Here is a 72,089-nt window from a genome sequence, read left to right on the forward strand (position 1 = left end):
ATTTTCCAAGATTCATCGATGGCAACAACCATGAGGACCAAGGCTGGTGCTAAACTATCATCGACAGTGCCACAGCCAAGGTCCACATAGCCATGGAATTTCCCTGCAGAATATTCCACGTGCTTGCGTATGGCCATTTCATCCATCATGAGGGCACACAGGGTCTCCTTCCCATCCTTTTTCCTATCCTTCACATGAAACTCGAGAGCAGAAAAGGCATGTTTTGTGAATCCTGGATCTGCAGAGATGTTGCTGTACCAGGTCTGGATGGTGTCTGGGTGGCGCAAAATCAGGGAGAAACTCTTTCGCACATAAGCATAGGCTTTGGCGGAATAGAAGTGCAGAGTCATAGCAAATTATCACAATTCCTCTGACACTCTGGACTTTCTTCCTTGCTCCACTCTGGTGAGGATTTCCTTTGACACTCCACTAAAGGATGTCTCCAACATCTCTGCACAGCCAGTCGAAATGAGCGTTTTCTGCTTCAGCTCACTGATGACCACAGACAAACTGGACACTTTTCTTTTTAGCCGTCTGGACTTCTGCTGCTCCAATATCAACTTATTTTTGCAAGTATTCAGTTTGTCCGTTGACCGACGCTTCAGTGTTTTGGGAGATTCTTTGACTGCGTATCCGTGCTCACTATGGTAGGATGTTGCTGCATCTAAAATATCTTCTCCCTGTACTACATCCAAAATGTCTACCTCGCCTGAATCGGATATGACAGCTACATCATTGTGAGGCAGGAGTCCCTGCCTCACAAGGATGTTGCTGTCAACATCATCGGTGACCTCATCCTCAGCACTCTGTGCGTAAGTGTGATCACATGCAACTGTGCGTGCAGCATCACTTACCTCCATACCCACCATTTGTTCCTGGGATGTTGTTCCATCGACCAGCATAGGGGCACCAAAGTGGTTGAAGATGGTGGGGACAGCTGTTGATGTCAGGCGCTTCCTCCCACTAGGGTGACCAGATCCCCGCAAACCAAATGTGGGACAAACAGTATGTTTGTGTGAGACAATGTGGGATACGTTACCAATTCTGAGTAGGGCTACAACTAATGATTCTTTTCATTATTGATTAATGTATTATTTTAGACAAATCAATTAAGCGTTTGATCTATAAAATGTAACCAATGGTTAAAGACTGTGATATTCTCCCCCCCAACTCCCAATATGACATCCTCAAATGTCTTGTTTTGTCATGAACAACAGTCCCCAACCGAATGATCGTCTGTCATAGAAGACTAAAGACATCAGAAAGCCAGAACAAGAGAAAACTAGAGCCAATCAAAATGTGGAACATCATCTCAATATGTGTAACATGGAAAAAGGCATGACAATGCTGCGCTGGTCACCCTACCCGCTGATATGTTCAAAACACGCCTCTTCAAAATGGTTTTCACATATCCTGGAGTCACGAGTTGGCCTCCATCTTTTGCGCCTGACATTGTTGACCCAAAGATAAACATGAGAAACATGCAGTCCAACGTTTTTTATATTAATTATTTTCAGATGTATTTGTTTAGTTAGTTAAGTTCTTAGTTCCACACACCCCTGCAGTGACTATCTATTGTCTTTGATATTTCCAAAAGAAATGAGTTGAATTCAAGTACTAAGTTGACATTGATATTTTGAATCCTCGTGAATTGAATTAAACAAGTTGCCTTTTTTTATGACTGGCAACTAGCCTACATGTAGGCTATAGTATGCCCTACATGTAGTAGCCTACATGTAGGGCATGATCCGATGTGGGCAACTGTTAAATGTTTGAATATTTCACATTTCTTGTGTAAGGTGCTATTTGTTCGACATTATAGGGCACAACAGTTCTTGGAATACCAGCTGTGACTATATTACTGCATGAAACTATAGTTTATTTCCTAACTGTAACTACAGTTAAGTTTCCAACACACTAATGCCACATAATAGTGATCATATATTGTGATGATAATGGCTTATTTTCTAATCATGCCACATTGAAAAAACAGTTTGGGCCAGGGAGATAAAATATGGGGGCAGCACACAAGGTCCTTCACCTGTTCTTGTGAAAAAAGGACTGATGTGGTCACGTTAATATAGGCTATTTCGGTTGTTCAGTAGCTTTTTTTTTACTCAAGCGCGCTTTGCAAAGCTTAGCGGCCTACTCACCACTAGGGATGCAACGGTATGATTTTTTGACGGTATGATAACCTTGGACAAAAATACCACGGTTTCACGGTATCGCGGTATTGCGGACCTTTATGTGGCATAAAAAATGCCAATGAACAGAAAAAATAAAGTCATGTTAATGTAACCTCCAACTGTAATGACAAGTACAAGTACAACAAGGACAAGTACAACTGGCAAGTATGTGTGTGCTTTGGTAATATAGTATGTAAACGATTTAGTTCATCTAATCAATTTGATGTAAAACTAAAACATAACAATCAAATACACGCTTCTCTTTTGTAATGGGTGAACACTGGACACAAATAATGATTGTTTCCTCACACATACACCCCCACTCTGTCTCACAGGAAACATACATACACAGCCCTGTCCCTGTCTCTCTCTCTCTCACTCACACACACACACACACACACACACACACACACACAGCCCTGTCCCTGTTTCTGTCTCTCTCTCACACACACACACACACACAAAGTTTGTGCATAATTTTCCACTGCCAGATTGGAGGAGTCTTTCGTCATTTTCTAATGTTACTTCTCTTCAGTGCAATACGTTTTGATAACGACCTGCTGTACAGCGACGTTCGCTCAGTCAACTAACGTGTTGTTAATGTTAGTTAGAGGAGAAAGATAGCTGGTGTTAGCTAGCTAATTAGCCATGTTAGCTGCCTCAGTAGGTAACATTAGCCTATAGAGAGTATTTATCTGACGTTTATGTTAGCTACTCCTCAAACCTGCGGGTGGAAATGGTTTATGCGATGCGATGTATGTTGAAGCAAGACAACGTTTTAATGTACCTTGAATTTGACAAATTACGACGGGTCGTGCTCCGATCTAAGCCCTGGTCATCCTAGGCATCCTAGGCCTGGCCATCTGTATTTTTACAATAGCCGAAATATTCCCATACAGCCGACATTTTTAGATGGGGGAAAGTTCAGGGGGGTCCTTGCGTTCTCCTGCCTTATCACACACACGGTTGTAAACACACAGGGACAGCTCCTCACAGCTCCTCACTACTGTGCGTCTAGGTAGGCATGCAGCAAGGGGGAGGGGCCGCGTAAGCTGCACTCTGCAAAGCGACCTGGGCACGTTGTTTTGGGGAAACAACTGCGGTATACCTTCAAACCGGAAACTGCTGCATCCCTATTTGGGTGGAGGAACATCGAACCACCTCTATCCAAAGGGACTAGTGGACAGCCCGCTGTACCACCTGAGCCACGCCAGGCTACTGTACCAAGAAGGTAATTATTACTTTGATATAATTCTAACTATAGGGGAAAGCGTTACCATGCTAAAACTACTGTAAGGCCACAACATGAAGCTGCTAGCTATCGTTACTGTAGGCTACATGTTACTGCAACATTGGCCTGCTTTGTTTTATTGTTAAATGTAGGCCCACATACAACATAAATACACTGCGCATTACGTGAAAACCATACCAGAACAGATTAACTTTTCCTTTCGATCGGTTGGTGCAGTTGATTGCAGAACAGGCCGGCATCTTGCATCTCCGTGCACAAATCTTGCAGTGAAAAGAGGGTTTCTCTCGGCACGTTCGACTTTATAAAGGGGTACAATATGCCCATATATGGTTGTGCACCTGCAGCCCATCAGTGTCATTGGCCAGTGTACTGTAGACACTACAGAACAGAGCCTGTCCTCCCGGAGTCCTTCGCTCCGTTCAAGCTTAGCTTGTTTCGAACCGAAAAGGTATGATTTTCTGTTTATCCTGTCGCCTACAAAAGGTGCAATCATAGTGTCGGTTATATTGTTCAGAAAATCCCAATCAAAACAAAAATATAAGGCTTATATCTTTAGTGGATTTCAACTTTGTAGCTGCTAGCAAAGACGTTCCCTCTGCAACCTCCTTGGTTGTAGGTTCAGGTTGGTTTTAGTCAATGGTCAAAACAATCAACTACCTAGGCTACTAATAAGGTTTTTTTAATGGTACATTTAGATTGTATGTCTCACAGGCTTTTGAGTTTGACATAGCATACTGTATTTCTCCATTAGATTGTTTAAAGGTTGAATTAATGTCGGCTAATGTTTCCATACAGTATGAGATTGAGTGCTTGCAGATGTGGTAGGCCTAAAAGTAACGTTAGCCAATGAAATGTTTAAATCTGTATCTGCACAACTAGGCTACTGTAGATTAATAGGTATACACAGATGATGGAGAAAAAGGCAGGTAAGCACAAATTGAAGTATTTAAGTCTTTTCTCATTAACTTCTAGTTTGTGATGGCTACCACTGTGGCACAGAGGAGAGCGAGGGAGAGTCATCGACAAAGTGAGTCTTTAGCTGTCATTAAATGTAAATGAGAATCTGTTCTCCAAATCCATCCCGCTGAAGCTCATGCTGCTGGATGCTCTGCTCAAGGTCAGTGTCTGCAGTGTGACATCACACACAGTAGGGTCATCTCATGTGACACACTTCAGTGGCTGACTGTATTGGTGCTCCTTGTGTTGTGTGTCTCGGGCAGGAAGACATTCTCAGCATCTGAGACCTGTCCTCCCTCCAGGTGCTGCTCGAGATCCCCATCCCAGACCCTCCGGCTCCAGAGGAGGAGGTGAGACACATCTACCTATCTATCTATCTATCTATCCAACACGTTCTCACACCGAGCACGTAGCATATTGACGCTTTGTCCCGTCCCTTATGCGCCACTTGTTACTAACATGGTACCCTTGAGCGACCCATGAAACGACTTGGGCTTTCCGACTAAACTCAATGCAAACCCATGGAAGTCATCTTTGACGCTTATGGCAACTGCTCCCCCATTAGCCTAACTGCTCCCCCATTAGTCAACTGCTCCCCCATTAGCGTCTGGGGGGAGGTTAGGTTTAGGCGTGGGGGGTGGGAGAGGTTAGGTTTAGGGTCTGGGGGAGGTTAGGTTTAGGCATGGGGGTGGGAGAGGTTAGGGTCTGGGGGAGGTTAGGTTTAGGCATGGGGGGTGGGAGAGGTTAGGTTTAGGGTTAGGGTCTGGGAGAGGTTAGCTCCTCCAGACCCTAATGGGGGAGCAGTTGACTAATGGGGGAGCAGTTAGGCTAATGGGGGAGCAGTTAGGCTAATGGGGGAGCAGTTGCCATAAGCGTCAAAGATTACTTCCATGGGTTTGCATTGAGTTTAGTCGGAAAGCCCAAGTCGTTTCATGTGTCGCTCAAGGGTACCATGTTAGTAACAAGCGACGCACAAGGGACGGGACAAAGCGTCAATATGCTACCCGCTCGGAGTGAGAACGGGTTGATCTATCTATCTATCTATCTATCTATCATTGTATTTTCTACAGTGGCACTGGCATTGCACCAAAACCACAAAAAATAAATAAATACCCTTTGTTCTTTGTTTTATGACAATAATTATTCACCATGATGTACTACGGAGATAAAAGTACCCAAATCACTCAAAATACCTGCAAAACTAATTTTCAAACTTCTTTTGTTCATTGCCAACAATATGCAGCAGCGACATGTGAAGGGTTTCTGCAGGCCACACACACACACACACACACACACACACACACACACAAATAATATCAGATATACATATTTAAAATATCCACTTTACACCACACCTATTCTATAGTACTGTAGTTACTGTAAATGTTTGAAAATGTTTAAATGGACCTTTCTTGTCTGTTTTAACTTGTGCATACGTTTTTTCTGTATGTGAGTACTTGGCTAATAAAGCTGATTCTGATTTTTAATCCACAGAACCAAAAGTATGGCTGATTGGCAGCAGCTACATCCGGCGTGGAGAAGAGAGAGCGAGGCAGACCATGGGTACGGACCTTGGACTGGATGCTCAGGTCCAGTGGTTTGGCAGGGGTGGACTGAAGTGGGATGGAGTTCTCCCCATTTTCTACAAGGTCCTTGGAGGAAGAACAGCCCCGGATGTCCTGCTAATTCACTGCGGCAGCAACGACTTGGGTAACATCAAAGGTGTGGGGCTTGTCACAGCGATGAAGCTGGACCTGCAGCACCTCCACCGATGCTTTCCAAGGATGAAGATCATCCTGTCAGCGATGACCCAAAGACGCTGGTGGAGGAATGCTGCTAAGCCGGGGAAGATCAACAAAACCAGAATATGGGTGAACAGTGTGATGGGTGCTTTTGTTCGGGATTTTGGTAGGAGCGTGGTACATCATCCTCGCATAATGTTTGACAGCCCTGGGCTCTTTCTGGGTGATGGAGTTAATTTCACTCATATGGAGGGTGACTAATCCTCCTTCAAGTCTTTGTAGAGGGCAAGCTTCCATGATGTGTTGCATTGTCTGCTGCTCTCCACAAGCACACAGTGGGCTTGGGCTGCTGCCCCACTTGTGAAGGCTGGCCAAGCAGGGGCCATGTCCAGTCCAGAATCTATGGGTCTGGGTGGGGTCTGACACAAGGTGTTTGTTTGGGACGTCCTTGGACTATCATTGACATAGCATCAATCTCAATCACAATAAAACTGGCATCTAACGATTAAAAAGCACTGGGTAAAAACAATTAGCACATTTTAGTCGGCTCACTAGATCCCAGTATATTAACTCATTGAGTGCCAGCCACTTTTGGAGAACGGACACTCCCAGTGCCAGAGTTTCAGAGCGTTTTCAGTGATTTCTCGAGGCCCACAGAATATTGTGTGATATTACTATGTAAACACCGAACATGCACAAAGAACGATGAGACTCTCTTCTATCATCTGCAAAAAAAAGTGTATTGATATAATCTTCCGTTCTTTAGTTATCAGCCGGAGAAGATAGGTTGATTTAAGCAAAAACACACGTTTCAATTTAGAAGCTGAGATATTCAGCCTTTTGTGAAATGAACCATTTCAAGCACATCATTGACTCTGAAGCTAATATTTTCTGATGTAATGACACCTCAAAAATAATTTCCTTCAATAAAACAGTGAAAACAAAGGAATTTTGTTTGGCCAAATAATATTTTTTAGCTGCAACCAGCAGCGCTGGCCCCTGCGTGCGCAGACCCTACACCTTCTTGCTGGTCTTGATTTACTGCTGGTGGGCATCAGATATTCTAGCTTGTTTGCCTGTCTCTGTCTATCGAGCCTGCTGTCTGGGTCTGTGTTTACTGTCAATGGTTGTATGCTGCCCTGCGTGCCCCACCCCCCTCCTCCTCCTCCGTGGGAGTGTCTGGTGGCTCTGCTGCGTTTGCTCTGCACTGAAAAGTGCGCTGCACCCCGCTTTTACACATCGTGTCGCCGGCTCCCAGCTGAGAATAATGTAACTTTTCAGAAAGACACTGGTGTCGGCAACTAAATCATATGGAGGGGCTATCGCAGCGGAGACGAAGGGGCTCAATTGTGGCAGCAGATTGACTGCTGTTCACAGGCACAGCTAACGTTATGCTTCATGCATATCGATGCGATTTCCATTTCCCCATTACTTCTTCTCTCTTTTTTCCTCGCCTTTCTCTAATCTGGAGAGCACTGTCGCCACCTAATGGGTCCCTAAAATAGCTTTTACACATTCAACATCCACCATACTTTCACAGGAGATGGATCTGGCTTTGATCCACGTCCCACCGTCAAAAAACGCAATTGATGAACATACTCGTCCTTGGCACTCTACGTTAGTATTTGAATTGACGAACATACTCGTCCTTGGCACTCAATGAGTTAATGTGATGTCAACAACTCAATCAATCTATATTTATATAGCACCAAATCATAATGACCACTCAACAGGTAGAAGCTACTATGGACTTTTACCACACAGGTCATGTGTCAATTAAACAATTTTGAGATTAGAGAAAAAACAACATGAGAGCGATGGTGATGAGACAGATATCTTTGAAAGCTATATCTTTCAAGTTTATTTATGACAATAAACAACAAAATCCTCCGATCAATCCTGACCCATAGGCTCTGGCCGTCTTCTCTCCATCGTCAGCCACCCCCTGAGGAAACAAAAATGTCATTACTCACGTTAATGTAAACGAGCTCATTGTAGCCTATTATGCTAACGTTAAATTTCCATGCAGACCTGTTAGCCGTTTGACATACAATTCCAACAGCAATAAAGATGTGTTCATTATGCATATAAACCCCTAATACTGTCTAATTAAAATCTGCAACCGCACGGCTAACCACCTCTAAGCTGCTCTAAAGTTGTCCGAAGTGAATTAGTTATCAATTAGTAATGATATTGAATGCAGAAATGTCAAGAAACCTACCGCATTTCAACAATGGCTGCTCTTTCAACTTGGCTGTCTCTGGCTGTCTCATGAACGCGCATCTTCGGTGGGAGACGTCATGGAATACATCATGGCACACATGCGCACTTCGCCTTGGGCTACATGGTCAGGAAGTAAAACCCGGAAGAAACCCCCCCCCATGTTGGCATCATGCGCCAATGAGCAACCTCCCTCCGAATGCATGGGTGTGCACGTCCCCTATCCAGTTCTTCTAATACATCCATGGTCTCAACCAATACATTAACGACCCACCGCGCAGCCTCTCCTGGTGTCTCCTCAAAGACACTGAGTTTACAACATGCAACAATGTATTCACTGGCATTGTGAAAACGCTGACAAAAAAGGGACTCGATATGACAGTCCATCAGACGTCGATATCAGAAGATGATTTCAAAGCTATCAAGAAAGCACTGGATCCCAACACACCGGAGGGACTAGTAAACAAAGTATGGTTTGACGTTCAACTTCACTTTGAACACATTAGATCTGCCCCTACTCTGCCTATTTTTAAATCCAAGCTAAAGACCTTTATGTTTACTCTTGCTTTTAACTGCTACTAAACTACTGCCTCTCTCGGCCTGTAATTTAAAAAAAAGATTCCTGTACATTTCCAACAAATGGACTGTGCATGTAATAATAATACTGAAGAATGCCTTGTAACTTATTTAAAACAGAAATAATGTTTCATGTTTGTTAATTTGAGTATATATTTTAACTAAAACTGTCGGCTGTGTTTTTTATGTGTTTTTTATATGTGCATTGCTTTGCTGCTTGTTTTTTCGATTATTTTTTTGTAAAGCACCTTGAATTGCCTTTGTGTATGAAAGGTGCTATATAAATAAAATTTGATTTGATTTGATTTGATTTTGATTTTGATTTGGGCGCAGGGGAAATGAGAGCAACAGGCAGCTCAAACCCACGTCATTCACCACCAAAAGAGACGAAAATGGACTAAAGTATGCAACACTGACCTTCAATGAACACAATGACCCACAGGCAAAAAATGAAGAAAGCACATGTTTGAACAGCTTGGAGATCCTCTCTGCCCTGTTTCATCTTTAGAGAAATATCTCTCCTACTTGCCCTCGGACGCACCAGCCTTTTATCTTCACCCAAGAAGAAACGTTAGCATCGGCGTCGACAATGTTTGGTAAGTAAATCAGGCATAGTGCATATTAAGGTGATTGCTAGATTAGGATATCTACTAAAAATCTAATTTGCTGTGTTGCAAGTATACGCGAGAGCCAATGGGCATAAATCACCTCACCACAATGTTGACCAGATTATGCCACCAAGCAGGAAAGCAGCAGAGATACACTAACCACTGCCTCCGCAGTACCATGGTTCAGAAACTGTCAGATGCAGGTCTTGCAACCACATAGATTATGGCCATAAGTGGACACAAATGCAAAACGTATCTTCACAGCTATTGGCAACCGAAGCTCGGGGACCGCAGAAAGTGGAGCAACATCCTCGCCTCGTCAAGCAACACACCTTCGCCTGACAAAAAATGCAACCCTAGTACAAGCAGTTATCCCAGTAATGATGCGGTCCCAGCACGTCGCCTCGGCTGGTGCCTCGCAGCTGACTTAGAACTGGTGGGGACCAGAGGAATGTGATTTCTGCCCAGTTCTTTAAATGTCAAAGTGAAGAAATTGAATAAAGTGCGGGTAAACGGCCAGAGTAACTATCACTCTCTTAAGGTAGCCAAATGCCTCATCATCTAATTAGTGACGCACATGAATGGATGAACGAGATTCCCACTGTCCCTACCTACTAGCTAGCGCAGTGGTTCCCAACTTTTTTTGTGTTATGTACCCCTTGAGCTGTTTTTCCATGACAATAGTACCCCTCACTCATGCGTGTTCATGATTACATACAAGTAAATCTATACAAAATATATGTTTCACTGAACTGCCGGTGTTTGGGCTTTTTAGTTGTTGTTTTTTGCCATTATCAGTAGCAGAACTGTGTAGCAGTTGACACGTGCCAGCAGAACTAGTTGCGGCACACACATCACATTTTAACAATGGGCTATGAAATGACTTGGATATATATATTTATTTATCATTTTGGAAGTAAATTGTATTCCCCAATCATTCCAAGTACCCCCTGCAAGCTGCTCAAGTACCCCTAGGGGTACACGTACCCCTGGTTGGGAATCACTGAGCTAGCGAAACCACTGTAGTATATAGTGCCGCGGACTGATATGGGGGACGGGGAAGTTTGATGGTGTGGCACCACCGGATATAGAGAGGGCAGTTGTGCGCATGTGTTAGACGGTTGCTGGTTCTGTAATAAACACCGAGCGTAGCTCATTGGATTTAAAACATAGTCTCGTGCATATTCCTACAAGTCATCATGTACAGCAGTCAGATGAAACTATAACATGGTGTCAGAAGTCGGTCCGGTTCACCGTTTTGCCGTGTCAGAGGAACGCTGGAGTTGTTAGCACGAGAGCTAACGACGCTAACAAGCTAACCTAGCTTCTTCACGTCGCAAGGGGACCAGCAGAAGTGGAGAGACAGCCACCGTCAGGAGATGGAGCAGTTGCCATCGCCCCTGCAACTGACAGGCAATTTGGGAGAAAATTGGAGAAGATGGGAACAACGCTTCCAAATCTACATGACTGCGAGCGGTGCAGCTAGCAAGGACGAGAAGATCAAAGTAGCGATCCTGCTGCACGCCCTAGGAGAGGACGCTCTCGAGGTGTATAACACACTCAATACTGTGCATGAATGTGTTAGTTGTGATGAGGGCTGTGATTTGGAAGAGACACTAGAAGAAGTACTAGCAGCTTTCAAATCTTACTGCATGCCCAAGAAGAACACTGTGTTTGAAAGACACCAGTTTTGGGCGCACCCCATGTCTGAAATGATCACAATAGAGAAATATGTGACAGAGCTAAAACAGAAGAGCAAAGACTGTGAATTTGGTGCTACTGAAAATGACATGATCAGAGACAAGATTGTGTTTAGCATGATTGACCAGCGTCTGAAAGAGAGACTGCTAAGAGAGCCAAATCTCACACTGGAGAAGGCCATAGACACATGCAGAGCGGCTGAGACCGCCAGAGCACAAATACAAGCAATGGGTGCAGCTACCCAAGAGAGAGCTGTACATGCAGTATTTAAGAAAAAGACAAAATACAGTCAACAATGGAATAAGGGACAAAAACAGCCGGTCACACACACAGAGAACAGTGGACAAGGAAACGCATGCAAAAAATGTGGAAAAACACACCAGCCAAGACAATGTCCAGCGTATGGAGTAACCTGCCACAAATGTGGTAAACAAAACCATTATGCCAAGGTGTGCGGGTCAGGCAAAGCACATCATGGAAAGACAGTACATGAAGTCGGCCCAGAAATAGACACGCTGTTTATTGGTACAGTGAGTATTGATCAGCTAGACCCAGCTGACAAGTCCTGGTACTCTGAGATAAACGTGGACAATATGGCTGTCAAGTTCAAGTTGGATACTGGAGCAGAGGCCAACGTCCTGCCGCTGAGGGTGTTCAAGTCCATGAAGAGGAAGGCCAGACGTGAAAGGAGAGCTCACCTACAGCTGCAGCCCACAAAAACGGTGCTGGTGGCATATGGAGGAACAAGACTGAGTCCAGAAGGGAAACTCACACTCAAGTGCTCCACACCCAAAGCACAGGCAAGTCTACCATTTTTCATATCAAAGCACTCCACCACACCCATATTAGGGAGGGAGGCATGTGAAGATTTACATCTTGTGAGAAGGGTGGACATTAACACACTAGATGTGAAACATCCGAAAACAAAAGAGGAGCTGATAGCTCAGCATCCTACTGTCTTTGAAGGTCTAGGGGAGTTTTCTGGAGAGTACCACATCCACATAAACCCTGACGTCACACCAGTGATACATGGATGTAGACGAATACCACTAGCAGTGGTGGACAGACTCAAAGACACTCTTGATGGCCTGCTCCAGGCCGATGTGATTGCAAAGGTGACTGAGCCAACACAATGGGTGAACAGTCTGGTAATCACAGAAAAGAAAGGCGGGAAATTACGGGTTTGCTTGGACCCCAGTAATTTGAATGAAGCCATACAGAGACAGCACTACAGCATTCCAACAACGGAAGACGTTCTGAGCAAACTATCAGGCAAGAAGATATTTACAGTGCTGGATGAAAAGGATGGCTATTGGCAAGTAAAGCTAGATGAAGAGTCATCACTACTGTGCACTTTCAACACTCCGTGGGGGAGATATCGCTTCAAAAGCCTGCCGTTTGGCATTTCGTCAGCGAGTGAAGTCTTCCAGCAGCGCAACTGTGAGACATTTGGAGATATACAAGGTGTTCACATCATAGCTGACGACATGATCATCGCTGCAGCTACTGAGAAAGAGCACGATGAGATAATACAGAAAGTGATGGCCAAGGCAAAACAAGCCAATGTGAAATTCAACAAAGAGAAAATACAATACAAGGTGAGCAGTGTAAAATACATGGGCCACATTGTCACCTTTGAAGGAGTCAAAGTAGACGATGCAAAGATCAAAGCCATCACTGAGATGCCATCACCTACTGACAAAGCGGGACTACTGCGAATGCTTTGCATGATAAGGTATTTGGCACCATATATCCCTGGCGAGGCCACCTTAACAGCGCCACTGAGAGAGCTGCTACGGAAGGATAATGAGTGGCAATGGCATCATGAACATGATGATGCAGTCAAGAAACTGAAGGAAGCTCTCACAAACGCTCCTGTGCTCAAGTACTTTGATCCAAAGAAACAGCTCACCATACAGGCTGATGCGTCAAAAGATGGCCTGGGGGCGTGTCTTTTACAGGAGGGCCACCCGATAGCCTACGCATCCAGGGCGCTGAAGGACACCGAAAAGAACTATGCACAAATTGAGAAAGAACTTTTGGCTATAGTTTTCTCTGTCACGCGGTTCCATCAGTATGTGTACGGTGTGAGGGTTAATGTTCAATCTGACCACAAGCTATTGGAAAACATTATGAGGAAGCCGTTAGGTGCAGCTCCTGCCAGGTTACAGCGGATGTTACTTCAGCTACAGCGCTATGATCTAAATGTCACCTACACGCCAGGTAAAGAGCTGCTGATTGCAGACACACTCTCACGTGCTGTCATACATGAACAACACACAGCAGTGGATGACATCACAGATGAGAAAGTTGTCTATGCTTTGGAGCCAACAGATGCCATGAGCACAGAGACTCTGGAGCAGCTCAAGAGCGAAACAATGAGGGACGAGACACTGCAGCTGTTGCATGACATACATCGACAAGGCTGGCCCCGACGCAGGAAGCAGGTAGACACAAGACTGATACAATACTGGCCAATCAGACACACAGTATCAGTGAGACAGGGAGTGATGTTTGCAGGAGACAGGATAATCCTCCCAAGCACAATGAGAACTGAAATGCTACAAAAGCTGCACATAGCTCATCAAGGGATGCAGAGGACTAAAGCACTGGCCAGAAAGCACTGGTACTGGCCGGGAATGACAAGAGAGATAGAGCAAATGGTTGAGAGTTGTGGGACATGCCAGCAGTTCCAGCCCAGGAACCAGAAGGAGCCACTGATCTCACACGACATCCCTGAGCTCCCCTGGCTTAAAGTGGGAGCCGACATCTTTGAGATAAAAGGTCAGTCATTTCTGCTGATGGTTGACTACCTCTCAAAATACACAGAAGTATTAAACATACGGGATAAGACATCACACACCGTCATCAGCAAGATGAAATCAGTATTCTCAAGAATCTGAATACCAAAAGAGATAGTGTGTGACCATGTTCCATTTGCGAGTCAGGAAATGAGAGACTTTGCAACATCTTGGGGCATAAAACTCACTCACTCCAGTCCAGGTTATGCACAATCAAACGGAATAGCTGAGAGGACAGTAAAAACTGTGAAGTATGTGCTGAAGAAAGCGTATCAGACAAACGCAGATCCTCACCTCGCGCTTCTCACACTGAGGAACACACCTATAACAGGCATGGAGTATTCCCCAGCACAAATGCTCACGGGCAGGGTCCTCAGGAGCACTCTACCGAGCTCCAGCACACTACTACAACCTGCAGTTCCCAAAGGTGTACACTCAGCCCTGCAGGATCTTCAAAAGAGACAGCAGCAATACTACAACAGAGGAGCGATGCAGCTTCCAGACCTGCACCCAGGTAGTACTGTTCACATGGAGACAGCACAAGGTTGGCGTCCAGCTGTGGTCACCACACAGAGGAATGAACCACGGTCCTATGACATCGTGACATCTACTGGACAGCGCTACAGACGCAACAGACGCCATCTGAGGAGAACGCCACACTGCAGTCAGTCACAGATGAACTCTGAGACAGACTTTGTGGATGACGAGCAGATCAGTGCACCAGACACTGGCACAGCAGTGAGTGCTGACATCGAGCACTCATCCTCACCCAAACCAGCTCAAACCAGAAGTGGCCGAGTTGTTCGACCACCTGAGAAATACAAGGACTTTGTGATGAGCCAACAGTAAGGGGTTGTGCTCTAGCAAGCTCTAAAAAAAAAAAAAAAAAAAGAGCTCAGAGACAATAATGACTGTTTGAAATGTTTAAGTAAAAAAAGGAAACATTTGTGAAGGAGAGAAATGTGGTTTGAAAAGTTTGGGGTATGTGTTGAATATTTGTTGTCTATTCTTACATGGAAGACGCTATATTAAGCTCACAGACATTGATTAGTCTTTGTCATGTTTACTTGCACAAGACAGTAACAGAACAGTTTACCATCGGTTCTAGTGTGAGCGGAAAGTTCATCTATTCTAGTGTTGAAGCAAATGTGTGAAGGTATTATTTACTATAAGACACAAAGTTCAGTTCTATGCAGAAACTGTTATATATACATTCAAGTGCAACTTAAATGCTGAGAAAGGGGGATGTAGTATATAGTGCCGCGGACTGATATGGGGGACGGGGAAGTTTGATGGTGTGGCACCACCGGATATAGAGAGGGCAGTTGTGCGCATGTGTTAGACGGTTGCTGGTTCTGTAATAAACACCGAGCGTAGCTCATTGGATTTAAAACATAGTCTCGTGCATATTCCTACAAGTCATCATGTACAGCAGTCAGATGAAACTATAACAACCACAGCCAAGGGAACGGCCTTGCCAGAATCAGCGGGGACAGAAGACCCTGTTGAGCTTGACTCTAGTCTGGCACTGTGAACAGACATGAGAGGTATAGAATAAGTGGGAGGCTTCAGCCGCCAGTGAAATACCACTACTCCTATCGTGCCCTGGAAAGCGTCGCGGTTCCGGCGTCATCCGGTGAGCTCTCGCTGGCCCTTGAAAATCCGGGGGAGAAGGTGTAAATCTCGCGCCAGGCCGTACCCATATCCGCAGCAGGTCTCCAAGGTGAACAGCCTCTGGCATGTTAGACGAAGGTGGGTAAGGGAAGTCGGCAAGTCAGATCCGTAACTTCGGGATAAGGATTGGCTCTAAGGGCTGGGTCGGTCGGGCTGGGGTCCTGAGTCCTGGGGAGTGAGACCGAGAAGCCCCGTCTGTCCAAGAAGCCTTGTAGGGCCATCCAAAAGAAATGCACTCCCGTGGTCATGGTCGAGCTGATCGATTGGTAAACAAAACTTGCCTTGGGGGGCCCCCGCCAGCCGACCCCAGTCGGGTTCGGATGGACGGTTCCCCCGCCTGCAAGTCTGCCTCTAGCCTAGTCCTGGGGAGCAAGACCGAGAAGCCCCGTCTGTCCAAGAAGCCTCGTAGGGCCATCCAAAGAAATGCACCCCTGTGGTCATGGTCGAGCTGGTAAACAAAACCCGCCAATGGGGGGCCCCTACCGGCCGGCCCAGTCGGTGTTCGGGTGGAAGGTTCCCCCACCTGCGGGTCTGCCTCTAGCCTCAGTCCCAAGGAGCAAGACCGAGAAGCCCCGTCTGTCCAAGAAGCCTCGTAGGGCCATCCAAAGAAATGCACCCCTGTGGTCATGGTCGAGCTGACCGATTGGTAAACAAAACTCACCTTGGGGGGCCCCCACCAGCCGACGTAGTCGGTGTTAGGGTGGACGGTTCCCCCGCCAGTGAGTCTGCCTCTAACTGTAGCCCCGATGAGTGAGGCCGAGATACCCGATCGGCCTGAGCAACACTGCATGGCCACCAATGGAACCTCGAATTGGACCACCGCCCTGGCCCCTGGGCAGGATGGGAGAGCCAGACCAAAGCCCTGGGAGAGCAATAAAACTAACTCCCAAAACTCTCAAGTGTCGTTTGTTCTAATAAAGAGTGATACAACACTAGCAAAGTAGCACGACTCATGCTTTGCCTGGCCTGTATGTGCATCCCGCTGCTGATATGAATGTATCCCTGGTAGCTACCCTGCCAACCCTGCATGAATGATTGCTTGCTTTCGCAGATTAGAGAATGCCGCCCATAAGAAGGAGATACGGAGACAGGAGGCTCATGAACCAGAGTGCGGGGAGGCGAAGGAGATCAGCAGATGAGGTTAAGGGGGTGAAGATCCCTGACAGAGTGCCGCAGCGGCTGAGGTGGAGAGTCGGAGCGGCACTAGGTGCAATCACCGGCTACCTCGAGGACCAGGAGGTGGTCTTCCCGAGGGACGGGGGGCTACAGGCAGTCGTCCCGGAGGATAAGTACCAAATGGTTATCCACCTAGAGTGGCAAGCACTCTTTATCAAAGTCATCCCTATAGACAGGAGTGAGAACTGGGATGCCGGGAGAGCCATCAGCCTGGCAAACAGGAGAATAATGAGCATGGTGGAGCGGCTGAGACGGGAGGGAAAGATCAGGGAGGAACAAACTCCTGTCCCCGTCCCCCTGATACTGCCAGAGGGCAACTTCTGCTGTGCCGGCTTAGACCGGCTTAAGTTGTATATGGGATGGGGTGACAGCACCCTGGAAGACACTCTGAAAGCCCTATAGGGAGTGTTTGCACTGCTGCTTGCTTGCGTTGATGTTGATGGTACTATGCATGTGTTACAAATAAAAATGTGTTTTTGTTAACCCTGTCTCATGAGTGGTAAATGTGTGGCCTCATTACATCAATGGTGTGTGGAGAATAAAGGGGGTCTGTTGGGATCTGAAGCGGGAATTTGGTGAAGGGTCATACGCTTCTTTGAAAAGGTGGCGAGGGGAGAGGAGGATGACTGAGACCTAAAGAAGGGAAGAGAAGATCGAGGGATTCGCCGGAGGACATCAACATGGAACGCCCACCAGCGAGGACGAGGACGGTGCCATGGAGGGGATCAGAGGAGACATCGACAAGAGACGCCTTCAGCGAAAACGAGGATGGTGCCATGGAGACGCAAGGAGATCGGAGGAGCACCCTAGAGGTCGCCGAGGGGCGACCTGGGGCGAGCACAAGTATTCAAAAGAGTGAAACCCTATAGGTCGCCGAGGGGCGACCTGGGGTGAGTACATGGATTCAAGAGGACAATACCCTATAGGTCGCTGAGGGGCGACTTGGGGTAAGTACATGCAGTCAAGAAGCCCTAGAGCTCAACGAGGGTTGTCCTGGGGTGCATGTCAAGCCCGCAGATGGGTGGTCAATCGATCATGGGCAAAGAGGAGAGACCCACGCACTGGAGACGACCAGAGTGGGACTCAAGAAACCCCGGAGAGGGCGAAAGGAGAGCACACTCCTGAACCACTACAGGAACTTCAGGCACTACAGCCTAAGCCGACTCCGAAAGGAGACTCAGGCAAAACCGGACAACTCACAACAACGAGGATTGACCAAGGTCCTCTCTGAAACTGCCCAGAGTAAGACGCAGGCAAGGCCAAGTGCCTGACAGTCACCTCGTGTGGCCTGTCCACTAACGGGACATGTGGAGATGATGAATACTGCCCAACTACCAAGAATGAACGCCCAATAGATGCAGTCTCGAATGCCAAGAAGTCTGAGACGAAAATGCAGAAATGAAAGATGGTGGGATGACATACCAGCGGAAACCCTAGCCTCACGAGGCAGGACAAGAGGGTGAAGACTGGGGGGCAACCCCCCAACACACAACGCATACTGCCCAACTACCAAGAACGAACGCCCTAACAGATGCAGTCTCGAATGCCAAGAAGTCTGAGATGAAAATGCAGAAGTGAAAGAAGATGGGATGACATACCAGCGGAAACCCTAGCCTCATGAGGCAGGATAAGAGGGTGAAGACTGGGGGGCAACCCCCCAACACACATAAGCAGAACTGGAGTCCAAACCGACCGAATGGCAAACAAGACCCACCTCAAAGGGCCCTCATTGGCTGGCCTCGCCAGTGTTCGGATGAACGGTTCCTTTGGCCTGTGGGTCGGAACGGAGGGGGGTCAAACCCCCTCAGACAAACAAGAAGAAGCCCAATAAAAAGACTCTCACATGAAATGTTTGGCAAATTATTATTGGCATGAAGTGATGATATTTAAAATGTTTGGCAACTTATCTCTGGCATGAAGTGATGATGCAGTACCCAATCAAACGCTCCTAGTACCACACTTCCACTGAGTAAATCCGGGCCTTGCCCGGTAATCGAAGCTGTATCTTAGATAGATGAGAATACAAGGGTGACAATCAGACGAAAGGACACGGTTAGCCCATGTGAGTGCAGGAGCAAAAATGAGGGGAACAACTTAGGGGCCTCCTACACGAGGTATCAGCACAGTACAGAGATTAAGCTTCAGCAAGATATCGGTCCAGCTGATAGGCGCTGATGGAAGCGAGGGTGTGCGGTGGCTGCGGGGCCATCAAGGTGCTGGGAGGGTCTGCGTCATACGAGTGTTGTCCGGCTCTGCCTCTTAGTAGCAAACCAGAGCGGTGATCCGGCTTAGCCCTTACCTACCCACCATGACGGAATCGTAGAGGGCACTGGGCGGGAGGGGGCTGGCCGCCTCGTTGTCTCTAACGGCTGCGGGGGTAGGCACGTCGGTGCCCTCGCCCAACTCATGTGTCCCTCTTCGGGGGGAGCTGGGAGGGCAGGGATTCTCAATGATGCAGCTTCCCTCACCCAACTCGCTGCAGGTACTAACGAACAATAGGAGGCAGACAAGAAGTAGATAGATACCCTACTAACCAATCCCCATGTCTATTTTCTGTGTATAGGACTGTTGGGGCAAGCATGAGCGGGAGGAGCCGAAGACAAAGGAGGAGGGCGGACGCGAGGGCGAGGAGACTCAGGGAGGCAAGAGAGAGGCGAAGAGGAGAAAAGGCCAAACTAGCATTCATGAACGCGGCCTACAGAAAGGGCTGTAGATTCTTCTTAAGCGAGATGGGGATCACCTGCAGGGACGGCATTAGAAGGAACTTCCCCCTTTGGATGTCCATAGGGACTTCTTCCTTCCTAGTGAAGATGATCCCAGGATGTGGAGAAAGTGAGGAAGAACAATTAGAGGCGAAGCGCCAGGCGGAGGTGGAATTAGACCTCATCGCAGAGGCTATGGCGAGCTGGGACTCGCCACTAATCAAACTTATTTACCATGTGGCGGTCCCAGTTCCCAAGGAAGACAGAACCATAACGGCCTGGTGCCTATGCGCGTTTCTAATGCTGCTGGGGGTTGAGGAGGAGGAAATGGAGGAGGAAATGAAGGAGGTGTGGACGATGGGGGATGTGCACTGCATTTGTGTACTATAAGAGGAGGTGAGGATAGAAACAGGGGACCCTAGAGGGTGGGGACGAGAGAGGGAGAGCGGGGGCCTGACGAACTTTCAGACTAAAAACAGCGATATCTGAAACGTAGAGAAAGCAATCCAAATAGTGCATATGGTCTGCATTTTTAACCCGCTTGTATGTATTACTTACTTATGTTACAGGTACCACAAATGGCCGATAATAGGAGGGTCGTGCTGGGGAGATGGCACCTCCAGCGGGAAGCAAGGATCAGGGAGCTGGCGAGGGACCTGAGGACAGCGGGAAGAGACACCACTGGCAGCTGGCAATCGGGTGCTTCGTGGGAGAAGGGATTATCGAACAATGGGACTATTACGAGATCAACAAACCGATGCTAGTGGAGGGCGGCCCGGTCAAAATAGACCTCATCATGACAAAGGACAGGAGGGCCATTATGGTGGGGGTAGTAACCAACCCACCCAGAGGAGAGGGCAATGAAGCAGCCATGAGGGCGAGAGCCCGGCTGGAAGAACCAGCCAGACACTTAAGGATTTGCAACCCGTGGCTGGAAAACATCACAACTTTCGGCGCTGCCCTAGCCGACATCGGACTGTGGTGCTGCCGAGCGCGGCCGATGTATTGGAGGCGATAGGGGTGGAGGATGACAGATGGGTAGAAGCCCACGAGAACCTTAAGTGGCTCAGGCCCATGAGTCTGGGGGCCATCCGAGCCCGTAGGTAGAGTCTCACATGAGAACTCCCAACAAGGACTCTTTATGTTAGCCAAGTGCTAGTTTGCCAAAGTTCAAGGACTCTTATGTTAGCCAAGTGCCAGTCTGCCAAAGTTCATATGTTCAAACCTCAATAAAATTCCTATGTTCAATCCTGTCTGTTGGTGTCACCTTACTTATGCGGGCTGCTTGCGGCAAGTCAAACAAGGGGTAGGGCGAGTATAGTGAAACGCCGAGTCTGGGAAGGAGCACGCAAAATCAAGAAAAAGCCATAGCGATAGAGAGAATCAAGGTGTCAACTAGGAATAGAACAGAAGCACATAGTCCGAGGCCCCTACAACTTCACCACTTAGGGGGTCGATTCACGGTGTTCTCTGTGGATGGATTTCCCCTACCAGTGGAAAATTATAAATGGGTGCAGGCCCATTCATCTAACCACTTATTAATCGCAGGAACAGACAGGGAGCGGATGCTAAATTAATAGATTACACGGTTCCCCCACAGGAGGACCTGGAGAGAGCGCCGGGCAAACATTAACAACAGAATAGTATTATTTATCGCCCGTCTTTGTGTGTCTTACAGGTTTCACAGTGAGAAAGGCTCCCTGTAAGAGGCTCCACAACGCAAAGCCTAGATTCGCCAGAACCAGGGATCGACAGGGGGTCCAGACTGTCACCAAGGCTAACTTAACGGAGGAGAAAGCTTGTATTCAGGGAGGCAAGGGTGCTAGACCCTCTCCCTGAAGCCCACAGAATGAGTGAAGAAAAGGCCTTGAGCCGCTCAGCGCCAGGGGCACGACACAGCTCCAGACTCGGCAGGCCCCTGGGCGTAGGGACAAGCAGTAGGATCAATTTGTCGAGGAACAGTTCAACACCCAGAAGAAGGAGGTCTAATATAGCAGTAGAGGGGGCAACTACACCCCAAGAGACAACCCCAACACTCCAGGCACAGTCACCAACGGAAAGGGTAAAGGGTATCAACCGCCTCAGAAAGAAACTCTTCCTACCCGGCATCCCAATCAAACCAGTCTTCTTTATGAGCCATCTAAAGGCAGCGATCCCAGAGATCAAGAAGGGTCAGAAGGTCAGAGGCCTGGGCAAGGCAGTGAAGGTGGGCCTAAGACTGCCCTTTGATAGACACGCATGCCAACTTTGTAGAACATTCCTGACCAATGCCCACGCAGCCCGCAACCACTTTGCCATGAAGCACAGGACCAGAAACATTGCATATGTTTGCAGGCACTGCTCAAAAATGGGCCCAAACCTGAGGGCTATCGCCTGTCACGCAGCCAAATGTAGGACAACTAAAGTAGCTCCCCCCAGGGTAGGGACAGCCAAATGCACCACGTGTGACAGGAGCTTCTCCACAAAGGCAGGGTTGACTAATCACCGGAGGAGGTCACACCCCACTCTGGATAGAACACAGACAGACACAGCTCGTAGCCCCAAGAAAGCCCCTATAAAAGGTCAGGGAATGCAAGCAAGGGAGGTCACAGGGCCTTCAACATCACCCCAGAAGTGCAAAGTCTGTGACAGGACATTCGCCACTAGGAGAGGCAGGAATAGACACATCAGCATTAGACACCCAGGGTCAATAGTGGACACACCACCAAGACAGGCACGTCCGAGCGGAATAGCCAGGGTGAAATGGTCTCCTAGTAAGATAAAGACCCTAAACTCCATCTTAGATGATAGGGAGAATACCCCCGGACTCTATAGTAAGGCAAAAAAGATGCTACCCATGTTCACCAAAGAACAGATAAGATATAAAGTCCAGAAAATGAGGAAGGTCAGGGGAGAAATCGGAACCATTCCGACGAGTGAGGCCTCCTGGCAAGAGATGGTAGACGGCCTAGGGAAGGAAGAGACCAGACCCCTACCCCCAGACTTAGCTAGGTCCCTACTCATCAAAAACATGGCAGAAGCCACAGAGAGCCCTCCCATACCCCTCAGCAAGTTATCCGCGAACCCGTCCTGTGGCGAGATTGGCAAATATCTAAAGAGAATATTTAAGAAAATCAGCCCCAAGATGAGCGCTCCAAGAGGGACAGTGAGGCCCCAGCGAGGAAACAGAGTGACAAACCGCAGTAAAAAGCTCCAAGACATGTATGCGAAAGACAGAGGGGGACTGGCGGACATGATCTTCTCTGGGGTGGAGAAACTCCAATGCACCCTTGATCCCTCTGTGGTAGAGAAAGCTTATAGGGACAAGTGGGAAGCCGCTGACAGATTCAGGAGCCTAGGACAATTTAAGCCGTTTGCAGGGTGTGACAACTCGTTCTTGGAACAGCCAGTCAGCAAAGAAGAAGTTAGGGCCACCATCAAGAAGCTGAAGAGTGGTACAGTGCCAGGGCCGGAGGGAGTGACTAAAGAACAGATAGGGACGTGGGACAGGGATGGCAAGAAACTAGCCTATCTGTTCAACAGAATCCTTATACTGGGCAAAATCCCCACCATCCTCAAAGTTAATAGGACCACCCTAATCCCCAAAACCAGCGACAGGGAGAAGATGAAAGATGTAGCACAGTGGAGGCCAATCACTATCGGACCAGTAGTCCAAAGACTGCTCTCCGGAATAATGAACAAAAGGCTGGAGAAAGCCTGCGACTTAAACCCCAGGCAGAGAGGGTTTATAGCGGCGCCCGGCTGCGCAGAGAATCTCATGCTGCTAGACGGCATGGTCAAGATGGCCAAACGAGAGGGGAAAAGCATAGCGGTAGTGCTAATAGACTTTGCGAAGGCCTTCGACTCGGTCTCCCACAAACACATCCGCGAGGTGCTAATGGCCAGAGGGGTAGACACCCTCTTCCTAGACTTCTTCAAGTCAGCTTATCAAAGGTGCACCACGACCATTAAAACGTCCACCAAGGACACTGAGAAGATAAGCCTCAAAATAGGAGTCAAACAAGGGGACCCCCTCTCCCCTCTACTTTTCAATCTGGCAATAGACCCTCTCCTCTGCAAACTGGAGGAGCCGGGGGTACCACCCTTTCATCACCCATGGCGCTGTCATGTCAGACAGGTAACGGAACGCAACCGTAACACATTGTAGCTTAAAGCGTTGCTTAAAGCGTTGCTCTAGGCATGTGTGTGAACCGGCCGTAACTCATGAGTGGTCGAACTATTGAGAGGTCGGATGGAAGACTATGACCCTATTATGTGAGTGTTGTCTGCGCCTTCATCCCTATTACGACATGCCTCTATGGGGCGGAGCACATGAGCGGGCCTTTAAACCCAATAAAGCTTGACATTGTATGCTTTAACATAGCCTACATGCCCGCAACAGCGGGGCTTACAAGCATTAACACATGTAGGCTAAGAGGAGAAAAATACTATTTCCCCGCCCGCTCATGTGCTCCGCCCCATAGAGGCATGTCGTAATAGGGATGAAGGCGCAGACAACACTCACATAATATTTAAAAAAGGCCTGGTAATCCCCGAGACAGAACTCAGAAATGATGGTGGGGAAAAAAATTACGTAGTCGGCAGGCCCTTTCCAAATGTTACGGAGAGTGTTGTCTTTTGATTGAATCACGCGATCATATGAGGTAGGCTGTTTTTGGCATTTCGGGAGAAACATCGGACCAGGGAACACAGCGCTGAACATAGGACCCTATTTGGGAAAAGCGGGGAACATAGGACCCTTTTTCATAGAAAGGGTTCTATGTTCCCCGGTCCCACAAAAACGGGGAACATAGGACCCGGGGAATATAGGACCCGGGGAACATAGGTACGCTCCCAATATAGCCTACCGTTTCAAAACATGAACCCCTTGTTCTTTTTATAGCGGTATAACATCCATGAAGTCGGGACAGTTTTAATAAAAACGAAAGCTAATTTAATTTGAACCTTAATCTCGAAGAATCAATCAAGAATAACGTTTATCCAGTGCTCCTGCACACACAGGCTATACGAGACATGAATATAGCCTATACCGTAGGATTATGGCAGAAACTATTTTGTTTTTTGTTTTTTTTTAACGTGGGCGTCAAGTCTTTGTGGATCGGACATCACAGTGTAACCAATTACAATCTGTGTAAGCAGAACCCCGAAACACATTAACACCGCTCAATGCTACATTCCAAATTACAACTCATAAATGTATAGTTTACGCCTCTCTTTCAAAACAATCTGGCAACAAGATATGCATGTGAGACAATTGCAGGATTCCCCTGCAATTCATCTCCTCGTAGTCCGACCTCCATGAATAAATAGTTTGTTAATCAGGGCAGATTGCACATGCAAGTGCTGATCACCCGGATTTTGGATGAATAAATAGCCCAGGCTGAGAAATACGTGATTGATTGCAACCATTTAGTTATCCTCATGGGTATTTCAGTGGTGAGTGCAATTAGTTGGATAGTGATACAGTGATAATCTGGGCCTGATCTGACGTCATGATATGACTTGAGCTGGCCCCGATTGGGCTCTCTCGATTCGTCCGGGTCCGTCCTTGCTTGCTGGGATGGGCTTTCCGTCTGACCAACCGCAAAGTCCTGAGGTGCCGGCGCAAACTCGACAGACAGACATCTATATGACTTAAAGACATGAGTATCTCCCAATGTCTCAAACTGAAAATAAAGTAAAGCTGGATTAAACTAGACAGGGACATGTTTACTTCCATGCAATCGAGCTCGAGAGCCTTCTCTTGTGATTTTGAGATAGCCTTTTTTTGTTTTTTTACTTAACTCGTTAATTCAGAAAAACAGGACTGAATTTATTCTTTTAAATATTATCTCGTTAATTCAGAAAAACAGAGCTGAAAATAATTATTTTGTGAAAATGTATCTCATTAATTCAGAAAAACAGGGCAAATATTTTCTTTTCAAGTGAATGCAATTCGCCACCATAGAAAATGGCCACTTTTCCAGCCTTAGGTGGCTCAGAGTGGAGGAAAGAGTGAATCAAATTAACACATTGAGTGCCAGCGACGCCATATGGCGTCATTAGAAATTTACCGTAGGCTGCCAGCGACGCCAAATGGCGTCAATAACTCGAAATTGTTTTTTTGACGGGGGGGGTGTCGATCTATGCTTCTTACATCGCCTCTTACAATATGAGAGCTATTGAATGTGTCTAACCTATTTTACAGAACCCTTAGGTGGCGACAGCGCACTCCAGATGAGAGAAAGTGGAGTTAAACACACAGAAGAAGTCGTTGGGGAAAAGGAAATCGCATCGCATCCGTCCGTATGCAGCTGCTTCATTGAAGCATAACGTTAGCTGTGCCCCTGCAGCAGCCAATCTGCTGTCACAATTGAGCACCTCCGTGTCCGCTGCAACAGCCCATTCGCATGATCAGCCGTGGAGTTATTATTCTCAACTGGAACGCGGCTGTAAAAAAGCTGGATGGAGCAGACTTTTCAGTGCTGAGCACACGCAGAGCAAACGCACTCACAGCAGAGCAGAGCAGAGCAGAGAGACACTCCTCCCACAACGGGGGGGGGGGAGGAGGAGGGGGGGAGGTGCGGCACGCAGGACACTACAGCATACAACAGACCCAGGCACTGCAGCAGGCTCGATGCACAGAGAGCAAACAAGCTAGAATAGGCTATCTGATGCCCACCAGCAGTAAATCAAGACCAGCATGAAGGTGTAGGGTCTGCGCACGCAGGGGCCAGCGCTGCTGGTTGCAGCTAAGGTCGGGTTCACACCAGCCTTGTTTAGTCCGGTCTATCGGACCTTTCCCCTTTAGTACGGTCCATAGGGTCGGTGTGAACGCTCCTACTCGAACTCTGGTGCGGACTAAAACCCGCGCTCTGGTTCGCCTGTGAGAGGTCGGTCTCGGTCCGCTCTCAAGCGAACTCTGGAGCGGCCCATTTCTGGTGTGAACTCCACCCGTACTAGTCAGAGGAAGCACGTGATTTTTTGTGTTGATTTTTTTGGTTATTTCCTGTTTTGGAACTTGCTCCCGCGGAAGAAGAAGCTGCTTGCTAGCTGTAGCAGCAGTTAGCTAGCAGCGCGACATCACAAACAGACAAACATGACGAGTGGCAGGGGACAAACTTGGAGTCGGGAGGAAGTCAGATGCCTTCTGAATATATGGGGTGAACAGAGTATTTCCCAATTAATGGAGAAGGTGCACAAGAAGGCCGAGGTGTACCAAATATTCAGCGACAAAATGAAGGAGAATGGATACAACCGAACGGTCGACCAGTGTCATGTAAAAGTAAAAAAACTGCGTCAACTATATATCAAAGTGCGCGACGGGTTGCGTAAAAGTGGTGGCTCTTCAGACGTGAAGGACACATTTGAGTGGTATGACGACATCGATAAAATCCTTAGCACAAGACCCATTGTGAACCCAGTAGATTGTGTTGAGTCATATTGTGAGGAGAGTAGTGATGGCTCAGCCTCCAACACGCCATCAACGTCGTCTACATCTCCTGTCCCAGATCATGTTGACCGCAGTGCCTCCGCCTCGGCTGATGCAGAGGAAAGCAACAACAATGGTAAGTTGCTCATTTATGAAATACATACAATTGAAATGCTTTACCCACATGCTTTGAGGGCAAATAGCCTGTTTGTGTGTGTGTGTGGGGGGGGGGGTGATATATACACACACACACACACACACACACACATATATATATATATATATATCAATAAATCACTGTCATAGGCCATGCCAATAACATACTGTCTGTCTGTCAACAGGTGACACTGATGCAGGCGACAGTGGACAGCCAGAGCACAGCCAGAGCACAGCCCAGTCTCAGCAGCCAGGAAAGAGATGGGCTATTCCTGGGGCTGCGTCCAGAAAGAAGAAGGCAAAGACCGCTGTGGACACCAGAATGAGAGAGTACATGGCTGAGCAAAACAAACAACTGACTGCCATGATGGAAGCTGAGCAGAGCCACCAGCGGAAGGAGGCTGCTGCCTTTGAGACGTATCTACGGGTACAGCAAGAAGCTGAAGAGCGAAGATTCAGGGCCTTACAGGAGGAAAAACAAGAAAGTAATAGAATGTTCATGCATCTTATTGGAACTGTGGTCAATGCCATGGCGAGCCAAACATCACATCCACCTCCGCCCAATTGGATGTCAATGCAACCTCAGACAGCATACTCCATGCCCCTGCTGCCACCACAATCCATGTCCCACCTGCCCACTCAATCAGCCATGCACACACCACCTTTCAGAGCCACCCGACTATTCATGCCCACTCCTTCAGCCATGCCCACCCCTTCCACCATGACCACTACTCCAGCCATGCCTCCTACTCCTCCAGCCAGACCAACTCCATCAGTGTCGACTCCTCCAGCCATGTCAACTCCATCGGGGACCCAAGAGTCTACACAGCCCATACCTCTGACCATATGCCTCGAGGAAGAGAATGATGGCGCAAGAATCTCCTTTATGTGAGCCAGAGATGGGGACTTGGACTTGAGTCGCACCCACACAGTGACTTGAGACGTGTCCTCAAAGACTTGAGACTTGACTTGGACTTGACGGTTTGGGACTTGTGAAGAAGAAATCTATTTTTCTTAATTTTATTTTTATATTTTTTTGGTGCTTTAACATTCAGGGAAATGTCTACAAATGTAATCTATCTGTGTGTGTGTGTGTGTGTGTGTGTGTGTGTGTGTGTGTGTGTGTGTGTGTGTGTCTCTGTCTGTCTGTCTGTCTGTCTGTCTGTCTGTTGTGTGTTTGTGTGCAGGTGGGAGATGAATCATCGCTGCCACTGTATTCGATAAGGAATTTTTAGTTTGCAGCAGATGCTCATACGCAAGAGACTTGAGACGACTCGGACTTGTGACTTGACTTGGACTTCCAAAAATGACTTGTGAGCATCTCTGTGTGAGCACAGGGTCAAATGCACCACACCCAAGTTTGCACTTATGTAGCACTTATTTTACTTTATTATGTTGAAAAGCCTGTTTGCACACATTGTTATTGTGATTACCCATTGTTTATTCTCAGGTACACATGTAATACATGCATACAGTATATTGAAATGTTATGCCTTTCCTACCTCAAAGCTGAAAGTACTTTCAATTTAATTATTTTACTTTTTTCAACGTATGCATTCTACACTGGAGTCAGTGTTGTTCCCCTGAAGAAATGGGTAAGGAGAAAATATAAACGCAGTTGTTCAGCAATGTGTTGTTCTATACCTCAAAGGCTCAAAACAATAGCATGCTGTGTCATTGCTACCTATTTTGCTACCTCAGTAGTTGTTATACTGTAGCAATTACATAGTTTTTGCTCTCGAGACATTTTTGAAGTTACAAAATAAACATGAATGTTTAACAAAAATGCAGCTGCATAGTGATTGATTGATTTTATTTTGGACGATGAACAAACTCCAAGGGATAACATGAAAAAGTGTTAACACTTATTTAGTGCGTTGAGGAAATTAACACCTGACCTAGGGATGCCGATTTTGATCAATTTCCTTAATCGATTAATTGGTCATGCTAACAATCAATGCATCGATACACCATTATATTACAAAATTGCTTGATGGAATATAGAATATATAAAAATACAAAATGCAGGTTTTACTTCTGTAGATGGATGCAACAAGTTGATCAACCAATTAAACCTCCTGCATTAGCTGTCATTGTGCTTGTGGACGTGACATATTTCAACATTGTACAATGTTTACAATACTGTTGTCTTTTTTGGTGTAATTCTCCAACACAGGACATTCTGCCTGCTGGCTTGGCTTGCTTATTCACCAAGGCACTATCCAACCCTGATGCTAAACTCTGGCAAAATAGGCACAGAGGGCATCTCTAATGTCACGCCCAGTGCCAGGCTGATTCTGCTGTGCTGCAGCATCGTCCTCTCCTCTGCCCTGGCCAGCCTCCCTAACCCTTCCAAAAGCCTCTTCATCATAATGTTCATTATGGAGTTCACAAAAATTGTGAAGCACACAACAGGCCATTATCAGCCTGCTGATGAAGGTGATGTGGGTGTCATTTCTTTTGAGTAGACACCTCCATCTACCCTTGAGCCTTCCAAATGCTCTCTCCACTGTCATCCTCGCCTGACTGAGCCGGTGGTTGAACTGTACTTGTTCTGGTGTAACACCTCTTCCCTCGGGAAAGGGCTTCATGAGCCATGGGAGGAGAGGATATGCAGAATCCCCCAGGATGAGTAGAGGCACATCCACCCCCTCGAATGTCTCTGTCCATCCAGGGAACAGGGTTCCAGCTTGGCCGCGGCGGTAGAGTGAGGAGTTGGAGAACACTCTTGCATCATGGACTTTGCCTGAGTAGCCTATGTTGATGTCCCAAAACATCATCCGGTGATCCACCACACCTTGCAGCAGCACAGAGAAGAACCCTTTGCGGTTGTAATAGTCGGTAGGGGTATCGCTCGGAGCCTGGATCCCAATGTGAGTCCCATCAATTGCTCCAGCAACTTGTGGGAAGTGCCATCTGTCCCGGAAGGCTTGCATGATGGCTCTCAGCTCAGCTGCAGATGGAGGTTTAATGTGCGTCTTGCTCATGGTGTTGTTTATGGCCATGACTACTTCTTGGGTGATCATGCAGGCAGTAGATTTTCCTACTCCGAATAGGTGGGAGAGGGACCTGAACTCCAAGTTGGTGGCCAGCCTCCACACAGTAAGGGCAACCCGCAGCTCAACAGGGACAGGTTGGCGGTAGTGTGTGTTATTCCTCGTGAGACTAGGCCGCAGGAGGTCACAAAGGTGCATGAAGGTGCCCCTTCTCATGCGGAAGTTTAGCAACCATTGACTGTCAGCCCAGGTCCCACTCACCTCCTGCCACCACTGTGAGGTTCTGGGTTCAACCCACTGGCTCCTGTGGCAGGGGAAAAAAAATACATTATAATATAAATATTAACAGAATAAAATGTAAATAGCGCAGCACAGGCTACTCTCCTAACATCTGGTTGATGATAGACCTGCAGCCCGCCTGATCAGCTGATTTGACCAACTACAAAATACTAGTACAGATGGCTAGGGTGGCTACAATTTATGCAACTTTGTATACAAAAATGAAAAAAAATCGGTATGTAGCCTACATTTTATTGCCAATGTATACATCCAGTAATTAGGCTATTATGTTATAGCCTATAATATTTCATAATTGTATTTTATAGGCTTATTTATTGATGAAAGAAGGGTGGCAACCTTTTTTATGAGTAGCCTCTACAGTAGCCTATGTATTCATTCATTCATTCATTCATGGAAATAGCCCATGGAGATGCTTTTATGATAACACTTTCGCCTTCAGCTATTTGCTTTGGCCAACGTTGTGATTTATGCATGTTTGTGAATGTGAACGTACCTCACTGGTCCCCTTTGTAAGATCAATGCAAACAAGTCGTGGTAAGATTGCATTACAGCCAGCCGTCTTCTCTGATGAGCGCGTCTGATAGCAGAGCGTCTCCCACGATATGCATACGTCATTAAATTATTGAATGCCCGCATTCTGATCAGACGTTCATGTTCTCGTTCCGCTAAAGACTGTTGATATGCCTGCCAGATCAACAGCAACAGCAAAATAACCCGCCGATTATGCTCCATGATGCCGATGGCGATGAGATGAGATGACAGCAGCAACGCTAGACCATTGACTGTAGGTTCCCAGATGACTAGTGGGAGGGTTTGTTTACTTTTGCCCCGCCAAATTGTATGGCCAATAACAGAACGAGATTTCTGCCCACGTGACTTTGGTTCGTGTGGGCAGGACTAGTGGATTTTGGCCTTGTGAACGCAAACTGAACCAGCTGAAAAACGAAACAATGTATCATCATCTTCTCTGGCCCGAACCAAGGACCCGGACTTTCTGGTGTGAACCCGACCTAAAACATATTATTTGGCCAAACAAAATTCCTTTGTTTTCACTCTTTTATTGAAGGAAATTATTTTTGAGGTGTCATTATATCAGAAAATATTAGCTTCAGAGTCAATGATGTGCTTGAAATGTTTAATTTCACAAAAGGCTCATTATCTCAGCTTCAAGAAAAAAATTGCTGTTTTTGGCTAAATCAAGCTATCTTCTCCGGCTCATAACTAAAGAACGGAAAATGGGATCAATAAACTTTTTTTTGCAGGTGATAGAAGAGAGTCTCATCGTCATTTGTGCCTGTTCAGTGTTTACATAGTAATTATTAAAGAAATTATATGACTGTTTTAAAATGCATTGCGGCCTATGTGGCACAGTACAGCACCTTTTGCCCAAGGGCCGTGGCACTCAAAGTGTTAAGCTGTGCCTGGTCCATAAGATCTTGCATAACTTGGTCCCCAAATATCGCCAAAATTATTTCATCAAAGTAAGCGATGTCCATAACTACTCCACCGAGCTCCCACAACGTTGTCCCCACTAAATTTAAGAGTTGTATGAACAAAAACTCTTTCAAATACTCAGCCGGGCTGCTGTGGAACAGCCTTCCGGACAGCCTGAAGCTGATTGACACATTGAGCAGTTTCAAAATTTCTCTCAAAAACTGGTTCATGGCTGGTTCTGGAACATACATGTAAATATTTTGAGTATTGTTAATTCATAGCCAGTTTAAAGTTATTTTATTTATTTTAGACAGATTGGTTTTTTGTTTTTGTTTTTTAGCCTTTTTAACTCATTGAGTGCCAATGACGACTTTAGTCGTCAATTCATTTAGTGACGTAGAGTGCCATTGACGACTAAAGTCGTCAATTGCGTTTTTTGACGGGGGGATGTCGATCTAAGCCTCTTACATCGCGTCTTACAATATGGGAGCTAATGAATGTGTCTAACCTATTTTACAGAACCCTTAGGTGGCGACAGTGCTCTCCAGATTACAGAAATGTCAGGAATACATCCTGAAAAAGCCGTGATCAAAGCGAAACCGCTCATGCTGCAGCCCAGAGCCATGTAGATTGCTCTGGCTGCTGCTTGACGGTGCCTGCCAACAGCAATCAATCAATCAATCCGCCTCTGTCTGTCTGTCTGCATATAGTTTCTCCACACGATTACCCACCAGAAAGGCAGCACCCGACCCCGAAGGGCAAAACCCCTTTCACCTGCAGTCCCGTTTGGCATTTCCTTGTCGCGCTGTGAGCTGTCGCGCTGTGAGCCGCACCGCCCGCAAAAAGAAAATAGACTGGGTGCGTGTGGGGAGGAGTTTGCAGCTGAGTGGGGGAGAGGGGGGTGGGGCACGCAGGCTCCACAGAACTACACCAGGTCACTACATCAGAAAAGTCAGTGAATGTGCTTGAAATGCTGCATTTCACAAAAGGCTGAATATCTCAGCTTCTAGATAGAAATGCATGTTTTTGCTGTTTTTGACCTATCTTCTCCGGCTGATAACGGAAAATGGTATCAATAAACTTTTTTTTGCTGATGATACAATAGAGTCTCCTTGTTCTTTTTGCGTGTTCGGTGTTTACATTACAGTAATATCACACAATATTCTGTGGGCCTCGAGAAATCACTGAAAACGCTCTGAAACTCTGGCACTGGGAGCGTCCGTTCTCCAAAAGTGGCTGGCACTCAATGAGTTAATGTCCGTAACATCATCACTGATGACATCATCATTGATGATGATGTCACAATGTCTACGACAATAACCGATGGCTGTCACAAATTACATTGTGACAACATGATAACTGGGACTGGCTGCAGCAATGGCGGATTCATGCTTGTTAAATTGCTTTTCATTTGCTTGTTATCATTCCATTTTCAAAAAGCCTTCTGTGACAGCGGATACAATAACATATTCTTCCATATTTGAAGAATATTTGGGAATCAACTTGATCAAGTTTGGTCAGAAAAGTCTGTCTATTCAATGAAAACAGCACCAGTGCGACCTGTCGTGTGTGATGCTACTGTACCTTCAAGCACGAGGACGTCTGAAATTAGTTATTTTTCAGTCACCGATATGAAAATGAGATACCTAATTAATCAACTATCGAGTTAGGAAGCTAGGTGATAGGTAGTCTCTCTAAGTGAACTCACAGTCCTTCACACCACAAACACCCAGAATAACATGCAGTAGGCTGCAGTACGCTCCTTCACCATGTGGGCGCAGACAGTCTGGGCCTAACACTGTCTTGCTGCTGCAGCCAGTGAGGAGCTGACAGTCACTCTCTGTCCTCCAAGAACCCTGGTGGTGAAGCTCTGGTCTAGAACCTCGTCCAACTAGAAGGCATTCAGCCAGCACAAACCTCCAACACTAAATTACTCTCCAAACACATGGCTCCTTTCACTTCACTTCTCAATTTAATTGATTTCTAGACTGCAAACTTCGCGGCAACACCAGCGTCTTCATCCGCGGCCTGGAGGTCAGCAGCACCGAGGCGGCCGACCGCACGCTCTGCCCCCGGACGGCCGAACACAGCTGGGCCGGACAGGGCCCGCGCACCCCTGCCACCCCCAGGACCCCCGGTGGCCCCGTGGCAGAACCCCGACCCAGGGGAAGGTGGGTGATGGGCTGGGGGGAAGGGGGTGGGCGGAGTCACCTGGGTGCCTGTTTAATGATTGACAGGAGAGCGAACTGACACACTGAGCTAGGGAAGGAGATAGCGGGCTAGTGTGAAGGAGATAGTGGACTAGGGAAGGAGATAGTATGGAAGGTGATAGGGGCTAGGGAGCGGATAGAGGGCTAGTCACGGAGATGGTGGGTTAGGAAAGGAGATAGTGGGCTAGAGAACGAGTTAGTGGTGTGGTCAAATCAAACAAAACTTAGAAGACAAATGATAAACAAACATGCTGCAGGTGGGATAACTGTTGAGTGTTGTTGGTTTGCGGTCTACTGAGTGACTTATTGTGTGTCCAGTATATTTAACTTTTATTTTGTAACCTGTAACACCTGTGTGTGATGTCCCCACAGTAAGCTGCGTCACATCGTGTGTAACCTGTAACACCTGTGTGTGATGTCCTCACAGTAAGCTGCGTCACATCATGTGTAACCTGTAACACCTGTGTGTGATGTCCTCACAGTAAGCTGCATCACATCGTGTGTAACCTGTAACACCTGTGTGTGATGTCCTCACAGTAAGCTGCATCACATCGTGTGTAACCTGTAACACCTGTGTGTGATGTCCTCACAGTAAGCTGTGTCACATCGTGTGTAACCTGTAACACCTGTGTGTGATGTCCTCACAGTAAGCTGCATCACATCATGTGTAACCTGTAACACCTGTGTGTGATGTCCTCACAGTAAGCTGCATCACATCATGTGTAACCTGTAACACCTGTGTGTGATGTCCTCACAGTAAGCTGCGTCACATCGTGTGTAACCTGTAACACCTGTGCTGTTTGTGATGTCCCCACAGTAAGCTGCATCACATCGTGTGTAACCTGTAACACCTGTGTGTGATGTCCTCACAGTAAGCTGCATCACATCGTGTGTAACCTGTAACACCTGTGTGTGATGTCCCCACAGTAAGCTGTGTCACATCGTGTGTAACCTGTAACACCTGTGTGTGATGTCCTCACAGTAAGCTGCATCACATCGTGTGTAACCTGTAACACCTGTGTGTGATGTCCTCACAGTAAGCTGTGTCACATCGTGTGTAACCTGTAACACCTGTGCTGTGTGTGATGTCCTCACAGTAAGCTGTGTCACATCGTGTGTAACCTGTAAAACCTGTGTGTGATGTCCTCACAGTAAGCTGCATCACATCGTGTGTAACCTGTAACACCTGTGTGTGATGTCCCCACAGTAAGCTGTGTCACATCGTGTGTAACCTGTAACACCTGTGTGTGATGTCCTCACAGTAAGCTGCATCACATCGTGTGTAACCTGTAACACCTGTGTTTGATGTCCTCACAGTAAGCTGCATCACATCGTGTGTAACCTGTAACACCTGTGTGTGATGTCCCCACAGTAAGCTGTGTCACATCGTGTGTAACCTGTAACACCTGTGTGTGATGTCCTCACAGTAAGCTGCATCACATCGTGTGTAACCTGTAACACCTGTGTTTGATGTCCTCACAGTAAGCTGCATCACATCGTGTGTAACCTGTAACACCTGTGTGTGATGTCCCCACAGTAAGCTGCATCACATCGTGTGTAACCTGTAACACCTGTGTGTGATGTCCCCACAGTAAGCTGTGTCACATTGTGTGTAACCTGTAACACCTGTGTGTGATGTTCTCACAGTAAGCTGTGTCACATCATGTGTAACATGTAGCACCTGTGTGTGATGTCCTCACAGTAAGCTGCATCACATCATGTGTAACCTGTAACACCCGTGTGTGATGTCCTCACAGTAAGCTGTGTCACATCGTGTGTAACCTGTAACACCTGTGATGTGTGTGATGTCCCCACAGTAAGCTGCGTCACATCGTGTGTAACCTGTAACACCTGTGTGTGATGTCCTCACAGTAAGCTGCATCACATCGTGTGTAACTTGTAACACCTGTGTGTGATGTCCCCACAGTAAGCTGTGTCACATCGTGTGTAACCTGTAACACCTGTGTGTGATGTCCTCACAGTAAGCTGCATCACATCGTGTGTAACCTGTAACACCTGTGCTGTGTGTGATGTCCCCACAGTAAGCTGCATCACATCGTGTGTAACCTGTAACACCTGTGTGTGATGTCCTCACAGTAAGCTGCATCACATCGTGTGTAACCTGTAACACCTGTGTGTGATGTCCCCACAGTAAGCTGTGTCACATCGTGTGTAACCTGTAACACCTGTGTGTGATGTCCTCACAGTAAGCTGCATCACATCGTGTGTAACCTGTAACACCTGTGTGTGATGTCCTCACAGTAAGCTGTGTCACATCGTGTGTAACCTGTAACACCTGTGCTGTGTGTGATGTCCTCACAGTAAGCTGCGTCACATCGTGTGTAACCTGTAACACCTGTGTGTGATGTCCTCACAGTAAGCTGCATCACATCGTGTGTAACCTGTAACACCTGTGTGTGATGTCCCCACAGTAAGCTGTGTCACATCGTGTGTAACCTGTAACACCTGTGTGTGATGTCCTCACAGTAAGCTGCATCACATCGTGTGTAACCTGTAACACCTGTGCTGTGTGTGATGTCCCCACAGTAAGCTGCATCACATCGTGTGTAACCTGTAACACCTGTGTGTGATGTCCCCACAGTAAGCTGTGTCACATCGTGTGTAACCTGTAACACCTGTGTGTGATGTCCTCACAGTAAGCTGTGTCACATCATGTGTAACCTGTAGCACCTGTGTGTGATGTCCTCACAGTAAGCTGCATCACATCATGTGTAACCTGTAACACCTGTGTGTGATGTCCTCACAGTAAGCTGTGTCACATCGTGTGTAACCTGTAACACCTGTGCTGTGTGTGATGTCCCCACAGTAAGCTGTGTCACATCGTGTGTAACCTGTAACACCTGTGTGTGATGTCCCCACAGTAAGCTGTGTCACATTGTGTGTAACCTGTAACACCTGTGTGTGATGTCCTCACAGTAAGCTGTGTCACATCATGTGTAACATGTAGCTGTGTGTGATGTCCTCACAGTAAGCTGCATCACATCATGTGTAACCTGTAACACCTGTGTGTGATGTCCTCACAGTAAGCTGTGTCACATCGTGTGTAACCTGTAACACCTGTGCTGTGTGTGATGTCCCCACAGTAAGCTGCGTCACATCGTGTGTAACCTGTAACACCTGTGTGTGATGTCCTCACAGTAAGCTGCATCACATCGTGTGTAACTTGTAACACCTGTGTGTGATGTCCCCACAGTAAGCTGTGTCACATCGTGTGTAACCTGTAACACCTGTGTGTGATGTCCTCACAGTAAGCTGCATCACATCGTGTGTAACCTGTAACACCTGTGCTGTGTGTGATGTCCCCACAGTAAGCTGCATCACATCGTGTGTAACCTGTAACACCTGTGTGTGATGTCCTCACAGTAAGCTGCATCACATCGTGTGTAACCTGTAACACCTGTGTGTGATGTCCCCACAGTAAGCTGTGTCACATCGTGTGTAACCTGTAACACCTGTGTGTGATGTCCTCACAGTAAGCTGTGTCACATCATGTGTAACCTGTAACACTGTGTGTGATGTCGCCACAGTAAGCTGCGTCACATCATGTGTAACCTGTAACACCTGTGTGTGATGTCCCCACAGTAAGCTGCGTCACATCGTGTGTAACCTGTAACACCTGTGTGTGATGTCCCCACAGTAAGCTGTGTCACATCGTGTGTAACCTGTAACACTGTGTGTGATGTCGCCACAGTAAGCTGCGTCACATCATGTGTAACCTGTAACACCTGTGTGTGATGTCCTCACAGTAAGCTGCGTCACATCATGTGTAACCTGTAACACTGTGTGTGATGTCGCCACAGTAAGCTGCGTCACATCGTGGAGGAGATGGTGACCACGGAGCGGGAGTACGTGCGCTCGCTGCGTTACATCATCCACCACTACTTCCCCGAGATGGAGCGGGCCGACCTGCCGCAGGACCTGAGGGGCAAACGCTCCGTCGTGTTCGGCAACCTGGAGAAGCTGCTGGACTTCCACAGCCAGTTCTTCCTGCGAGAGCTGGAGGCCTGCTGGAAGCACCCGCTCAGAGCCCCGCACTGCTTCCTGAGACACGTAGGAGGCACACACGCGCACGCACACACACACACACACGCACATACACACTCACACACACACACACACACACACACACACACACACACACACACACACACACACACATACACATACACATACACATACACACGCACACGCACACACAACTAGGTCTGCAACTAATGATAATTTTCTTTCCGTCAATTATTTTCTTGATTAATCGATTAGTCGTTTGGTCTGTAAAATATCACAAAATGGTGAAAAATGTAGATCATTTTCCCCCCAAAAGCCAGGATGATGTTCTAAAATGTCTTCTTATGTCCTGACCAACAGTCCACAACCCAAAGTTAATCAGTTCACTGTCATATTCACCTTATGTTCCAACACAGGGGTCAACCAGTTACTTCCTATTGTGTTGACACTTCCTGTGACAGTACAGTACTAGTGAGCAGTAAAACAGAACACTTCCTGTGACAGTACAGTACTAGTGAGCAGGTAAAACAGACGGTGTTTTGAGCAGGAAGTCATAACACAACTGGGTCAAGTGGGCGGGGCTACATAACGTGAATAGAAGACAAAAGAAACCAGAAAATATTCACATTTATCAATGTGGGCATTTTAGTCTACATGCATGTCTGTCCAGACTCATACAACCAGAAATACCTTGAAGCCCACAGCGCCATGGTGTGGCCATACAGCCTTATGACACTTTAGGCAATGTTTGTGTGGCTGAATGTCGAATGTGATGAAATGTTGTTTTGTGTTGGAGCAGCAGGAGCAGTTTGGACTGTACGCGCTGTACAGCAAGTCTGACGCCCTGCTGGCCAGCCACGGGAACAACTTCTTCAGGGTGAGGACACACTCACACGCACACACGGTGACCTTTAACCTCTGCTGTGTTTTAGCCATTTCATTTTAAAACTAAAACGATCTCCGTCCAAACAAGTGTTTCAGAAACGATCTCCGTCCATACATCACATGACCATTCACATACACTGGGCAGGCACGTGCCGGTGTAAACAGGAAGCAGATTGTCTACTCTGTGTTTGATTGGTCAGTTGCAGAAAAAACTACAGACGAAGAACAGCAATGGCAGCATTTTCAAAAGTCTTCGTTTAAGGGGTTTGAGAATGGAAAGAGAAAGTTATGTGTTTTAAAACGAAAACGTATTAGTGTGGATCAGTGGTGGCTGGTGAGATTGGTAACAGGGGAGGTAGCGGTCGCCGTCGAAAAAAATTTGGGCGTTTTTTTTTTTCTCTTTTGCTTAACACGTTCACTGCCAACAACGAGTTGAGTCGTCAAACACAATCCAGCTGTTCACTGCCAACGACGAGTTGAGTCGTCAAAAAATATATATATATTTTTTTGACGGTGCTACGTGGATCAATGCCCCCCGCGTCTCCTATGGAGATATTGGAAGTATTGAATGTGTATAATCTATTTTACCGACCAGCTAGGTGGCGACGGTGCCCTCCCGACAGAGAGAAAGTCAACCAAAAGCAGCCGCCTCCCGCGGCTGCTTCCTCCATTCTCAAGGAAATGGCTTGCCGATTTTACAGTCATCAGTCACCAGACTCGCCGCTCTCGGGCCGCGCCAGCAGCAGCACACGGGGGATTGCAAATTTGCATAATATATTATGGGTTAAACACACTTTGAAACGCCCGCAGAAAGGCCAGAATCGCACGCATTCCGAAAACCCAGAAACGAACGAGCCTCATTCTCATACTGTAGGCGGGGACGCTTTCGCGCTGCTGCGGTGGGGGGTTCCAGAAATGGACTGGGTGGGCAGCACAAAGCCTAGAGTCGCACGGGGCTTCATCGGGGCTCTCAAACCCAAGAGACGAGTGAGCCCTATCCACACTCGCTGCCAGGGAGGGAGGCTGCTCAAACTCGCTGCCAGGGAGGGAGGCTGTGAACTCGCAGCAGCAGCAGCAGCAGCAGAGCACTCGCTTGTGACAAACGCAGGCTGAAAGCCACTAGACCCGCCCACGGAGGGAGGAGTTGAAGGAGAGGGCGTTCGGAACTATATTGTTTGGATGTCTGATCTCTCACTGATGCCAAAAATAAATGGTTAAAGTGACTGTTCTGCCTGTTTGATTGAATTTCACAAAACTGCGATTATCTCAGCTTTCACTCTCAGACAGCTGAAACCATGCTGTACTCAACGGCTAATATCTACATAACTACTAACTCTACAAACTAACTCTTTTAGACAGAGAAAGCACACATTCTATTAGTACTTTTGTGAACTTTGTGTTCACAAACTCCAAGCAGAAAAGAATCCTCGGCTCTTTTAAAATGAGCCAGAATCCTCAAAAAACGGCCTGGCAGAAGCTACCTACAGCAAAAAAAAAACGGCTGGCAGTCAATGTGTTAAAACGCCCAAATCTCATTTTAAATTAGCATTAGGATTAGACTGTTGTGATGTTATTATTCAGTTTTAACCATCAATAATTGTTCCTTTTCTCATTATTTCATTTCTCAGAGTAAATACTGTATATTTATTTCGAGATTTTTGTCAATTATTTGTGCTGTTATGGTTATAATTAGCCTAGTTACTCACTTCTACACTATCTTAGATTGTGTTACTTATGGATGGCATGGAATTATAGTGAAAATAGATTATCCCCCCTTTTTGCTGGGGACCCCCCTTTGAAAACCACTGGCTTAGGCTAGAACTGTTGCGAGAAGTTTTCAGGATTTATCTCTATGCATTAGGCTGTGATTACTATTTATATAAATCTATTTATTCACATAGATTCATGATATATTATGGTATACAGCCTACCTGTGACATCAATGTTTTGATTAATCTGCGCCAGTACCGAAAATGTAGCCTATTACTGCATGACTGATCCTATGATGTCTCACACTCAGGTGTGCTTTCCCAAGACAGGTGTTGTCCATTCAATCAGCCAACCTGTCTTTATAATGGCTGTCTTGCACTGTTTGTATGATACTTGACAAAGTCTATGGCCGAAACTGTTGTCAAATAGCGTTAAATTACACGTAATTGCATCTGGAACGAGAGTGTGTCTTCCCGTGCACAGTTCTGCACTACTCTAGTTACATTCCAATTCATCAACTTTGGAGCGTTATTTACCCCCCCTTCCCGACATCCTAGGTTGACATGCTTCATCCCAATCGATTCCTTATTTCTTCTACTTTCATATGATATAAAGATCACCACTCAAGCTTTAAAATTGAGCTCGCTGTCAGCTATCGATTTACAGGCCAAATTCAGTTAAAAAATGTGTGAATTTAAGGTTCGCGGGTTTTATTATAAAAAATTACAGGATGAAACTTCAATACGACAAAAATAGCGCTGCTCGGTGAACCATTTCCACGCCGAATTTAATAGAAGGCTCGGATAACTTGAAATCAATTGACTTACTTGAATATCCATGCTGTCTGTAGTGGAAACGCTGCAGTCGAGACGTTGCAAATATTCCAGTTTTCTGACATTGCAAAAAGCCCAGTACCGCGCAGCGCACCGCAAGGCTGAGGCTCCCGCAACTCGAAACTCGTTTTGGGTGTAATCCAATACAACGACTGTCTGGCTTGTGAACACTTACTGATTGATAAAAAAGTAAATAAAAATAAGGGGTAAATATAATATGCTGCTACTGTCTCAGTAAAAGTCGTAAATCCTTCCTGTCAGGTCATCACAGGCACTGGATTTCACTTCCTACTTTGATTCAGCTTGAGAGACCAGACAGTGGACAATACAAATGTCAATCAATGTCAGCAATCTATCCAACCAACAACCAATTAGATTTCACCTGGTTTAACCAGGGTAAGGGCGTGCTCACTTCCAGCTCAATCTTATTGGTTGGAAAACACATCACTCTCACGTGTTCTCTGTGAATTGCAAATGTTTTTCAACCAATCATATTTTTCATTAGATAAATTACCAAATAAATAAACGCCCACAGGGCGAATGTTTTTTTATCTGCCTACTAATGGCTGGGACCAGGGCCAGAGTGACTCTCTGCATGGAGCTCTCCTTTCCGTCAGTTCAGGTCACTGTTGTTGAAGCATTTTAAGCATATAAGAATATAATGAATGAAAAAATTAGCGTCTGCACATAAGAAAAAACACATTTGATTGATATTTTATTATAAAAAAAAATGAAAAATGAAAAATGAAAAATGAAAAATGAAAAATGAAAAAAAAAAAATATATATATATATATAATATTTTTTTTTATATAAAATCCCCAATCTAATAGAGGAGGACCATCCTCCTATGCTCACTGGAAAAACCTCCTCTGGTGTGGATATAGCCAAAGTCGACCGCCACTGAGCCTTCTTCACCCAGTGACAGTCTTCTCCTTTTCTCCCCTCTCTCCTCCTCTCCTCTCTGCTCTCCTCTCTCCTCCTCCCCTCTCTCCTCCTCTCCTCTCTCCTCCTCCTCTCTGCTCTCTCTCCTCTCTCCTCCTCTCTCCTCCTCCTCTCTCCTCCTCTCCTCTCTCCTCCTCTCTCCTCCTCCTCTCTCCTCCTATCCTCTCTCCTCCTCTCCTCTCGTCCTCCTCTCCTCTCTCCTCCTCCTCCTCTCTGCTCTCCTCTCTCCTCTCTTCCTCTCTCCTCTCTCCTCTCTCCTCCAGAGGAAGCAGGCAGAGTTGGGAAATAAGATGGATCTGTCCTCCTACCTGCTGAAGCCGGTCCAGAGGATGAGTAAATACGCTCTGCTGCTGACCGACCTCACCAAGGAGGTGGACGTGGCCCAGGAGGCGGAGCTAACGGCGCTGCAGGCCGCCGCCCACATGGTCAAGTTCCAGCTGCGCCACGGCAACGACCTGCTGGCCATGGACGCCATCCGCGACTGTGACGTGAGTGATGATGATGATGGTGTTTACATTTGCATTTGACTTGTCACTGTTCACATACAAGCCTATGTATACAGTACATTCAACTACCTATAGGCTAAGACAGTGGTTCTCAAATGGGGGTCCGGGGACCCCCAGGGGTCCGTGGCACTTTGCCAGGGGGTCCGCGAAAGGTTTTCAGGAAAATACAAATAAAAATGTTTTTTGTTGTTGCAAAAGCTTCATAGTTCAATAAAAATATTTTTTGCTTTAAATCTAAAATGGTTCATGGATTACATTCTAATCTAACAAACCTATCAATTTAAAAGTCAAGCACGTTACCATGGAAACAATTAAGCAGACAATTACAAAAAAATATATGTAAATAAAAATATCTGTATATATACAGATTTTATATATATATATATATATATATATATATGTATATATATATGTACAGACACATATTACTGGTGCATGTCCGAGAGAGGGAGAAGAAAGACCTGAGACTTTTATGGACGCAAGCGAGCGTGAAATGAACGCTAGTTACACATAATCATAAACAAACCCGGGACCCGGGTTTTTAATACAATGGAACCCGACCCGGACCCGATTGACCATCATTAAACGTGAACCCAAAACCTGACCATCATTAAACGTGAACCCAAAACCCTACGGGTCCTGGGTCGGGTGTTGGATCCCACGGTCCAGGTGAAGACCTCTTTTCTGGTAGCCTCGTGGCTTAGGTAGTCTGGTAGCCTAGTGGCTAGGTAGTCACCAGGCAAGACCGCGGCTTCGCTAAACCCCCGCCTGCGGCCTAGCGGACTTTTTCTTTCTCAAAACAATTGAAAACCACCGTCATGTTCAAGCTGAGCAAGGAGATTGATTTGATTTCACCAGAGCCGAAGGCAGCAACACAAAATAAATAACTTCTGGAAATAACAGAAGAGAAGGTAAGCCCCACTAAACTGGTATCCAGCATTGACAGTAGATGCCTACAGTAAACACGATTCTGCCTGACCAATCAGTCGTCTGCAGTGTTTTCACGTCACCGTATGGTACCGGGTCCACAGCACTGGAACCTCAACAGAGCAGGGACCAAAAGCAGCACGACTCAACCCCGATCGGTGGAATGAGACAAAAAAGCGAGACGAGGTGTGCGGGGCCGCGTTGATACCAGCGGTGGAAATGGGCCATTGGTAGCCTGGTGGCTAGATGTGATGTCTCTCTCTCTCTCTGTCTCTCTCTCTCTCTCCAGGTGAACCTGAAGGAGCAGGGCCAGCTGGTGCGGCAGGATGAGTTCACCATCTGGAGCGGGAGGAGGAAGTGCCAGCGCCACGTCTTCCTGTTCGAGGAGATGGTTCTGTTCAGCAAGCCCAAGAGAGTGGAGGGGGGCCTAGACGTCTACATCTACAAACACTCCTTCAAGGTAACGCACACAGGCGCGTGCGCACACACACACACACACACACACACACACACACACACACACACAGACACACACACACACACACGCAGCTGCTCTTTCCTTGATTTGTGTCAGTGTTTTCTGCTAGCTCAGAGAACGTCCAGCTAGCTGAAAGTAGCCGGGCCCCCGGGAGAACACTTTGCACGTTGAGAGCAAAGTTAGAGGTCTCTCTGTCTGTGTGTGACTGGCAGCAGACAGCAGACGTGGGGCTGACAGAGTCGATGTTAACAGCGGGCTGCGTTTCCTTAATCCTAACACAGACACACACACACACACACGCAGCTGCTCTTTCCTTGATTTGTGTCAGTGTTTTCTGCTAGCTCAGAGAACGTCCAGCTAGCTGAAAGTAGCCGGGCCCCCGGGAGAACACTTTGCACGTTGAGAGCAAAGTTAGAGGTCTCTCTGTCTGTGTGTGACTGGCAGCAGACAGCAGACGTGGGGCTGACAGAGTCGATGTTAACAGCGGGCTGCGTTTCCTTAATCCTAAACCCTAGGAGGGCTCAAACACACCTGACGCCTATCCTACGCTGAAGCAACGCCGCGTGGAGGCAGTTTCATTTTGGCGCCCATGTTCACAGGGGAGACTGGCATGACGTCAATGCAAGTTGTGACCCGGCGTGGGGCAAAACAGAGCGAGGCGTGGAGCAAAACAGAGTGCTTCTGGTGGGACTGGTGTAGCGTGGCACTGGAGCTGACAGGAGACGCTTCTGTGACGCGCTGCTTCTGTGGTGCTTCAGCTGTGAACCAAGAGTAACCTTCTCTCTCTGTGTGTGTGTCTCTCTGTGTCTCTGTGTGTGTCTCTCTGTGTGTGTGTGTCTCTGTGTGTGTCTCTCTGTGTGTGTCTCTCTCTCATGTCTCTGTGTGTCTCTCTGTGTGTCTCTCTGTGTGTGTCTCTGTGTGTCTCTGTGTGTGTCTGTGTGTGTCCCTGTGTCTCTCTGTGTGTGTCTCTGTGTGTCAGACAGCAGATGTGGGACTGACGGAGTCGACGGGGGACAGCGGGCTGCGCTTTGAGGTCTGGTTCAGACGGAGAACCGCCAAGAACCAGACCTTCACCCTGCAGGCCACCACGCCCGAAACCAAGCTGGCCTGGACCAATGACATCGCCCGCATCCTGTGGACCCAGGCCAACCGCAACAAAGGTACAGAGGGGGGAGGGTGTGTGTCCGTGTTTGTGTGTGTCCAGGAGGCCGGAGCTAAGTGTGCTAAGGCTAGGTGTTAGCTTCGCTCAGACCTGTGTGTGTGTGTGTGTGTGTGTGTGTGTGTGTGTGTGTGTGTGTGTGTGTTCAAATCTATGTATCCATCAAAGGAGGAAATGTGACTTGGAAATGGACTGTCGCACAAATCAGACTTAAAACCATGTTTAGCGAGCTAACGTCACAATATTGATTTAAGTATTTCAGCATACGAGCGATTGTTTTGCTTGCTATAAAGAAAAGGTAGATAACGCATTGAAATAACATGAAACTAAGATAAGAGGATGGTTATCATCTTTTTTAAATCTTTATCAATGAAGAAAATACTTATGTGTGCGTGCGTATGTGTGTGTGTGTGTGTGTGTGTGTGTGTGTGTGTGTGTGTGTGTGTGTGTGTGTGTGTGTGTGTGTGTGTGTGTGTCAGAGATGCGGTTGAAGGAGATGGTGTCCATGGGGGTGGGGAACAAGCCGTTTCTGGACATCCAGCCCAGCGAGGCGGCCATCAGCGACCGGGCCGTCCACTACATCATGAAGAGCAGAGGTAAGACACGCACGGCCTCAAAGTTTGATAAAGTCACCTAGTTCTGCTTGTGACCCCAACTTTATGAGCTTCAAAACTATATTTAGCGTTTAAATTCCACAATAATCGTCACACAGAATGAAAGCCAATGCTTTATTTATATGCTGGACGCTAGGTAAACGTAGCAAAATTTATGCGTTTTGAACCAACAATGTAGCCTATGACACACACCACATCCTGGTAGATTTTTAACAGGTCTGTGTTGATGAAATAATAATCAGTGTGTGTGTGTGTGTGTGTGTGTGTGTGTGTGTGTGTGTGTGTGTGTGTGTGTGTGTGTGTCCAGGAGCCCGGACCCGGGCGTCCATCGCCGTCTCTCTGTTTGACCACTCGAACCCGTTTAAGCGCGGGGCGGAGCGGAGGACCTCTGACCCCACCGCCTTAGGCCCCTCCTCCTGCAGCCTGCTGGGCCCGCTCAACCTGCACATGTACAGGTAATTTAGCTTGATGTAGACTAGTTAATGTAGACGCTCAACCTGCACATGTACAGGTAATTTAGCTTGATGTAGACTAGTTAATGTAGACGCTCAACCTGCACATGTACAGGTAATTTAGCTTGATGTAGACGAGCTAATGTAGACGCTCAACCTGCACCTGTACAGGTAATTTAGCTTGATTTAGACTAGCTAATGTAGACGCTCAACCTGCACATGTACAGGTAATTTAGCTTGATGTAGACAAGCTAATGTAGACGCTCAACCTGCACATGTACAGGTAATTTAGCTTGATGTAGACAAGCTAATGTAGACGCTCAACCTGCACATGTACAGGTAATTTAGCTTGATGTAGACTAGCTAATGTAGACGCTCAACCTGCACATGTACAGGTAATTTAGCTTGATGTAGACTAGCTAATGTAGACGCTCAACCTGCACATGTGCAGGTAATTTAGCTTGATGTAGACGAGCTAATGTAGACGCTCAACCTGCACATGTACAGGTAATTTAGCTTGATGTCGACCAGCTAATGTAGACACTCAACCTGCACATGTACAGGTAATTTAGCTTGATGTAGACGAGCTAATGTAGACGCTCAACCTGCACATGTACTGGTAATTTAGCTTGATGTAGACGAGCTAATGTAGACACTCAACCTGCACATGTACAGGTAATTTAGCTTGATGTAGACTAGCTAATGTAGATGCTCAACCTGCACATGTACAGGTCAGTTAGCTTGATGTAGACAAGCTAATGTAGACGGGACAGACTAAATGCCCTTCCTGGGTGTTCCTCCCCACATGACAACGTTGAATTATGTCCCAAAGGTTGGTGTTGTGGTTATGGTCATGGTTAGGCAAGTAAAACAATGGTGAGGGTTTGGATTCAATAAGAAAAATGTTCGTTAATATTTTTTATGTAGCCGAGCAAGACCATTGGTTCCCAAACTGTGGTCTGCGGACCACTGGTGGTAACATTTACTTTCAGAGGCTGCAGCAGGCTCAGTTTTAACGCCAGAGTGAAGTTTCTGGTATCATATGAAACTGGAAGACCTAAGGAATGGATTTGTACCAACCATGTCATGCTAGTTTGTCAGGAAGGTAGTTAAATAAAACTCCAAAGTTAGGCTACATTTTGGCGAGGGACAAAAAAACATTTTCAAAGGGGTCCTGTCCTCTTTTTCACAGCCTAATGTTGGCAGGTGTGTGTGTGTGTGTGTGTGTGTGTGTGTGTGTGTGTGTGTGTGTGTGTGTGTGTGTGTGTGTGTCTGTGTGAGTCCGTGTGTCTGTTTTGAACCAGCTAGTAGCCTTATATTGTTATTTAGCCTTTCTGCTGCTATTGCATGGTTAAATCAGCTAATTTTATTTTTAGGGGGGGGGGGTGGTATACAAGTGCTCCCTGGGAAATTTGTTTTGGTACGTAGTGGTACTTGGACGGAGAAGTTTGGGACTCCCTGATGTAGACAAAGCAGTAGAGCTGACTTGATTCATATCGCCCTCATGTGTTCAGGAGGTGTAATATTTTTATTATTTTTCACAAAAAGAAGTCTGCAGTACAAAACAAAGAACTGCACAAAAGGGTAGAGACAGGGCAAAACACAATGCCACCCATCAAAACACTCTCTCCTCTCCTCTCCTCTCTCCTCCTCTCTTATCTTCTCTCTCCTCTCCTCTCCTCTTCTCTTCTCTCCTCTCCTCTCCTCTCTTCTCTCCTCTCCTCTCATCTCCTCTCCTCTTCTCTCCTCTCCTCTCAGTAGTCAGAGTGTCCCCTCCGCTCCGCCTACTGAAAGCTCCTTCATCACTTCCTGTATCGAGGAAGACGAGCAGGAGCATGAGACCAGCAGCCAGCCTTCAATGAGTACGTGCACGCAGCAGGCGCACACACACACACACACACACACTCACACACACACACACACACACACACACACACACACACACACACACACACACACACACACACACACAGTCAGTTAGTGTCTGCAATCTTACCCAACTACAACAGGCTGTAGAAACTTTACTAACACTTTCTATGTATTACATTATAATCCTACTTATAACACATCATGCCATCATCATGCATTATAATAAATTTTATTTATAATTATCCATAGATGGCTAATGCTGTACTTATAATCTGTTATATCTTCTTTTTTAAATTATGATTATAACTATACTTATAATGCATTGGTGATTGATGGAAAAGTTATCATCATTATTATTAATATTATTGTTGTTGTTATAAAAGTGTCCCTCTGTTCCTCTCAGCCACAGAGAGCTCTGGTTCGTCGTCTCGGTGTCTCTCCGGCTCCACTGGCTCAGACAGCGGCTGTGTCTCCTCCCACCTGCAGGAGGCGCTGGCCGAGGAACTGAGCGCTCCCTGCCGGCTCCCTGGCCTCTCCCCCGGCCCCCCGCCTGGCCACAAGCAGCTCCTCAATGGCCGATACATTTCAGCTGTGAGTAGTACAGATACATTCAGCTGTGAGTAGCACAGATACATTTCAGCTGTGAGTAGTACAGATACATTCAGCTGTGAGTAGCACAGATACATTTCAGCTGTGAGTAGTACAGATACATTTCAGCTGTGAGTAGTACTGATACATTTCAGCTGTGAGTAGCACAGCTACATTTCAGCTGTGAGTAGTACTGATACAGTTCAGCTGTGAGTAGTACAGATACATTTCAGCTGTGAGTAGTACAGATACATTTCAGCTGTGAGTAGTACAGATACATTTCAGCTGTGAGTAGTACAGATACATTTCAGCTGTGAGTAGTACAGATACATTTCAGCTGTGAGTAGTACAGATACATTTCAGCTGTGAGTAGCACAGATACATTTCAGCTGTGAGTAGTACAGATACATTTCAGCTGTGAGTAGTACAGATACATTTCAGCTGTGAGTAGTACAGATACATTTCAGCTGTGAGTAGTACAGATACATTTAAGCTGTGAGTAGTACAGATACATTTCAGCTATGAGTAGTACAGATACATTTAAGCTGTGAGTAGTACAGATACATTTCAGCTGTGAGTAGCACAGATACATTTAAGCTGTGAGTAGTACAGATACATTTCAGCTGTGAGTAGCACAGATACATTTCAGCTGTGAGTAGTACAGCTACATTTCAGCTGTGAGTAGCACAGATACATTTCAGCTGTGAGTAGCACAGATACATTTAAGCTGTGAGTAGTACAGCTACATTTCAGCTGTGAGTAGCACAGATACATTTAAGCTGTGAGTAGTACAGATACATTTCAGCTGTGAGTAGTACAGATACATTTCAGCTGTGAGTAGTACAGATACATTTCAGCTGTGAGTAATACAGATACATTTCAGCTGTGAGTAGCACAGATACATTTCAGCTGTGAGTAGTACAGATACATTTCAGCTGTGAGTAGCACAGATACATTTCAGCTGTGAGTAGTACAGATACATTTCAGCTGTGAGTAGTACAGCTACATTTCAGCTGTGAGTAGTACAGATACATTTCAGCTGTGAGTAGTACAGATACATTTCAGCTGTGAGTAGCACAGATACATTTAAGCTGTGAGTAGTACAGATATATTTCAGCTGTGAGTAGTACAGATACATTTCAGCTGTGAGTAGCACAGATACATTTCAGCTGTGAGTAGTACAGCTACATTTCAGCTGTGAGTAGCACAGATACATTTCAGCTGTGAGTAGTACAGATACATTTCAGCTGTGAGTAGCACAGATACATTTCAGCTGTGAGTAGTACAGATACATTTCAGCTGTGAGTAATACAGATACATTTCAGCTGTGAGTAGCACAGATACATTTCAGCTGTGAGTAGTACAGATACATTTCAGCTGTGAGTAGTACAGATACATTTCAGCTGTGAGTAATACAGATACATTTCAGCTGTGAGTAGTACAGATACATTTCAGCTGTGAGTAATACAGATACATTTCAGCTGTGAGTAGTACAGATACATTTCAGCTGTGAGTAGCACAGATACATTTCAGCTGTGAGTAGTACAGCTACATTTCAGCTGTGAGTAGTACAGATACATTTCAGCTGTGAGTAGCACAGATGCATTTCAGCTGTGAGTAGCACAGATGCATTTCAGCTGTGAGTAGCACAGATACATTTAAGCTGTGAGTAGTACAGATAGATGACATAATGAGTATGAAAGACAATGAGTTTTGGCCTGTCAGATGTGACTGGGGGGAGGGCATTCCAGAGGGAGGGGGTGGCTGCAGCAAGGCCCTGTCAGAGGCCCCCCTGTCACAGCTTTAGCAAAGAGATACCTGTGATTCTTGTCAAAGTGGATATAAATTGTATGATCATATTCAGCCAGACAGTGAGATGAAGATTTACAATGGTGAGCAAAAAATATATATATACAAAATATAAAATAAAATATAAATATCTCCTCCTCTCTCCTCTCCTCCTCTCTCCTCTCCTCTCCTCCTCTCTCCTCTCCTCTTCTCTCTCCTCTCCTCTCTCCTCTCCTCTCCTCTCTCCTCTTCCCTCTCCTCTCCTCTGTCGTGCTCTCCTCTCCTCCTCTCTCCTCTCCTCTTCTCTCTCCTGCTCTCCTATCCTCTTCTCTCCTCTCCTCTCCTCTCTCCTCCTCCTCTCTCCTCCCCTCTCCTCTTCTCTCTCCTGCTCTCCTCTTCCCTCCCCTCCCCTCTCCTCTCCTCTCCTCTCGTCTGTCGTCCTCTCCTCTGTCCTCCTCTCCTCTCCTCCTCTCCTCTTCTCTCTCCTGCTCTCCTCCCTGCAGACTGCAGCTCCGGTCATCGGCCCGGCCACCATCGTGTGACTGTTTTGTTCACCTGCTCACTGTAAGTGCACTCACAGTCCTTCACACCACAAACACACAGAATAACATGCAGTAGGCTGCAGTACGCTCCTTCACCATGTGGGGGCAGACAGTCTGGGCCTAACACTGTGTTGCTCCTGCAGCCAGTGAGGAGCTGGCAGTCACTCTCTGTCCTCCATGAACCCTGGTGGTGAAGCTCTGGTCTAGAACCTCGTCCAACTAGAAGGCATTCAGCCAGCACAAACCTCCAACACTAAATCACTCTCCAAACACATGGCTCCTTTCACTTCACTTCTCAATTAAATTGATTTCTAGACTGCAAACTTCCCCTTAGGATTTGGAGTCACGCCTCTGTCTCTAGTTTCAGAGTTCTGCTAAAAAGACAAATCATATACTGACAGAAATCCCATGATCCCAGATCCAGATCCCCACCAAAATCAAATCAGTTGTTCCTTGGCTCAAGGCTGATCTGTCCACCAGATTTCATGGAAATCTGTTCATAAGTTTCTGAGAAATCCTGCTGACAGTGAGACAGGCTAACACACAGGTGAAAATATCCATCTGGACACCCAGCTAACCCTCTCTCTAACTCTTCCCCCTCTCTCTCCCTCCCCTCTCTCCCCCATCACTCTCTCTCTCTCTCTCACCCTCCCCTTTCTCCCTCCCTCCCCTCTCTCCCCCATCACTCTCTCTCTCTCTCTCTTCCTCCCCTCTCTCTCTCCCCCATCACTCTCTCTCCCTCCCATCTCTCTCTCCCTCCCTCCCCCTCTCTCTCCCTCCCCTTTCTCTCTCCCTCCCCTTTCTCTCTCCCTCCCATCTCTCTCTCCCTCCCCTCTCCCCCCCTCTCTCTCTCTCTCTTTCTCCCTCCCCTCTCTCTCTCTCTCCCTCCCTCCCTCCCTCCCCTCTCTCCCTCCCTCCCCCCTCTCCCTCTCTCTCTCTCCCCCCCCCCTCTCTCTCTCTCTCTCTCTCTCCCCCCTCTCTCTCTCCTGCAGGATGGAGACCGTGCAGCAGTTTGATCCAGACACTGAAGTCAGTTGGGACTTAGCACTGTTCAAAAAACACTTCTGCTTTTGTATTGTTTTTGAAAAGAAAGTTGTTTTAAATATTCTTATATTTATCGTTGTTTCCTAAAGTGCTGCAGTAGATGACTGTTGTGTACATAATGTTGGAATTGTTTCTAATGTTCTGGCCGGGCCGCTCCGCGGGGTTTTGTGTAGTGCTGATGCCCGTCCTGCTGGTCCAGGGTCAGTCTACTCAGAGTCAGTCTACTCAGGGTCAGTCTACTGATCCAGAGTCAGTCTACTCAGGGTCAGTCTGCTGGTCCAGGGTCAGTCTACTCAGGGTCAGTCTACTGGTCCAGAGTCAGTCTACTCAGGGTCAGTCTGCTGGTCCAGGGTCAGTCTACTCAGGTCAGTCTACTGGTCCAGAGTCAGTCTACTGGTCCAGGGTCAGTCTACTGGTCCAGAGTCAGTCTACTCAGGGTCAGTCTACTGGTCCAGAGTCAGTCTACTCAGGGTCAGTCTACTCAGGGTCAGTCTGCTGGTCCAGGGTCAGTCTACTCAGGGTCAGTCTACTGGTCCACGGTCAGTCTACTGGTCCAGAGTCAGTCTACTGGTCCAGAGTCAGTCTACTCAGGGTCAGTCTACTGATCCAGAGTCAGTCTACTGGTCCAGAGTCAGTCTACTCAGGGTCAGTCTACTCGTCCAGAGTCAGTCTACTCAGGGTCAGTCTACTCAGGGTCAGTCTGCTGGTCCAGGGTCAGTCTACTCAGGGTCATTCTACTGGTCCAGAGTCAGTCTACTCAGGGTCAGTCTACTCAGGGTCAGTCTGCTGGTCCAGGGTCAGTCTACTCAGGGTCAGTCTACTGGTCCAGAGTCAGTCTACTGGTCCAGGGTCAGTCTACTGGTCCAGAGTCAGTCTACTGGTCCAGAGTCAGTCTACTGGTCCAGAGTCAGTCTACTCATCCAGAGTCAGTCTAATCATCCAGAGTCAGTCTACTGGTCCAGAATCAGTCTAATGGTCCAGAGTCAGTCTACTGGTCCAGGGTCAGTCTACTGGTCCAGGGTCAGTGTGCCTCTGGTCAGCTGGTCAGAGTGATGTGTGAAGCTGATCCAGGAGCAGCAGGACGAGTGGAGGTAGAGACTAACTGTACATTGTGTGTAAATAGTTCTGATCTGTTTCTTACCTGTTCAATAAAAATGAATTGGTTCAAAGAGAAAAGCTGGTTTGCTTTTGCTTTAGGGGGGAAGTTAGGATTCTCAGGGCCGCTGACTGACAAGGGTCCTTACAACCTCTTAAACTGGTCAGCTGACATTTCTGTCTTTCAGAAGCTGTTGTGGGTTTTTAAAGGTAGAGTGAAGATACTGATATATGAAACTAGAAGGCCTAATGCATCCATTGGTCATGCTAGCTTGTCAGGAAGGCAGCTAAATAACACAAGTTAGGCTACATTTTGGTGAGGGAAAAACAGGCATGGCCATATTCAAAGGGGTCCCTTGACCTCTCACTTCAAGATATCTGAATGAGAATGTGTTCTATGGGTCTCCACGAGTCTCCCCTTTACACACATGCCCACTTCATGCTAATCTCATGCCATGGTGGCTACAAGCTCCTCTGTTCCCTCCGGCCGTGCCTGCTGTTATCGCCTAGCCAGAGTCCCTGTCGTCGGCCCTCAACACCCAGCCTGACCCTCAACACCCAGCCTGACCCTCAACACCCAGCCTGACCCTCAACACCCAGCCTGACCCTCAACACCCAGCCTGACCCTCAACACCCAGCCTGACCCTCAACACCCAGCCTGACCCTCAACACTCAGCCTGACCCTCAACACCCAGCCTGACCCTCAACACCCAGCCTGACCCTCAACACTCAGCCTGACCCTCAACACCCAGCCTGACCCTCAACACCCAGCCTGACCCTCAACACTCAGCCTGACCCTCAACACCCAGCCTGACCCTCAACACTCAGCCTGACCCTCAACACCCAGCCTGACCCTCAACACCCAGCCTGACCCTCAACACTCAGCCTGACCCTCAACACCCAGCCTGACCCTCAACACTCAGCCTGACCCTCAACACCCAGCCTGACCCTCAACACTCAGTCTGACCCTCAACACCCAGCCTGACCCTCAACACTCAGCCTGACCCTCAACACCCAGCCTGACCCTCAACACTCAGCCTGACCCTCAACACTCAGCCTGACCCTCAACACCCAGCCTGACCCTCAACACCCAGCCTGACCCTCAACACCCAGCCTGACCCTCAACACTCAGCCTGACCCTCAACACCCAGCCTGACCCTCAACACCCAGCCTGACCCTCAACACTCAGCCTGACCCTCAACACCCAGCCTGACCCTCAACACTCAGCCTGACCCTCAACACTCAGCCTGACCCTCAACACCCAGCCTGACCCTCGACGGCAAAATGCCAAACTCAAGGCTTCAGAACGGGAGTCCACAAACCAATGGGTGACGTCACCCTGCATGGCTACATCCATATTTTTATACAGTCTATATGGGAAATAGCCTAAGCATCATGTCATCATATCATACACTCTTTTTAGAGCCTTATTCAAAGCTCTAGTTTCACTGCACAATAAATGTTATGAGTGTTTTGACAGGACTTCTATTCTTCTGCACAGAAATGCTTCATAATTCATGACAGATTTGATGCTTTTATTGTGAAAGCAAAATCATTCAACTACTGGTTCTGTTCTTGCTGCCTTGATGGAGACTGTCCACTAGTGACGTCATGAGAATCCTGTGTGGAAATGGATACAGCAGAATGACATCATAGATCCAGAGATACATTCAGATGATCTGAAGCTCCAGCTGTTCTCAGGTCAGATTTACAGTCCAGATTAAAGGAAAGGGGAGGTGGGAGTGATAAAGATCCCCTAATGTAAAAACATGTTTTTCTTCTTGTTTCTCTGAGCTCATAGAAAAATACCATTTTAGGGGGCGGGCCTTCAAGGGTGATTTGTGACATCACCGTTTGGAAGCCAATCCCTGTCCACTATTCAACTTACAAAAGTGTGATGTGGAAACTTGGAGCCTCCAGTGCGTGCGCACGCAGACACACACACACACACACACACACACACACACACACACACACACACACACACACACACATATATATATCTAGGCTATATATATATATATACACACACACATATATATAGGCTATATATATATATATATACACTAACACACACACAGAAGTAGGAGACATCTTGTGTCTCTCGTAACGGACAAGCCCGTCTTTTATTATCACACGAACACCACAATACATGCATGCGGCCACAACACACTCATGCTGACGGTGGCCGGTGAAAAGTGTCCTCCACATTTAACCCATCCAGGCATGTCCTTTCCTCCGGGGGGCAGGCCAGGAGCAGTGGTCGCTTTCTCGTACAGCGCCCGGGGACCAACTTCGGATGTTGTCGTCACTGGTCGGATGACGATGACGATCTGGGCCCCTATTCTCCCACAGGCCTTCGGCGCTAAAACGGGCCTTAAACGCAAAAAAACGTGCCTTGCGCCTGTTTTGGGACGATATCAATATGGCTTTACGCTGCCAAATGCGCTTTAGGCCGAATGGGCGTGGCGCAGTCCCAGAATGGGCCAAAGTGGGCGTGTCGGCGCTAAATACCGGCCTACTGATATCTTCCGACCTGGCGTTAATTTAGCGCCTTGCGCCTTTGAAAAGCAGGCCTATTCAGTGGGCCAGTTGCGCGGAGCGCTCCCCTCTGGCTCTCTCCTCTGTCACCCTTCTCTATGTCACTCTCTCCCTCTCTCCTACTGACAGGAGCAGGCATTGGTGTGCGTTTACCAGTTTATTGTGAAATAAATCCTTCCGCGTTGAGTTACTGTCACAAGCCTGTGTGACAACAAGTCCAGCCTGGGTAAAACAAGTCCGTGTACCGCTTTGAGGCTGCAGGCAGTCTGACAGGCACAATACGACTGTCTCTCTCTGACTGCCTGTGAATGTCCCAGCATGCAATTGGGTACTCCATTTCGCTACTAAATAGCAACCAAATGAGGCGAAATAGATATAAAATGTCGATCTAAAATAATGTGTAATGGTAACACAGCCTGCAATTGTAGAACATTTCAATATTGGACCAAATAAATCATCGAAATTAAAACACCACCCTAAGTGAAACATATATGTCCTCCTGGGCCTATATATATCCTTTGTCGATTTAACGTCATTTAGATAAGTGTTAGCGGAACGCGCTTCGGAACGCGCTTCTACTATACTGTGATGTCCGCTCCAATAACTTGGCCCAACTTCACATTTAGTTTTACAATAAAAACACATTTATGCAATGACTTTACATAATGTAGGGTATATTTATGTGCATCATTCTACCTGCAGCAGGGGAGAGAAAACAATATCGTTCTGAACAAACTTTCACCAATATAAAATTAATCTCATCATATAGGGATAGGCTATATTTTTCTAGCTGATGCCTTTAGAACATTCTTTTCACTTTGATCTTGCTATAGTGTAGCGTATTTACATGCTTGCAGTATTTAAACTGCAGTTAGATTGGTTTGAGAAGCATAATAATATGGAATAATAGCCTATAATGGAGACAGACAGACTGGATGAAGGGAGGGGGGGGGGGCAGAGCGTTTGGCTTTCGTCTGGTTTTGCGGGATCACTGGAATTGGAGCTAAAAAGGCAAGCGTGCGATTCGTTTATTGCAGTTATCCAATGAGCATGACGTGCATAATTTTACGCTTAAAAGGCATGGTTGTAATGCTTTAGGCTGCGTGTAGCGCCAGCACGACGATATCAAGTGCGCTGGTCCACGCCCACTGATTTGCGCTGCGCCAGGTGCTCGGCCTAGAAACAGCAGGGCCCTGATCTTCTGCATGTTTGTAGTGGGGTTATATATGGAGGAACCCCCTGGGGAGCACGGGGAGAACATGCAAACTCCACACAGAGAGAAAGGCCCTTACGACGAGATACCCCACCTGGGCAGTAGGCACTGAAGATATGGGGGGGGCACAACCACAGCGCCCACAGTGTCCCAGGCGAGAATCGAACTCAGGACCTTCTGACTGCGAGGCGACAGCTCTACCACTGAGCCACCGTACCCCCACTGAGCCACCGTACCCGTGTGTGTATATATAATATATATACATATATATATATATATATATACACACATATATATAGGCTATATATATATATATATACACACACACAGAAGTAGGAGACATCTTGTGTGTGTATATGTTATATATATATATATATATATACTTATTATAATAATATTATATACTAATTTTAATTATACTATATATATACTTATGTTCTTGTAGCCTACATATGTTAAAACTCCAGGTAGGCTACTGTAGGAGCAGAGCAGACACACACACAGTTCACGCAGGGACCTCTGTCCTCTTTTTACATTTAACATTATGGTTCTATAAAATAATCTTTAATTTGTAGATAATTTCAGATCTTTGGTTTCTTCCAAATCTCCTCCATCCATCCATCATTCCTTTTGGATCTGAAACAGTTGTTTGACTATAATACTTACATGACACTGCAGATGATTCATACAAATCATATGTAAATCACAACATGTAAATATAGCAGACACGTCTCTTGACCAAGGAGAACTGTGTGTTCTGTCCCAATGAAAGATCTTTTTGCTCTTCTGGCAACTGGACAAGGAGATTCCACAAACCAGCTGCTTAACAAGACATGACTCCATCCCATAATATCTCCTTCAATAGCCACCTTCACAGTATATTTATGCACTCATGTAGGGAGGGGACATTCTTATTAATTGCACATTAATTATTTTTTTCTAATTAAATGCAGTTAAAGTGAAGAGGGTCCCCAACCTGGACACATATCCTCATGTGTGTTACGGAGTGTACTCACGTGTGTGTCTTACAGTGTAATAGAGTGTTTGTGATTTATTATTGGTGGGTTCAGTCAGTTGGAGTCAGTTGGATCAGTGACAGGTAAGATATTCTCTTGGTCAGGGGTTATACATTGCACAATATTGCTCAATAGTGATTAATAATAGAATACTATTTATAATAATTTGTCATTATCATTTCAATCAATCGATAATTACATTCTTATTAATTACACTCCAGTAGCCCAAAGCCAGTGAGTGTTAGAGTTAGGTAGGTGCCCATCCTAGACACATTGACCTCTATCTTCCAACAGGCGCTATCCCTAAATAGCGCTTTGCGCACTGAAGACCCCTTTGCACTGACGTCGTGTACTCACGTGCGTGCATGCGTGTGTGTGTGTGTGTGTGTGATTTCAATTACTAACTTATTTTTCATTTTTAGGAATACTCATCCCACGTCATCAGTGACACAGGTAAGCTCTAAATGTATATGTTCTGGAGGGGGGCTATGGGGAGGTACGCAGGGCAGGGGAACGGGCAGTTGACATATTAGCAATAGCCAGTAACTCTTGATAGCCCCTTGTGGGACACGTGTGGTACCTGGGGGCGTTCATGATGTTAGCATGACAGGGCAGGTGTAATGAGTTGGCCTGTGTTAAACATAAATTAGTTATTTATTTTCATTTATTTTACAGTCATGAAGCCCAACAACGCCTGGCCGTGCCCCCTCCCTGGATGCAAGGGGAAACTTTTTGAGGTGCTTTCAAAAGCACCTGAAGGGGAAACACCGGATTTTTAACCACCAGGAAAGGGCGATATTATATAAGCACGCCGGAGGACGGCTAATCCTGGCAGGCGAGCATTGCCCGATTAAAGGCTGCAAACAGCAGCAGGTCTTGCAGGACCCAAAATGCCATATTCGGCACCATATTGATTTGACCAAGGCTGAGGGTGAAAAATATATAGAGCAGCTCAGCTTTAAGGTGGCCCGCAAAAGGTTGGCTAATCTTAGGGCGTCCCAGCCGAACCCCCCCATGACAACGAGCCTGGACGTGGAGGACGGAGGTAAGGCCGAGGCCGACACCAAAAGTGACGGGCCAGGCGACAGCGACGGGCCAGGCCCCAGCCGTCAGCCACCGCCCAGCCAGACCCCAGCACCCAGCCAGTCCCGAGGATGCAGCCAGCCCCCAGCACCCAGCCAGTCCCCAGACAGTGCCCAGCCTGGCACATCCGGGGAACCCTCTACCTCGGAGCTGAAGAGGGAGAGCGCCACTCTGAAGGATAAAAACGCTCTTCTGAGGCAGGAAGTGAAAGTGCTGCGCCTGGAAATACAGGCATACCGGAAGGTGAGTGAAAGGAGAGGGGCAAGTTTAAATGTTCTTGATTATCTAAATAGTTTTGTTCATCTTTGATCGTCTTTCCATTTATGTTTCATGTCTACAGAAAGATGCCAGCAGGGCTGCAGATGGTGGGGGGCAGGTGAGGGTCAGGAGACGGCCTAGGCTACGCCAGCAACCTGTCGAGGTCAGTGGCGGGAGAGGGATTGCTTTAATGCTGCACAGTAATGTACTGTATGTATGGTGAAATGGGGAGTGACTATCATTTTCTGTCCATCTTATTCTTTCTGCATGAACAGGTGCCTCCATCTCCAGGTGCAGACAGCAGCAGCAGCAGCAGCAGCACCGTCGACTTTGTGAGTACAATATTTTAGTGCCATAAGACATTTTATTACAACATATGAATATGTAATATAAGGAATGTTGTTACACATATGAGATATTGTGTGTATATCAGGCTGATATACTTACCTCATACCTGAGATACAACACAGTTATACAGTGATTTCTCAATGCACAGGTGACGCTCAGAAGTGGGCCCTCAAGCCCTTCAGAGGGTGACGTCAGCAATGTGAGTAAAATGTGCGCAACATTCCATTCCTTGTGTTTTTGTAGCTCTTCAAAGAAAACGGGAAACTGTTCTTTGCCGAAGAAGAAGAGGACAAGGAAGAGGAAGACAGGGAACTGGACAGGGCCATCGAGGCCATTTTCTCTTCCTTCTCCTCGGCTTCAGAGGACACCACCCTGCCATCCACCTCCCGCCCTTCTGCAGCCAGCCCTGCCTCCACACCGCCCTCCACCCCCCTCCGAAGGCCCCGCTCCATGGAGGACCCGTCATCGCGGCAGAAACGGGTGTGCCAGCGGCCCCACCCGCCCCCACCTGCCCTGATGCCAGTGGTGGTGTTGAGCCGGCTTAAACTTCCCCTCCCTTAGCCAGAAGAGCCCGCCCTCCAGCCAGAAGTGCCCCCCCAGCCAAAAGTCCCCACCCACCAGCCCCCCAGCCAGAAGAGCCCGCCCTCCAGCCATAGGACCTGTTGTTTGGGGCGGCTGTGGTGTGTGGCAAAGGACCTTCCCTCCCTCCGCCATTTTATTTCTTACATTTTTATTTTAGCCATTTTCATTTTGGACAAGAAAAGGGGTGGGACTCCCCCTGTTTTGTTTTTGACTGAGGATTTTTTTTTAGCCCTGTTTTACTTTGTTATTCCAAAGGGGTGGGTCTCCCCCATTGTATTATAGACCTCTGTATATATATATTTGTATATATATTTTATAGTTTTATATTCATATTAATGTTGATGTATTGATCCCCCGGGGGGATTTATTACTGTTAAAAAAAACAAAAAAACTGCCTAGCAGGAAACAAAAAAAAATCAAAAAAAAAAATCAAAAAAAAAACCTCCACACGGACACTGCCTTGACGTGGCGTGGCGGCTTAATGCCTGTGTGATCCCAGAGCCTCTGGAGAATGGCTCTCCAGAGACTCTAGGATCACCCAGGCTAACTAAAGTGTCCAATTAACCTTATTTTCAGACTGTCACTGAACTTTCTTGGTCATGTATCAGGAATGGCTACCCCCACCATTGTGAGGCTTGCTCGCTTTGGGCTACTGTGAATTTGTATAAGTTAGGCTAATGTATCATGAATGGCTACCCACACCATTGTGAGGCTCAAGGTCAAAGTGTGCCAACCCGGACCAAAGTGTGCCAACCCAGACGGGGGCGGAGCCTGTGACATCATTACAAGGTCAAAGTGTGCCAACCCGGACCAAAGTGTGCCAACCCGGATGGGGGCGGGGCCTGTGAGGTCACCCCTCGCCGCCGTGACATCATCACAAGGTCAAAGTGTGCCAACCCGGACCAAAGTGTGCCAACCCGGACCAAAGTGTGCCAACCCGGACGGGGGCGTGGCCACGGGAGTGGGCTCGGCCGGGTCTCTTGAGTGACGGGCGCCCAACCCGGACGGCCGGTAGCCCAATCAGGATCGATGTTTTGCTCAGGGTCGCCGCCCGGTGGACACGTCCGGGATCGCATGCCTCCAATAAGGACGGCCGGCAAAACCTCCGTCATTTCCCTACCTATCCTCAGGGCATGTGGGCCTGGAGAGGCTAAAAGCTCTGGAACTTTGTGTGCTGTATGTCAGGGGATGGTAAACCTGCAATAGACCAGAGAGGTGGGGGCCACGCCCCTAATGCCACTTGGTCCCAGACGACTCCCCGCCCACCGGGGATGTCGCCCTTGGCCCCGCCCACATGCCCTGAGGGCTACCCGGTGCCGTTAGGGCATTTTTGTCCCAAACCGCCCCCAAAGGGCGGGGGATGTCACCCTCGGCCCCGCCCACATGCCCTGAGGGCTACCCAGTGCCGTTTGGGACAAATTTGCCCAAACACCCCCCAAGGGGCGGGGGATGTCGCCCTTGGCCACGCCACCATGCGCTCCTCAGTATCGTACTGTAGCAGGGGGCATCCCTGCTACAGTACGATACTGAGGAGGACAGTAGGCGAACATGTTCTATGTTCTATGTTGTTCTATGTTGTTCTATGTTTAATAAAAACCTGCTTTTGCAGGAAAAAAGAAAAAAAAACTGCACTTGCAGGAACAAAAAAAACAAAAACAACCTCCACATGGAATCTGCCTTGTCGTGGCGTGGCCACCACCATGGACCGGGATGAGGGAGGAGAAGCTGAAGAGGAGCCCGGGCCAGCCCACGCACCCCCCCCACCTGAATTGAGCAACGCCGAGCTCCGCGTTGCAAACAGGCTGCTCACGGAGGAGAACAGGCGGCTCACCGATGATAATTCTGCACTACAGCGGGAGAACTTGGCCCTGCGGGCCAAATTGAGGGCAGTAGTGAGGGTAAGTGAAAACAGAGGGACAAGTTTAAATACTGTAGAATATCTAAATACTTATCCTTGACTTGGATCCGCTTTCTCTCTATGTTTCATTTCTACAGCAAGGTGCCATGCTCCCAGCTCCAGTTGACTCTGAGGCCTCCTCCACAGAGGAACCCAGACAGCCTCCTCCTGCAGGAAAAAAGAAGGCTGCAAAATTCCGGCACATCAAGAAGGCCCGTCATAGGCCAGCCGTGGCCTCTGGATCATCCTCCACGGACAGCAGCCTGCCCACCCCCACAACTGTGAGTACAATGTATTACCTATATAATTATATGACTTCTTTATACATGTATATATACATGAATATGGACTATAAAGAATGCTGTTACGCCTACCTGACATACCTAGCTCATACCTGGAGTAACAAATTATACATTGCTGTATCTATGCACAGGTGCCTCCACCCGAGCAGGTGTCAGCGCCCTCATCAGATGAGGATGTGCCCGAGTCAGACACAGTCATTGAAGTGAGTGAAATGTTCTACTGCCACAAGATTGTCTTCCTTAATGAATATGGAGTATAAAGAATGCTGGTACACCTACCTGACATACTTAGCTCATACCTGGAGTAACAAATTATACATTGCTGTATCTATGCACAGGTGCCTTCACCCGAGCAGGTGTCAGCGCCCCATTCAGATGAGGATGTGCCCGAGTCAGACACAGTCATTGAAGTGAGTGAAATGTTGTACTGCCACAAGATTGTCTTCCTTAATGAATATGGAGTATAAAGAATGCTGGTACACCTACCTGACATACTTAGCTCATACCTGGAGTAACAAATTATACATTGCTGTATCTATGCACAGGTGCCTTCACCCAAGCAGATGTCAGCGCCCCATTCAGATGAGGATGTGCCCGAGTCAGACACAGTCATTGAAGTGAGTGAAATGTTGTACTGCCACAAGATTGTCTTCCTTAATGAATATGGAGTATAAAGAATGCTGGTACACCTACCTGACATACTTAGCTCATACCTGGAGTAACAAATTATACATTGCTGTATCTATGCACAGGTGGCTTCACGCCCAGGCAGCCCTGGTCCCTCTGGTTCCCCCATTGTGTACCCGGTCTTGCCGGCGCTGATTAAGCGCAAATGGAAAAGCGCCGGTGCGCCTGCGGTAGCCCTGCCCGAGGACATCCGTAGAATCTTCGGCGGCAGTGGCAAGGGATCGCAGATGCGATTTGTTCAGCTCCCGCCCACAATTGGTGAGAAACAACACACTCTGTACGTTTACTAATGACATACAGAGTCATTAGTCATACTAATACAAATGGTTAATCACTCATTTATCATGTGCCTTCACAGCGAGGTTCCTGGACGAATACAAGGAGTACCTGCTGGGGTGACAACCCTGAGCCACATCAAGGCATACCTGGTCTACATGATGCAGGGCTGGGAGAATAAGGACTTCTGGACCTGGCATTTTATCAATAACTTGCGCCGCCAGAGAAAGTAGGTGTAGTTATGACAACAAGAAATCACTAATTGTTTATGCCACAATCCCAATAGTGACTAAACACAAACTCATCTTTCCACAGCCTCCCTCACAGCCTCCCTCCCTCCCTCAGACAGCTGGGGCTGGCACCCACCAGCCAGGTAAAATTCCTGACGGAGGTCAGCGAATTCCTGACATATTGCTCCCTGAAACGACCCAAGGACAGCCGGGTGAGAGCGCAGGAGTGGGTTGTTTTGAGTCGGGCGGCCAAGAGGACCACAACACTCATCAACAGGACGGTGTCGCTCCACCGTTGCCTGGTCAAAGCCAGGAAGGAGAAGGCGCTCCTCCCCAAAGAAGCCCTTGCCACCTGCCAGGAAAAGGCACGGAAATGAATCCCCAAGTTACTGGGTAAGTCCTCATTCTACATATGTTTGTGTGTTTGTGGTATACCTGCTATACCTACCGTAAACATGGAGAAATGTGTGTGTTCACTTACCTGTTATACATGCCTTAGACCTTGAGCAACAACATTCTTATACATTATTCTAACTGACCTACTCACTCATACTCACCTCATACTTCATTGGATGGCTAATAATCTCTTCCCCCTCTTTCTCATTTCTCTCCCCCAAACCTGCTCTCTTTGGCTGTGTTCTTGATACAGCCGCCATCACAAAGGCCCCACCACCAGTCACACGCAGGGACAAGGCGTGGACCAGCATCTACAGTTTCTACGGGCACCTGGCCGCCTACCTGGTGACTCTATATGGGAAGAGGTCAGGGGTGCTGACTGGCATGACCACGCAGGAGGTCGCCGGAGCCCACGGCAATGACGAGACCGGCTACCTCATCAATGTAAGTTTAGACTGGATGTAAAACAGTCTTTAAAATTCATGAATTTCATTTCCTAATGCATGTATTTTGTTGTACTTGATCATGTGTAATGATCATTAAGGTTTTGTCTGTTGAATCTTTTTGTCTGCCTCTTTTTCTGTTGCAGGTCGCAGACAGTAAGACTGTGAGGACTCACGGCTTCTCACAGATCTACCTATATGCTGACGAGATGCAATGGTTCCGGGACTGGCTCCTGCTGAGGGAGAGGAACCCACCAAAGACGGAGTATTTCTTCAACACCTCGGGAGTGGGCCAGTCTCGAAACCTTATTCGCCACTTCAGGCGAGCATGGACCGGGATGGGCCTGGAAGGGAAGCCGTCCTTCCTGGACGTCAGAACGGCAGTCTCCACCTATGTGAGTTAAACCTATGTGAGATAAATAATTTGGAGCTACAACCCTTGGTTTGTACGGGGTGCGAGTTCATGTAAAGTGGAACCAGGCTTTGAAACAAATCTATCTAACTTGGTCTCTTTAGATAGTAAGTAGCCCTGATGGCACCTTTGGTGCCAAAGTCGACCTGATGACATGCTGTCAGGGCTACTTTTGCAAAATAGCTGCCATCAGGGCTACTTACTATCTAACTTGGTCTCTTTAGATAGTAAGTAGTCCTGATGGCACCTTTGGTGTCAAAGTCGACCTGATGGCATGCTGTCAGGGCTACTTTGGCAAAATAGCTGCCATCAGGGCTACTTACTATCTATCTTGGTCTCTTTAGATAGTAAGTAGCCCTGATGGCACCTTTGGTGCCAAAGTCGACCTGATGGCATGCTGTCAGGGCTACTTTTGCAAAATAGCTGCCATCAGGGCTACTTACTATCTAACTTGGTCTCTTTAGATAGTAAGTAGCCCTGATGGCACCTTTGGTGCCAAAGTCGACCTGATGGCATGCTGTCAGGGCTACTTTTGCTAAATAGATGCCATCAGGGCTACTAAGTGAGACTTAAGTGTCAAAGCCCAATTCACTCCCCAGTGATGTATGTAGGAGTGTGTTTCAGGTCTATTGGAGTCGATTGCTAGGGTTAGCCTTTGAAAAGGCTGTTCTTTTGTTTTCAGAACTGGAAGGAAACTGACCCAGAACTGCGGGCGGAAGTGGCACGATTTATGGACCATTCCATAAATTCACAGTAACGATTCTATGCCATGTACAAAGATGTGGGGCGCGCGGCGCGCATGCGCCAAATCTTCACAGCGATTTCGGCATGCACAGAGATGGAAGTGCACTCCCCCCCTCCCACTCCTGCAGACGATAATCAAACGCCGGGCCCAAGCCAAAGGCATCGGTCTGCCGAGCGGGTGAGGGGCCGCAGGCCTGAGATGAGGCCCTCCAGTGCCTCGCCCACACGACGGGGGCCACTGGATGTAGTGACGGGCCCGGGAGAAGGACCTGCCCGCCGCCTTGGCCGCACTGCCAGGCGTGGCAGTTATGCCACAGGCAGGCCTAGCTGGGCACACAAGTACCCGCAGGTGTCCCCTAAAAAGAGGGCGGCCAAGCGCTCTCCCCCTACCAGCCCAGAAGGCAGCAGCCAACCTGAGCTTGAGGCGGTAAGTCAAATCATGTATGATGAAGCCTCTTTGTCTTTTAACTGTGCCCAAGTTCACAACATTTAATTTGTCTTATGTTTGTGCTTACAATACAGACACCAAAGAAGAAGAGGAGGTACGCCACCCGGAGGGCTGCTCTCCTGTCCCCAGCCAAAATCAGCCCCTTCAGCCCCTCCAAGTATCGACTGCGCCAGGCGGTAATCAAATTAAGAAAGATCCCAGACTACCACCCCCAATAAGACTCCCCACCCCACCATTGTAAATATTTGTTAAAGTTAATTGTTCTCACAAGTTGATGTTTTTGTTTGTTTGTTTGTTTTATTGTTCATATTGTTTTTCTTTTTATTGCTGTCTGTGGAACCCCAGAAACCCTCCCCACCCTCCCCACAACGCTTGTTTACAGCTGTCAACGTTTTATAATTTTATGGATGTGTGAGCACCCTGTGTGGTAGCTTGCCACCATGTTAATTGCACTGCTGTTGCAGAAAACAGAAAACTGCTGTTGCAGGAAAAAAAAAAAAAAACTGCACTTGCAGGAAAAAAAAAAAAAAAAAACTGCACTTGCAGAAACAAAAAAACCCAAAAAAACAACAAAACAAAAAAAAACAAAAAAAAACAACCTCCACATGGACACTGCCTTGACGTGGCGTGGCGGCTTAAGGCCTGCGTGATCCCAGAGCCTATCCAGAGGGAAAAAAGGAAATACAAGTGGTCCGATTTAGAGATAGAGGGGGAAAAGGGGGATTTGGTGCCATAATCAGAATGTCATGTGTATGTAACCCACATGAGATATATGGTTACTAAACCTGTATATGTAGTTTAGGGGGTAATGTTATGTTTCCAACAGAGGGCGGCGCACACGCTCTAGGTCTCGGGGTACAGACTGTTTAGAAACGTCCTTTCCGGGTTTTCGCTTCCTTTCTAACTAAGACACTGAGCTGAAAGCACGCTACGACCCACCTTTAAGAACTCCCGGTATGAAACGTTACACAAACGTCATAATTCTTGATTAATTCCCCTCATATCAACTACTAATAAGTTTGTTTATCAGGACCGAATCCTGTGCATGAAACTGAATGTGAGGAGCCATTCTGTTGAAAGGTCCCTCTCACTGTGAGCTTCGGTAAGCAGGGCAAATGGTTGCTAGTATGACAAACCACCATGTTAGCCTAATGCCGTTAACCTGTTGCCAATACCTTCAGATACTTTTCATAAAACCAATCGGAGCTATGGAAACGATGTCTAATGTTTAAACACTACAGTGGTGCAGATTGTATCATTGTGAATGTTCTAGAATGATTACAAAAGATTGCTAAATAGATGCTAACGACGTTAGCCGCGATGCTAATCGCTAACAGTGGTAACACTGTATTAGCAAATGGACTGTGGCTAGCTAAGCCAAGCTAGCTATTACTGCATTAAATGCTGTTGGAAAGTGAAGCAGTGATAGCATGGTCCAGTTAAAGGTGCATTGCATCAATCTACGTTTATATTGAAATACACTGCTCAAAGATGTATTCATTCACATGTCTGTGATACAAATACATTGCTCAAGTATTCATTCACATGTCTGTGATACAAATAGTCTATTTCATTTTGGTTATTAAAATACATATGTTGAGTAAAATAGAAGTGATAATTCAGTCCATTAAAAACATGTTGGTGATGTTTTAAAAAGGGAATATATAGTCAAAAGGTGTATATGTTTAAAAGGGAATATGTAGATTTAAAAAGAGGTTTAAAAGGATAAATAATTGAATTGTTTATTTTAAAATACCAATTCTAATGTTGTAATTCATGATGGATAATTATTTTATTTGCACTAAAATACTGTTGTAGTGATGCATGTTAATTAATTGCATGATGATTGAAGTACTGTATACCCTCAGCTATTGGTTATGATAAGATATTCCGGATGATGGAAGTAAGTTAATGAGATCGAATGATGAACGGAAATAGAAAATAGATGGTAACTTGTACATTCTGGACTATGTGTCTAGATTGGTTTTTTGACCAGATTGAATCTTTCTGGACCCTGGAGGGTTCAGTGGCGAGCCAAGCCAGAGACGATAGACTGAGGACGGGCCAGAAATGCGGTGTGGCCAGCCGTAGGATCCGCCCTCAGAGGACATCTGACCAACTCAACTTGACTCATTCCATTCATTCAGGACAGATAAGAACGCAAACCCTAGTTAGCTACCCGGGTAGTAATAGGGTAGTGTACGAACACAAACAAAGGAGTACTTCATTCACCGAACTGAACACGTTCTTGCTCCTTAAAGGAGTATCCCAACTCAGAGGAAGCGAACTCTGAATTCTAACTCCATAAGGGAGGACTCCACTAAACAGACTATTTTCTTTTAACTTTTCTATTTTATTTATTTATTAATTTTGAAGTTTGTATTTCATTTTATTTCTATATTGTGTGCTAGCACTGCCAGTTATTGCATTGTGAGGCAATAAAAATTGTCAACTGTTCAACTTCATATCAGCTCTCTCGACGTGAGTTATTCAATTATCTCCAAGGTATCTACTTCCGAACCAAGGTGAATGTTAGGGTCACTCTTTTCATTGGTTAACACTAGGGGGCGCTACATGTATTATAACATTGCACCTGAAACATCATGTATTAATCACTGTATTCACGTCTGAGTCAACAGCGCAGAGGCACACTGCTGTACAGTGTGTGCCTTTCAGCCCCTCATCTCGCCGCTGTGCCAAAATGTGCGCACACAGACAGGCAGCCTGTCACCATGGATTCTCTACTTAGTTCTAACCGATTTCTGCCATTAAACATTCTCTGTAATCTCTGTCATCTGCTCGGAAATTATGTGTGTCAATTATGTTCTTATCACCATTCAATGAAAGTACAACTTGAAGTGTAAATGTCGCATTTTGGCACTCACATCCCATTGCGATCGCGCCCATAACATGACATCACCATGTTATTTGATAGCCTATTGTAGGATATATTTATTTGTTCTTTTTATTCCATTGACATCATGCAGTTTTGAGGATAAAGTCAGAGAACACAGGAAAGGTACAATGAAAGCAATATAACCTATGAAGGGTTTATTTATCTTGCATTTTATTTATTTATTATATCATTTTATTTCATTTATATATTTGTATTGTATTTTATTTTTAATATTTGTTCTATTGTAGATCATAATTAGGCCTACAACTTTCACCTAATCATTTTCACTTTGATAGGCTATGGCGTATCAGCATGTGTCTATTGGGCTAATTTTAAGAATGGCTTTAAATCTGTTTTTGCAAATGAACTATTCATATAGAAAGAAATAAATACCGTAAATGACCATTAACAGCCACATGACCACATTGATTTAAATAATCAATTACAGAAATTCAAATTCTAGTGTTGGTGGAGACTGTATGATTGTTCCAATGTTCTAAACATTGCCAATGACTACAGGAGAGATCATTCAACACATTTTTTTTTTTACAACGCAATACAGGCCCATCATAGGTTAGGCCTACATATCTTTTCCAAACGCAAACAACCATTATCTCCGCTTGTCACAACAAAGGGAAACCATGCACTTCAGTTGGACGGTGGTCTGGCATTTCAGCTTTGGAAATAGAATAGAATAGGGTAGAACATCGTCACCTTGTTTTTTCATAACTTTGACATGTCCCCTTCATGAAATGGATGGTCACCAAATGTACTTTTACTGCAAAAGCCATCAAAATTATCAATAAAGTGCTTCACCACATAGGCGAAAAAAGAGGTTAAAAAATAGGTTAGGTTTAGGCATGGGGGGTGGGAGAGGTTTGGGTTAGGGGGTGGGAGAGGTTAGCCGTCTGGGTTAGGATTAGGCATTGTTATTGGGGCGTGGGAGAGACTTGAAGGGGTCTCCGGGGTCCGACCCCTGAAGGAAGGGGGGTCGGAGACGACCCCCTCTTCAGCTCGGAGACCCCCCGAAGCGACCCCACAGGGTCCTGGGGCCCACCCAGGCCTTGGAGACCCCAGGTTTATCCATTAAATGGGCTTTTTCTGGTAAACTGTGCAAGCTGTCCATTGGATGGGGTTTTTAAGGTAACGTGCAAGCTGGACATTAAATGGGGGTTTGCAAGTAATCTCTACAACCCCAGAGAAACTGGGTTGTAGAGATTGTACAACTCCACCCCAGAGAATGGGGACATTTTTGAAGCAATTCCTTTTTATTGAATCCATTGATTCATAGTAGATCAAAAATATGGTTATATTGTGAATAATGGCCTTTTATATAAGGCCTTATTATAGGCAGAATTATCAAACAGTTCATTTTTCTGAAAAATACTCAATTCTAATCCTAATGTACTGTCATGGTCGATACTTTGGCCATCATCCACTGTCTAAAGATTACATTTCTTTGTGTGTTTGTGCCTTGTCTAGTTCATTTATTTCTGTGTGCCATGTCCTCTGTCTGGCCCAGCTGTGTCTACTTTGTAATCACCTCCTTGTGTAGCCTATATTGTCTTGTCTCCCCTGTCAGTCTTGTCGGATTGTTGTTGCTGTCATGTGTCTCTGTTTTCTGTGAAGAGCTCAAATACTATACTATACATAGTGACTCATTTACACAAAACATTTCAGTGAAAAAAATAAAGACAAGAGACATATCTCGGCAATTAAATGTATATTTATTACTTTTCACGACTCTCTGTACTGCGGTGCGCTCCAAAACCGGAAATCCCCAAATTGAATTTAATTGAATTTCCTTTCATTGTACGATTACAACGAAACTTGAGGTAGCCCCTGTCAGACAGGCAGTTAAAAACTCAGTGCAGTTAAAAACTTTAGTTAAAAACAAAACTATAAAATCAAAGTTAATATAAACTAAGCTAAGATAAAAAAATACAGACACAAAACCACAACAAAAAAACATTTATAACGCATACATTCCACTAGGTCCGTGTTCGGTCCGTCAACTCCCACCTACTCCACTGCGTTGCGTGTCTACTCCGTCCCACCTCCGACGATCCGGAGCTCTCTGAAAGAAATACGCAAGGCTTCTATTTTTCACGGATGACGGAGCAAAGCTGCAGCAAGTTGGGTGGAGCCAGGCATGAAATCAACAGGGCAGAGGTGTTTACAGCATTCAATATCAAGCCAGAGGACAAACATGTATGAGGAAAAGTTCATAATTGAAGTGGAAAACCACAAAAATAATTTATGACACGACCCATCCTTTTTACAAGGACAACACCAAGCAAGTCCACCCCTCCTCTGCTTCTCCAGTTGGGAACAATGATCTTCTGCCTGTTTGTCGTTATATTTATCCCACATACAAATTGTCTCGCGCGATTCACCGTGAGAACCTGTCGGTCTCGTCACTCTAGCTGTCTGGCGGAGCGGCCCCATGACGGGCTCTGCACGCAGCCGGTTAGTGTTGGCGGAGCACAGAGCACGGATCAAAACCGGAGAACAGCCGCAACGCACGCAAATGCAACCAGTGCAATCCCGGCGTAAGTATTGCACAGACAGCCATATATTGCACAGTATTGCACACCCTGGTTTTGCACTAGCTCCTGTCTCTGCCTCTCTGTCTGCATTTGGGTCCACACCTCTACACAAACCATGCCATGTACTCTTCTACCAGGGGTAGAACAACATTTCATTGTGTTTTTTCATAAACTTGAGATGTCCCCTTCATGAAATGGATGGTCATC

The 72,089-nt window shown here is 46.7% G+C and overlaps 1 protein-coding gene across 1 annotated transcript; it reads left to right on the forward strand.

Moving 5' to 3' along the window:
* Positions 1–30,165: 30,165 nt before the first annotated feature.
* On the forward strand, positions 30,166–52,547 carry LOC310776266 (puratrophin-1-like; the record flags this gene model as incomplete). The annotated part of the gene is made up of 13 exons (XM_083636475.1): positions 30,166–30,295; positions 33,880–34,063; positions 37,924–38,173; positions 38,928–39,005; positions 42,763–42,987; positions 44,222–44,392; positions 45,390–45,570; positions 46,049–46,165; positions 46,491–46,638; positions 48,394–48,497; positions 48,908–49,095; positions 51,384–51,444; positions 52,415–52,547. The coding sequence occupies 12 exons, from the start codon at positions 30,166–30,168 to the stop codon at positions 51,420–51,422; spliced, it is 1,815 nt and encodes a 604-aa protein (XP_083492601.1). The 3' UTR covers positions 51,423–51,444; positions 52,415–52,547.
* Positions 52,548–72,089: the final 19,542 nt, after the last annotated feature.

Source organism: Poromitra crassiceps (assembly GCF_964638095.1).
Source record: "Poromitra crassiceps genome assembly, chromosome: 5".
Lineage (NCBI taxonomy): Eukaryota > Metazoa > Chordata > Actinopteri > Beryciformes > Melamphaidae > Poromitra > Poromitra crassiceps.